Source organism: Lontra canadensis, unplaced genomic scaffold, assembly GCF_010015895.1.
Source record: "Lontra canadensis isolate GAN:19392208 unplaced genomic scaffold, GSC_riverotter_1.0 scaffold27, whole genome shotgun sequence".
NCBI classification, from domain to species: domain Eukaryota; kingdom Metazoa; phylum Chordata; class Mammalia; order Carnivora; family Mustelidae; genus Lontra; species Lontra canadensis.
This window is the reverse complement of record NW_022631021.1, coordinates 17,450,636-17,522,724: the sequence shown is the minus strand read 5'-3', so window position 1 is coordinate 17,522,724 and position 72,089 is coordinate 17,450,636.

The window sequence follows — 72,089 nt, the reverse complement described above, 5'->3', positions numbered from 1 at the left end:
GAAATAAAATTTCAATGTGGAAGATATAGAAAAACTAAGTATTAAGAGCCTATATATTAAGTTTATGAGATAAAATGCAGAATTACTGAGAGAAAAAATGAGTAGTCATATTTTTATTACATATTAAGAAAAAAAAGTGCATTTAGGACTTGACTAGGAAGGTAGAAAATAGGTAAGGAAATATATTTTTAATTGATAAGATAAAAAAATAGTGTGGAAAAAAGCTAATAAATTAGAACACAAAAATTATAAATTCGATATGCCATGAAGACCCCAAGTGACAAAATGATTTCCTTCTTTCCTGTTATGGCAGAAGATATATCAAAGTACTCAGTTTGATGAAATTTTACTCCTTGTTTGTAAAGGTTGGAGAGGTTTTATAGAATTGTGAACTTAGGTAAGATTTTATAAAGACATTCTCTATTACCCTATGTTTCAAAACAAAGCAATGTACTAATTTCAAACTTAAGGAAATACCAAACCATTCTTTCAGGGAAGATTTATTACTGCTTCTCACTTTACCTATCATTGTGCCTTGGGATGCACAGCAGAGAAATCTGCAACCCAGCCCCCCACAGACCATAATTGTTTCATGTACTCCCACATGGGACATTGACAATAAGAAATAATTCTGTTCTAAACAACACCTGCTATCTTCTGACAATAAGCATGCCGAAGTGAGATTTTCCTTCACCAATCTGGCTTTATACATTTCCATTTTTAACTTGATAAAGAGCCCTCTTCACTGATTTTGAACAAAATGTTTTTTTTTATTCAATACCTTGAATCTCTTGATATCGTGCAAATGAATCACAGCAAACAACACGAATGTCTAATTGGTAATGTTGAGAAAATACTTTATGTGATCAAGGTGATTTATGTGAATGAAATAGGAATCTTGCATGCTTTTGTTTTTGTTAAACCTATGCCAGATTAGATATCTGATATATGTCAACTAAAGTGATTAGAAACTCTCAGCAAAGTAAAGCCACAAGGTACATCAAGCCATTATGTTTTTGACAGTGTGTGCCGTGGGACTTCTAAATGTACAACACTCTATAAACTACTTGCCATTTGAAACACTGTATAGCCTCCTTATGTTCTGTATCCAGAGGTAAACACATGATAAAGAAAAGAAACCTGGTCTCCAATCCCAAGCTTCCATTTGTAGCCTGGCAAGGTGTCTTTACTTAGAAGACACAGCTTAACTTCTTCCCAAACTATGGCTCTATCATGGGCTCTGTTGATTTAATATTTTGGGGAAGGAACGCCACATTCCCCATCTGTGTGATAATGTCTCTTTTAGTAATTGGGGTTAATAATTAATGACAGTGCATATACATTGATAAGATAATTCACTCTTGCTATGTGTTGGCAAGTTCAGCTTTTTGGGACAAGCATGCTGCAAAAACGGTATTATGGACAATCACTTTGAGTAATACACATATTCGCAGTAGTCTAACATGAGGAATTAAGACTCTATGTTATATTTATGTTCTTAAACTTGAATTTTGTAAATGATATGAGGTTTATCATTTACAATATCATTAGGAGAAAAAGCAGTAAGTCTACAGTCAGAAGTCTAAAGTCAGCCTCAATTTTACCAGTTAGTTCTATGAATGTCTATGAACTAGTAAGTTCTTTATATACCGTATTGAGGTAACACTATCAACCTTCCCATTTTTTTTTATATTAGATTTTCCAAACTCTAATAAGCTGCTTGAAATTTTAGGTATTATTATTACCATTTCTGCTTTCATTAGTAATACTGGTAGGAATGGTTGACAGTAGAACAATGGTACTAAATATTTTGTCATTAAAACAAACAAAAAAAACCCAGCATGGACAAAATTTGGAGGTTAATTTGGTTTTAATACCACTGCCTTAAGGTTTCTTTAGTTCATAGATAGAGAATGAAAGAGTCTAACCAGCATGAAATGTTTTCTTTTCTTTTTTTTAAAAAGATTTTATTTATTTATTTGGCAGAGAGAGAGAGACAGTGATAAATGGAATACAAGCAGGGGAAGCAGGAGAGGGAGAAGCAGGGAGTCTGATGTGAGGCTCGATCCCAGGACACAGAGATCATGACCTGAACTGAAGGCAGATGTTTAACAACTGAGCAAGCCAGGTGCCCTGAAATAATGTTTTCCAGCCCAAGAGACATAATTACTACTAAAGCCGAGGTCTTTTTATCAGGGTCATTCCACTCCCTTATTTGCTGGGTCTTTTCTCACCTGGGCTGGGGGTGTGCTGGCAGTGGTGTGGAGTAGGTAGGGGAAGTCAAATGACAGAGTAGAGTTAGTGTCCTTGGCAATGCTCTGAGAAGAATGTTCATTGAAGACGTACAAAATGCCAGGTTGCTGGTTCTCTGGAGAGCAAACTCTGAGTTGGAGCTTAACTGAAAAATGTTTATTGAGTTGTCACTAGGACCAGTATTTCTGGAAAGGGAGAGAAAGACAGCAGCAATGGGCAGTGGGAGAAGAGGAACTGGAAATCAGACTTCAGATAGATTCAGAGACCCCTAGAGAAGCTCTGAAGCTATTTGACCTTTCAGAGATATTAGGATTTTCATGGACACAGGCAGACCTCTTTATCCAAGGACTGGCCCATCAGTGTTTGTGGATCATCCTGGGAATGCTTGACTTTACTGAAATCAGCTAGCACTAGCTGAGGTAGTCCCTATAGAGGCCAGGTGCTGTAGGCTGCCTGCCAACAGTCCCCCTAGCAGCTGGGACAAAGAGTCCCTGCTTGAGAAGGAATCTGGGCACATCACAGGGTCCACAAGTCCCCACTAGTGACAGAAAGGTAAAGGAGTTGGGGGAAAAGACAATTAATGATTATTGAATATTTATATTCCCGGCACTGGATTAGACATTCTCTCAATTATCTCTTTTAACTATTATTACTCTATATGTTTAAGTGGTTACATTATTCTACACATGAGAAAACTAAAGTTCAGAGGAGCTGAGTAGTTTGTCCTAAATCACACAGCCAGCAGGTGGCGAAGAAGGGTTGCTTGAGTGCAAGGTTCACATCATTCACGAGTACCCCCAAAAGGAGAGAGTGAAACAAAGAAGTCAGAGTCCAAAATTAAATAGGATAAGCTCACAAACATCCCTTCCCATTTATTACAAAGTAACTAAACACCCTGATATTTTAAATTTGAAGGTCATCATTAAATAGTGAACAAATGTTTAATGGCCATTCAGCTGAACACACATTCCAGAGTAGCTTTAACATGGCTTTTATAGTACAGAGAGTTTCTAAAATTGCTAAAATTGTAATAAAAAAAATGTTACACAGTGTTACAAATCAGGATAAATACCTTGGTTTTTTGGAGTAGTTCAAGCAAAGTTTAATGGAAAAATAACGAGGAAAAAGCTGATTCAAATACTCATAGTCCAAAAGCCAATTAACATTGCTGTCCTGGTTTTTGCTATTTAATACAGCAGAGCAGTTTTGTATTTCTGAGGGAAGTTATGTTTTGTGAAATGAAAAAGATTCTTAACAGTTAAATCAAATAAGTTCCAAATTGCAGGCTTCCAATATATTATGGCTTTCAGAATATGTCTTCAATATCACAAGGAAATGGGAGAGGAAATATTTCCATGTGAAAATTACAGTAAACTTCAGCAACTCAAAATAATTATCTCTCTCAAGAGCTGGTTCAATGCCAGATAATAAATTATTTCAAAACTACTCTTATTTCTTTCCATGTATTTTATTTAAATGAATCATTTGTCATGCTAATAAAGCATTTCCTCTGTGTCTATTCTTTGAAATACCCAAATAAGAATTATTAGCATAAAGCTTCCAAATGATACATTTAGAGGCATATTTTTAAAACAAACAAAAATACGTAAAAATAGAAATATCTCTTCAAGGTGTTAATAAGGTAAAAGAAAATTGTTCTTACCTTCCTAATACTTCTCTTCCTATAGCAGTTCTACAAACTCAAGAATAGGGATGATACCAGTACATTAGCTATCCTCATGTTAATAAAATGCAGCATCTTTCCTATTCTTTGTAGTAGTGACACATTACAAAGTAGTGACTTTGAAGTAGTGACACAACTTGCCATATAAAACACTTGTGTTTCAGGGTAAATCAACTCTGATCAATGGAAATATAACTGAACTTGAAATCCGAAGACATCAGTTTTAGACCTGGCTATGCCGCTTACTAGTTGTATGATGTAACCTGACATGGCATCTGCTTGAGCTTCAGTTTTGTTTTTAAAATGGATGCATAAAATAACGAACCCTCCTGAATATTGGGAAGATAAGTTTAGTTAGTTAATATGTGTGAAATAAATTTATAAACACTAAATCCTAATGCCTATGATAATGTAAATTGTGTTCCAATGGGAAAATACCAATTAATAGGGCCTGTAACAGTATATGAGATGCTCTTGCCAATATGCATATAACCAGAATTTATCTATTTGCCTCTCTGAAGAAAAATGACTTATTTGGCTTTAATTTACATTTCATCAGTTTTGAGTGAGGCCAAGCAACTTTACACAGGTTTAAAATGTCTTCTTGCTATGAACTTCTTGACCTTTGTTGGATTCTTGTCTTTTACACATTGCTTTACAAGAGCTCTTTAAAGATTAAGGACTTCAACATATTTGCCAAAGCAAATATTTTTGGGCAATTTTTTTTTCTCTCTTCACTTTGTGTATATTATTTGTGTCATGTAGATATTTTAAGTTTTATAAAGTCAATTATCTTTTCTTTATGTCATCAAATTTTCATATCACTTAGAAATGGTTTCTCCTGTTCTTACAAAATATATTCTGCTACATTTTCCTCTCACACTTTTGTGGTTTCCTCCTTAAACTTGCATCATTTACCAGCAACTTATGTTGACAGCCAAAATGAAGTGATCTCACTACAGCTTATTTCCCACACTGATTGTTACTAAAATCTATGGAGAAGACAAAAAAGCATAGCACTGGTATATGGACAAATACATAAACCAAAGATAATGAATAGAGAGCACAGAAATAAACCCATGCACATACAGTCAACTGATCTTTGGCAAAAGTGCAAACACCACATAACAGGGGAATGATAGTCTCTTCAGCAAATGGATGAGAAATCTGGATGTCCACATATTAAAAAAATGAAATTAGATCATGTCTTCATATGTAACTCAAATGGATTGAAGATTTAAATGTTAAGACCTGAGACAATAAACTTTTAGAAAAAAACATAAGGGAAAAACTTCATGACATTGATCCTGACAATGATTTCCTGGATATAACACTAAAGGCACAGGCAAACCAGAGCAAAACAGAATAAGTAGCACTACATCAAACCGAAAACCTTCTGCACAGCAAAGGAAATCATCAACAGAATGAGAAGGCAAACTATGGAATGAGAGAAAATAGATGCAAACCGTAAATCTGGGATTAATCTTCAAAGTAGGTAAGGAACTCCTTACAACTCAATAACGAAAAATGTAATAACCTGATTAAAAAATAGGTAAAGGGTTTGAACAGAGATTTCTCCAGAGATTTCTCCGAAGACATACATATGCCTGGTAGGTATATGAAAAACTGCTTGACATTACTAATTATCAGGAAATTAAAATCAAAACCATAATGAGATATCATCTCACAGCTGTCATGGTGACTACTATAAAAAAAAAAACCAAAAAAAACAAAAACAAAAGAATGGAGAAATTGCAACCTTTATGCACTCATGGTGGGAATTATAATGGTGCAACTGCTATAGAAAACATTAGGAAGGTTTCTCAAAGAATTAAAACTAAAACTACCTTATGATCTAGCAATCCCACTTCTGAGTATTTATTTAAAAAAAAAAAAGTTGAAATCAGGATCTCAAAGAGGTAAGAGCACTCCCCTGTTCATTTCAGGCTTATAATAGTCAAGATGTGGAAGCATCTTAAGTTTCCATCCACAGATAAATGGATAAAGAAAATGTGTATACAAAGAATGGAATACTATTTAGCCTTTAAAAAGAATATTATATGTGGCAACATGGATGAACTTTCACATCATTTGAAGTGTAATAAGCTGGTCACAAAAAGACAAATACTACATGATTCCACTTATATGAGGTATCTAAAATCGTCAAATTGATCAAATCAGAGTAGACTAATGTTGCTAAGGAGAAGAGGAACTGGGGAGTCACTAAACAAGAGGCATGAAGTTTCAAGTAAGCAAGATGAATAAGCAAGAAACTAGAAATAGGAAGGAGCTTACTGACCCTAGAGTTGCTGACCTAGAGATGGCAGCAGGCTTAACCAACATATTTAAGCATGATCCATATCATGGTGATGTCTGGAATCCCAACAAACAACAAAATGGGAAACTCATGTGATTCTATCTTAAATATTGGTAACTAGCTGTGGAACTGAAAAAAAATGTAAGAGAGTAGAAAAAGCTGTATTAGAAAAGTAAGAGTAGAGCAAAATAAAATTTTCAAGTTTTTATTTAAAATTCCAGTTAGTCAACATACCATGTTAACTTTAGTGTAATATTAGTTTTAGGTGTAAAATTTAGTGATTTGTCACAAATATAACACCTAGTACTCATCACAAGTGGACTCCTTAATCCCCCTCACCTATTTCACCCATCACCCTGCCCACCTCCCCTCTGATAACCATCAGTTTGTTCTCTATAGTTAAGAGTTCGTTTTACGGTTTGCCTCTCTCCTCCGACTATGTTCATCTGTTTTGCTTCTTAAATTCCACATATAAGTGAAATTGTATGAAACTCTTTTTATTGACAGAAAAGAAAGCCTGCAAACAACACAATGTTCTTCAGTTCTGGAAGTGATAAGCAGACTAAGCTATAATCATACAATGGAATAGTACTCATACATAAAAAGAGTGAATTGTTTGTAAATGCAATGACTCTCTACTTAGAATCCATACTCACAAGACAACATAATATATGACTCTATTTATATGGCATTCTGGAAAAAGTACAATGATGAACAGATTACTGGTTTCTCTGGGTTAGAAGCTGGTCATGTGACTACAAAGGGGAACTCAAGGGCATCTTTGAAGGGGACAAGATTCTTGATTGTGGTGGTGGATTTATCTGGGATTACATGACTGTATTTATTGAGTTCCACCAAAGTGTTTCCTACAAAGTAATGTTTCCTTTATGTAAGTTAGAGGAAAGAAGGTCACAGAAAGACACAAATACACAGGGAGAGTGTGATGTAAGGAGGGAGGAGACAGAGATTGGAGTACTGCACTTACAAACCTAGAATTACCAAAGATTACCAGGAACACCAGAAACTAAGAGAAAGGCATAGGACATATTTTCCCTTAGAGACATCAGAGCAGAGCCCCACCAATACCTTGATTTCGAATTTCTAGTCTCCAGAACTGTGAGAGAATAAATTTCTAATGTTCTGTGCTGCTTAAGTTGTGATACTTTGTTATGCTCTAGGAAAATAATACATGTGCTAAGATAAATACACTCATATATAATATAATTTTAGTACATATACTTGTGTGCTATCTATAAATTATAGTTTTATATACATAAATATAAATACATTTACATATATATAGTAAAATTTTTCTCTTATAATTTGTACATTTATAAATTTATAACCTATATACAAATGTACATGCTATATCTTTGTTATCTTTTGTGACAATATGTTTGCACATTTTACAGACACTGTACTACCTGCTTTCATGTTTACTGGCTTACTTTATTTTGGCCACGCTATCCTATTTGAAGTGTTTCCTTTTTTGTTTTTTTTAAATAAAGAATTTATCAAAGAGAGAGAGTGCACGGACACAAGCAGGGGGAGCAGCAGGCAGAGGGAGTAACAGGCTCCCTGCTGAGCAAGGATCCAGATGCTGGACTAAATCCCAGGATCCTGGGATCATGACCTGAGCTCAGGGCAAACACTTAACTGAATGAGCCACCCAGGTGTTCCACTGAAGGTTTCCTATTGAAATGTTCATATTTTATTCATTGGGGAATATGTTTTATTTTAACTGATGATTATGAAGTCTTTGTCACACATTCACTATGATTTTGTTCTGATGGACTGTGTAGTCTTTTGTCATGTAATACATAAGACTACGTCACACAAGCTCATTTTAACTTTTAGTGGCTGAATCTACTCAAGTATCTTTTAGTCGTGGAGTCAATGTAATTTCTAAGTTCCATTTTAATTAAAACCCATCTGATTCTTTATATTGGATTTATAATCAGTGATCATTTGTAAATTGGCTTTATGATACATGAGCACTCCAATACTTATTTCTAATCAATAATTACTCCCAAATGACTACTGGCCATTTTTTAAATGCTACTCTACTTTCTAAATTTGCATAATTATATTATTATAAATGATGTAGGTCTGGCTGCCCAGCCAGTTAGAAATGCTTATCAGGTGTGAGAAAAAGCAGGCATCCAAGCTCAATATAATAAGCCCAACAAGTGGACTGCAGCCAAGTCAAGTTATAAGACAAAATACTAAGAACTGTAGCTGGCAGTACTTGGAATTAGAAAGGATCTTGGTTAGGGGTGCCTGGGTGGCTTAGTCTGCTAAGTGTTCCACTCTTGATTTCGGCTCAGGTCTTGATCTCAGGGTGGTGAGATCAAGCCCCTTGTAGAAACCCTGCAACAGGCTCTGCACTGGGCATGGAACCTACTTAAGATTCTCTCTCCCCCTATGCCCCCACCTGCCCCCACCAACTCCCTGCCCTGCCAGCTTACAGAGGCATGAGCTCTCTGTCTTTAAACATACACACAGACACACACAGACACACACACAAAGACACAACAAGAATCTTGCTTAGAAAGGCTTGGTAGGACATGGGAAATTTTAAAAAGAAATTCTAACTTAAGTGTAGGGCATTATTACTTCTCAGTCATGTGAGGCTATCCAAACAGAGAAAAGTGGCTCATTTCAATGATTTAAATACTCCCAGGCATATTACCACATTATAAAAATGTGAAAATTGATGTCCTGTTTGGTAACAATTTGCTCTTATCATCCTAAGTGGATATTTTAAATTTTCTGATTTATAAAACAACCTTAAAACTGATTTTTAAACAAACGTTTGCAGGAAAATAAAGCCCAGTCTTGCATTGTTGGAGAAAAGTCCTGAGAGTCATTGAAAAGGTGACCTTACTTAACATATTGTTCCATTTGGCTCAAACAGGCTCTCAGAAAGGTACATTTTTTGTTCAGGATGAAAACAAAATGTCACATCATTTATATGAGTCCTCTTCTTGTTTAAAAAGCATGTTGGGGGACGCCTGGGTGGCTCAGTGGGTTAAACAGCATGTTGACATGTATTCATTCTTTGGGTCAGGTTTAATATTTAGAATTCCAAGAACTAATGATAATCATGTCATATTATATGTAGATAGCATGACAAAATTTATAAAATGCAAAGCTAACAATTAGTTTTTCAACACTAAATCCCATATAAAATATTTTCCGTGCTGAACCCTCAGGGAATGAATTGTTGGATAATAAAATTGTCAGTTCCTTTCTTTCTATCCAGACTTTTTCTCCCTGCTTAATTTGTTATTTCTAATTTGCTCTGAACTGGGAAATTAGGAACTGAAGCTTGATGAAATTTTTGGTAAAATAAGAGTATGTAGGTTCTGAATGCTGATTTTAGGAACTACCCTATGATGGGGATATGAACTATATAGGAAATAAATATCCTAAGAACTATGAAATGCACATGTGTTGAAGACATCTATTGTCTGCTCAGAAGAATTTCAGAGCTATTATCAATTTTCCCATATAGGTTTTCTGCTGTTCCACTCTGCTAGAGGACAGACTCAATTTGCACTTGGAATATGGAAACCAGCATGGAGATTTTAGCTGTACTTCATTTTCTTCCTTGTTCTATACTGTTAGGCTACAATTTAAAAAGGAACTTCTATCCATAATCCTGTTCTAATACTTTCAGTGATTCCACAAAATAAGAATATTTTCATCCTTTTGTAAATAATAAAACTGAGCTTCCATGATATGAAGTAATTTTCCCAGCAGGATACAACTAGGAAGTGGCAACATTAGGATTCTGTCCAAACCAAAGCTCACATTGTCCTCTGCATTCAGCCTCACCCTGCCGAACCAGCTTCTTTCGATTTAGAGGGTATGCTATAGACAATGATCAGTCTCTACTAACAGGACAATATCTCCAGGGAAATCTTTAGAGAGACATTTAGAAAGATGAATCTCTAAATTTTTCCTTTGAGGAGAAAAAAGAAAAAAAAAAAAAAGAATAGAATGTCTCAGATGTTGGCCAAGTGCTGCATTCTGTAGCGCCAGCCCCGACGTGTACACTTCTACTGGGAACAACCCCAGAAACTTGGAATAAGAGATGCAGACAAGTTGGCTGGATAACAAGGATCAAATACTGGAGATGCAAAGTACAAATAAAAAGTGGTGGGACAAAAAGCAGGAATCCCTTTGGTGACTCCAGGTGAAGAAGGTGAAACCAGTAAACAGGTTGGATGAGGGTAGAGCTGGTCAAAAATGAATAGGAGTAGGTTCCATGGCTCTTAATCAGAAAAGTCATGTGCATCTGCTCTTGAAGGAAGATCCTCGAGGAAAAGCTCACATCTCATTGTTTCATTACTTCTACAGCAACCAGAACTGCCTCTTGGGTCTTAATTGCTGTACTGAAGGGCTGCCATGGGATTGCTCTGGACGGCAAGGAAGTAGTCAGAGCCTGCTGGGTATAGAGCATCCGTGCCAGAGGGGAGCAGACAGACAGCATGCTAGATGAGAACAGGGATGTCTGGGCAGGTGTGGGTTGGGGTGAGAGCAGGCTGCTTCTAACTTCTTTTTTATTCTGTCATGTTCAGACATGGCAGGGTGACATTGATACATATCAACTTTTGGTAGCATCAGTTGGATATCGGAAATCTTCCTCATTCCATCATAGCAAGTTTATCAATGAAGACTGATTTCCTTTCACTTGTTTTTGCTTTCCTTTGTTACTTCTTAATAGAAAAACAGCAGTTTGATGACTAGTGACCCTGCAGAGCCTTGCCTGTGCCTGCAGGAGAAAGAACAAGTGGTCAGCTTTTCTCTCATGTCAGTGCTTGTGCCCTGAGATAAAATTTGTATTTCTACTAAGACTGTCAGAGTCATTTTTCTTGTCTCAGCTTAGCCCTTAACCCACAGGCCCCTTTATGACATGTATACGTTGATGGGGTGGTAAGAAACAAATGCTTCTGCAAGGGGAGTGGTTCTAGTACATGACTTTCCCTGGAGTAATCGACTGAAATTTAAAATTATTAAATTTTTGAGAGCTAACACATGATCAAGTAGCATAAGATGTGATTCTATTGCTTCATCTGGTCAGATATGATCTGTCTGGGCAGAGTCTGGCTTTTACCTGAAATGAAATTGCATTTCACTATAAACCAATTCCTCAGATCCCTCTGATGAGGTGAAACAGGTAAGGATAGGTCTCAGGGCAGTACACTTCAGGGTATTAAGACCTTATTCTTGAGAGCACATGTTGATGGCTCATAATGGTCAAAAATAATTTCCTATGTCAAAGTACAACTATTGTAATTTACATCCACATTTTCCTGTCAACTGTGAGTTTGAAAACAAAATTATACCACTTTGCGAGTTTTAAGGCTCTCTACGTTGCATTTTAAAATAACAAGGAAGAAACTGGGTGCTTCTTTATTGTACTGAGTGAGTCACTGGGGTGTGCCCTAAACACCCATCATATTCCCTACAATGAAGTGATGATATAAACCAACATCATTATAATTTTATCTTAATTAGTGTTTTATAGGCTTTAAATTTTTACTTCTTTTTATTATGTTTTTCTTTGAAAATATGATTATTGTTTCTACATAGCATTTGTTCTGTATTTTGAAATGCCAAGAATACCCTGTAAATAATGCAGAATAAGCGTTCTTTGAGCTATGGTGCTATTTTGAAGAATTGGTCTAAATTTACAACGGGGAATGCAGTTTTTCCCTCCCCCAAATCAACCCTATTCTCCAAATGAAAAAGAGAAGCTGGAAAGATATTGTTTCATGATTTTATTTTTAGTACTAAGGAATAGTTGTGAGGGAGTCCTTCAAAAAGAAGGAATTAAGATGTGAGATTCAGGAAGGCTAAGGAACAAGCAAGCAGTGGGTGCTGACGCTTTAGGTCAGATTGGGTCTCTGTTAGGTCTCTAATGCTGTGTAACAAATTGCCACACACTTAGCAGCTTATAATACGAATGTATTATAATCACTGTTTTTATGCATCTGGAGTCTAGTATTTTAGCTGGTCCTCTGCTTAGTGTCTCCTGAGACTAAGTCAGAGTGTCAGATGGCTTCCTCCTCATTTGGAGATTTGACTAGGGAAAGATCCTCTTCCATGCTTTCTCGGGTTTGGGCAGGATTCATTTCCTGTGGTTTTACAACTAAGGTCCTGCTGTCTCACTGGCTGGCTGTCAGGGATTATACTCAACATCCAGAAACTGATCAGGTTCCTGGCACATGAATGCCTCCACAGCATGGTGGTTTGCTCCTTCCAGACAAGCAGGGCAGTGTGTCTCATGCTTTGAACTGCATCTCTCAGGAAGAGGTCACACCCTTTTAAGGGGTCACATGATTAGGTCAAGCTCACTCAAAATAATATCCCTTTTAACGAACTGAAAGTCAACTGATTTAGAACCTTAATTACATCTGCAAAATCTCCTCACCTTTGTCATATAGTATGACCTAGTCATGAGAGTAAAGTCTATCGTATTCATAATCTTGTCCGCACTTGGGGAGCAGGGGTGTTAAAGAGCATTGGCACTAATCTCAGAATTCTTCCTACCCCATAGTTTCTTTAACTCTTTGTTCTGAAAAGAGCAGCCAATGCTGCCAACTGATGTGCTTGAACTAACAAAAAGTTCTCCTAGATGAGAGTAGCTATTTGAAAGCTGAAGTAAATGTGATAAAGGGCAAATAACAGTAGCTCTGAGAAAAATGCTCATCATTCTGTTTCTGGTTATATGGCTACTCTGACTAATCTCCTAATGCCCCCCAAAGTTAAAAAGAAATCTAAAAATAATGGATATAATATTTTTAAATATCTCCAGTGCATCAATAAGCTGGGAACTTAGCAAGAAAGGCTAAAAGGCCTAATACTAAAAATAGACACCCACGATGGGAAGCTGAGCGCTGATCTTGGTGTTTGCATGAAGACAGCATTGACCCCAGGTACTTGAGGGACAGGAAACAATGCCAGAGCCCCCAGAATGGTTGGTCTAATAAGAAACTTCACACAAAGATGGGATTCCTCTGTGGAACAGGGCTATTCCCTCTGAGTTAGAGTAAACTGAAATTAAACCACCAGCTCTGGAAAACTGTAAGAAAAACTGTCTGTTTCAAACTCTGAGTAGAAAGAGTTTGAAGACTTAGAATGTTTATTACATGATTCTCAAGCAGATTTTTAGTCCAAATTCACCGTACCTTGGTGTATTGAATATATTTCAAATTAATAATATATGTATGTATGTATATATATATATATATATGAGTATATTTCAAAATTAAATATTTAAAGTAAACCATGCTGCCTGGTAGGAAAAAAAAATACAGCCTCCTCCACAAAGTAACTTTCCTTCACATAGGCCTCAAAGTGTTTTGCATAATAATGTCAAAAATATTATTTCATCATCACAAATCACATACATACATACATACATACACACATACACACACCACACAATAGGAAACAAGATATCATGAAAGAAAATAGCAAAAAAAAAAAAAATACAAAATGAAATCAGAGGTCTGACCACCACTATAAAAGCAGTAATTGAAACAAAACAGATACAGCTTGGAATGGAAGAATCATAACACTCATTATTTTGGATGATATGATTTTTACATAAAATACTCTAAAGAGTCTATATATAATTTTTAGTGTCTATGGGAAAGTATAGTTTTTTTAATATATTATCATTCTGTATGAATCACCTGAATTTCTCTACCTCAAAAACAGGTAGAAAATGTGCTCATTAATTTATGTCATTTACATTACCATAAAAATATAAAATGGGAACAAATCTAAAAATGTTTTCAAGAACTTCATGGAAAAAAAAAAGCTTTGCTACAAGGCATTCAAAAATGCCTAATAAAAGAGATATAATAAGACCATACATTGAAAAATAAATGGTGAAAAGTCTGTTCTCCATACAGAATCAATACAATTGCAAATAAAATCCTAAAATTCTTAGAATTCTTTTAATACTCTAGCAGTGAACACTGTAGATTATGTGTAAAGAGATATCAACATTTATAAATGGATTAAGGAGTTTCAGAACAGTGCTCTAAATATATAGAAATTTGACTATGAAAGAATTATGCTGTTGATCAGTAATGAAAATATTTTTATTACTTGCCAAAATAAACTGAGCCCCATCTAATTACTCAAAATAAATCTATGATGTATTGAAGCCTAAGTGGGAACAGCAAAACCATAAAACTTTTAAAAGGCATACAGAAGAAGAATCTGAAGATGAGAAAAATGCCTTAAGCAAGACATAAAAATATAAAACTTGAGGGAAATGATTAATAAAATTAAAGTTTTTAAAAATTACTCATTAAGATATCAAAAAGGGAACTAGAAGTCAACTAATATACTGGGGAAAGATGGTTATAGTGCAAATAATTTACAGAGGATTATTACCTAAGATAAACAACTATAAATCAGTAAGAAAAAGATAAGCAATAAAAGTGGGTAAAATATTTGGATGGATGCTTAACAGAGCAAGTGTGGTTAATACAAGATAATTAAACTCATTGATAACAAGGGAGATGCAAATTAAAAAGCACACTTTCGAGATTGCCAAAATTAAAAACCATGAAAATGTCAAGTGTTGGCAAGGATTTGGAAGAAGAACACTTGTACTTTGTTATTTGGAGTGTAAATTGGAATACAATTAGACACTGCCCAATAAAGATTATGCTCATACCATGTTATTTCATATATATATATATATATATATATATGTATATATTTTCAGAGCAGTGCTTTCCAGAATTTTCAAGTATGAAAAATGTAAACAATGAAAATATACATATGGTATATACTAGATTTTAGTCATTAGAACATGTGTAATGAGGCTAAATTAGATTTTTAAAAGTTCATTAGATTGCTTTTTTATAATGTATTTTAAAAGTAAAATAAAAGTATTTTGGAACAAATTTAATATTAAATTTACCTAAAACTTCCAAATAAAACTTCTAAATAATATGTTTTCAAAATATTTATGAGGATGTTGAATTTGTTTCCTTGAATAATGGAATTATTCCATGAATAATTTGTTTCCATGAATCTTTATCTGTCCTATACTTGCACTTTCCATGTTAGTTCTTTTTTTTTTTTGTCATCGAAGCTATGATAATAGTTTATTTTATTTTATTGATTTTTTAAATTAATTATTTTTATTAACATATAATGCATTATTTGCCTCAGGGGTACAGGTCTGTGAATTGTCAGGCTTACACATTTCATAGCAATCACCATATCACATACCCTCCCCAATGTCCATAACCCAACCACCCTCTCCCTCCTTCCCCATCCCCCAGCAACCCTCAGTTTGTTTTGTGAGATTGAATCTCTTATGGTTTGTCTCCCTTCCAACCCCATCTTTCATTTTTTCCTTCCCTATCCCCCAAACCCCCTGCTCTGCCTCTCAAATTCCTCATATCAGAGAGATCATATGATAATTGTCCTTCTCTGATTGACTTATTTTGTTCAACATAATACCCTCTAGTTCCACCCACGTTGCAAATGGCAAGATTTCATTTCTTTTGATGGCTGCATAGTATTTCATTGTGTATATATACCACATCTTCTCTATCCATTCATCTGTTGATGGACATCTAGGTTCTTTCTATAGTTTGGCTATTGTGGACATTGCTGCTATAAACATTTGGGTGCATGTGCCCCTTCGGATCACTACATTTGTATCTTTAGGGGAAATACCCAGTAGTGCGATTGCTGGGTCATAGCGTACCTCTATTTTCAACATTTTGGGAACCTCAATTCTGTTTTACAGAGTGGCTGCACCACCTTGCATTCCCACCAACAGTGTAGGATGGTTCCCCTTTCTCTGCATCCTCGCCAGCATCTGTCATTTCCTGACTTGTTAATTTTAGCCATTCTGACTGGTGTGAGGTGGTATCTCATTGTGGTTTTGATTTGTATTTCCCTGATGCCGAGTGATGTGGAGCACTTTTTCACGTGTCTATTGGCAATCTGGATGTCTTCTTTGCAGAAATGTCTCTTCATGTCTTCTGCCCATTTCTTGATTGGATTATTTGTTCTTTAGGTGTTGAATTTGCTAAGTTCTTTATAGACTTTGGATACAAGCCCTTTATCTGATATGTCATTTGCAAATATCTTCTCCCATTCTGTCAGTTGTCTTTTGGTTTTGTTGACTGATTCCTTTGCTGAGCAAAAGCTTTTGATCTTGATGAAGTCCCAGTAGTTCATTTTTCCCCTTGCATCTCTTGTCTTTGGTGATGTTTCTAAGAAGTTGTTATGGCTGAGGTCGGAGAGGTCACTGTCTGTGTTCTCCTCAATGATTTTGATGGATTTCTGTCTCACATTGAGGTCTTTCATCCATTTTGAGTCTATTTTTGTGTGTGGTGTAAGGAAATGGTCCAGTTTCATTCTTCTGCATGTGGCTGTCCAATTTTCCCAACACCATTTGTTGAAGAGACTGTCTTTTTTTCCACTGGGCATTGTATTCTGCTTTGTCAAAGATTAGTTGACCATAGAGTTGAGGATCTATTTCTGGGCTCTCTATTCTATTCCATTGATCTTTGTGTCGTTTTTGTGCCAATACCTACTGTCTTGATGATGACAGCTTTGTAATAGAGCTTGAAGTCTGGAATTGTGATGCCACCAACTTTGGTTTTCTTTTTCAACATTCTTCTGGATATTTGGGGTCTTTTCTGGGTACATATAAATTTTAGGATTATTTGTTCCATTTCTTTGCAAAAAATTGATGGTATTTTGATAGGGATTGCATTAAATGTGTAGATTGCTCTAGGTAGCATAGACATTTTCACAATATTTGTTCTTCCAATCCATGATGATGGAACATTTTTCCATTTCTTTGTGTCTTCCTCAATGTCTTTCATGAGTACTTTATAGTTTTCTGAATATACATTCTTTGCCTCTTTGGTTAGGTTTATTCCTAGGTATCTTATGGTTTGGGGTGCAATTGTAAATGGAATTGATTCCTTAATATCTCTTTCTTCTGTCTTGCTATTGGTGTATAGAAATGCACTGATTTCTGTGCATTGATTTTATGTCCTGACACTTTACTGAATTCCTGTATGAGTTCTAGCTGTTTTGGAGTGAAGTCTTTTGACTCTTCCACATAAAGTATCATATCATCTGCAAAGAGTGATAGTTTGACTTCTTTACTGATTGAGATACATTTACTTCTTTTTGTTGTCTGACTGCTGAGGCTAGGACTTCTACTACTATGTTGAATAGCAGTGGTGATAGTGGACATTCCTGCCGTGTTCCTGACATTAGGGGGAAAACTAAGAGTTTGATATTTGAAAAGTATCAAACTAAGTTTGAAAACTAAGAGAATGATATTTGCTGTGGCTTTTTCATGGTTGGTTTTGATGGTATTGACATATGTACCCTCTATCCATATACTGTGAAGAGTTTTGCTCAAGAAATGATGTTGTACTTTGTCAAATGCTTTTTCAGCATCATTGAGAGTATCATAGGGTTCTTGTTCTTTCATTAATGTATTATATCACATTGATTGATTTGTGAATGTTGAACCAACCTTAAAGCCCAAGAATAAATCCGACTTGGTTTGGTGAATAATCCTTTTGATGTACCGTTGGTAGTATTTTGGTGAGAATTTTTGCATCCATGTTCATTAAGGATATTGGTCTATAATTCTCCTCTTTGCTGGGTTCTTTGTCTGGTTTTGGGATCAAGGTAATGCTGGCCTCATAAAATGAGTTTGGAAGTTTTCCTTCCATTTCTATTTTTTGGGAAAGTTTCAGGAGTATAGGTATTAATTCTTCTTTAAATGTATGGTAGAATTCCTCTGGGAAACCATCTGGCCTTGGGCTCTTGTTTGTTGGGAGATTTTTCATGACTGCTTCAATCTCCTTACTGGTTATGGGTCTGTTCAGGTTTTCTATTTCTTCCTGGCTCAGGCTTGGTAGTTTATACATCTCTAGAAATGTATCCATTTCTTCCAGATTGTCAAATTTGCTGGCATATAGTTGCTCATAATATGTTTGTATAATTGTTTGTATGTCTTTGGTGTTGGTTGTGATCTCTTTTCTTTCATTCATGATTTTATTTGGGTTCTTTCTCTTTTCTTTTTGATAAGTCTGGCCTAGGGTTTATCAATCTTATTAATTCTTTCAAAGAACTAGTTCTTAGTTTCATTGATTTGTTCTACTTTTTTTTTTTGTTTCTATTTCATTGATTTCTGTTCTGATCTTTATTATTTCTCTTCTCCTGGTGGGTTTAGGCTTTCTTTGCTCTTCTTTCTCCAGCTCCTTTAGGTGTAGGGTTACATTGTGTATTTGAGAACTTTCTTGTTTCTTTTCTTTTTTTTAATGAGCTGTCTTTTTTTTTTAAGATTTTATTTACCTATTTGACAGATAGAGATCACGAATAGGCAAAGAGGCAGGCAGAGAGAGTGTGGGGCGTGGGGAGAAGGCTCCTGGCTGAGCAGAGAGCCTGATGTGGGGCTCAATCTCAGGACCCTGATATCACAACCTGAGCAGAAAGCAGTGGCCTAACCCACTGAGCCATCCAGGTGCCCGAGACCTTTCTTGTTTCTTGATAAAGGCTTGTATTACTATATATTTTTCTCTCAGGACTGCCTTTGCTGTGTCCCATAGATTGTGAACAGTTGTGTTTCCATTATAATTTTTTCTGTTTCCATAAATTTTTTCAATTCTTCTTTAATCTCCTGACTGACCCATTAATTCTCTAGTAGGGTGTTCTTAAGCCTCCATCCATGTATTTGGGTTCTTTACAACTTTCCTCTTGTGATTGAGTTCTAGCTTCAGAGTATTGTGGTCTGAAAATATACAGGGAATGATCCCAATCTTTTGGTACCTTTTGAGACCTGATTTGTGATTGAGGATGTGATCTATTCTGGAGAATGTTCCATGTGCACTAGAGAAGAATGTGTATTCTGTTGCTTTGGGATGGAATGTTCTGAATATATCTGTGATGTCCATCTGGTCCAGTGTGTCTTTTAAGGCCTTTATTTCCTTGTTGATCTTTTGCTTGGATGATCTGTCCATTTCAGTGAGGGGAGTGTTAAAGTCCCCTACTATTATTGTATTATTGTTGATGTGTTTCTTTGATTCCATTATCAATTGGTTTATATCGTTGGCTGCTCCCATATTAGGGGCATAGATATTTAAAATTGTTAGATCTTCTTGTTGGATAAACCCTTTGAGTATGATGTAGTGTCCTTCCTCATCTCTTATTATTGTCTTTGGCTTAAAATCTAATTTGTCAGACAGAAAGATTGCCACCCCAGGTTTCTTTTGATGTCCATTAGCATGGTAGATTGTTGTCCACCCCTTTACTTTAAATCTGGAGGTGTCTTTGGGTCTAAAATGAGTTTCTTGCAGACAGCATATTGATAGGTCTTGTTTTTTGTTTTGTTGTTTTGTTTTGTTTTATCCATTCTGATACCCTGTGTCTTTGATTGGGGAATTGAGCCAATTTACATTCAGAGTAACTATTGAAAGATATGAATTTAGTGCCATTGTATTGCCTCGAAGGTGATGGTGATGGTTACTGTGTATTGTCTCTGTTCCTTTCTGGTATGTTACTTTTAGGCTCTCTCTTTGCTTAGAGGACCACTTTCAACATTTCCTAGAGGGCTGGTGTTTGCAAATTCTTTTAGTTTTTGTTTGTCCTGGAAGCTTTTATCTCTCCTTATGTTTTCAATGACAGCCTACCTGGATAGAGTATTCTTTGCTGCATATTTTTCTCTTTTAGTGCTCTGAATATATCCTGCCAGTTCTTTCTGGCCTGCTAGGTCTCTGTGGATAGGTCTGCTGTCAGTCTAATATTTCTACCATTGTATGTTACAGACTTGTTATCCCAAGTTACTTTCAGGATTTTCTCTTTAGATGCTGGGGTGTGGACCTATTTTTTATTGATTGTGAGTGGAGTTCTCTGTGCCTCCTGGATTTTGATGCCTATTCCCTTTGCCATATTAGGAAAATTCTCTGCTATAATTCACTCCAATATGCTTTCTGCCCCTCTCTCTCTTTCTTCTTTTGGGATCCCAATTATTCTAATATTGTTTCATCTTATGGTATCACTTATTGCTCAAATTCTCCCCTTGTGGTCCAGTAGTTGTTTATCTCTCTTTAGCTCAGCTTCTTAATTCTTCATTGTTCAGTCTTCTATATCACAAATTCTCTCTTCTGCCTCATTTATCCTAGCAATAAGAGCCTCCATTTTTTATTGTACTTCATTAACTTTTTTTTTTAATTTCAACTTGGTTAGATTTTAGTTCTTCTATTTCTCCAGAAGGAGATTCTCTAGTATCTTCCATTTTTTGTTTTTTTTGGGGTTTTTTTTTTTTTTGTCTTTTTTTTTTTAGCCTAGCTGGCATCTTAATAATTGTTATTCTGAACTTTAGTTCTGACATCCTGCTAATGTCCATATTGATTAGGTCCCTAGCTCTTGGTACTGCCTCTTGTTCTTTTTTTGAGGTGAGTTTTTCCACCTTGTCATTTTATTTGGATAAGAGGAGATGAATGAGAGATCAAAATACTAAAATGGTAACAATGATCCCAGAAAAATATTCATTAACCAAATCAGAAGAGAACTGAAACTGTGGGTAGATAAAAATAGAAAAATTTAAAAAAGAAATATGTATATATATATATATATACACACACACACACATATATATATATATATATATATATATATAAACATATATGTGTGTGTGTGTGTGTGTGTGTGTGTGTCTGTGTATGTCTCTGTGTGTGTGTTTATATATATTAGACTGGTGAATAGAACAAAGCCACACACTTGATTCTTGATTTTGGGTGTATTTTGGTCTGTCAGAAGAAACAGCTTCCCAAAATTTTAAAGAAAGAAAAACTTTTATAAATATATATGCATAAATATGTGTAAACATGATGAAGGGATGATATAGGACTGTAAATGTAAAAATTAAAAAAGATTCTAAAAAAGGAATTGAAAAGAAGTTGGTTAGAAAAAGAAAAAAAAAAGAGGAAAGAAAGTATCAGGCTGTAAACTACAATAAAACCATGTGCTAGATTTAGGATATATTTTGATCTGTTAGAAGAAACTGTATTCCAAAATTTTAAGGAAGAAAAAGCTATATGTGTATAAAAAAATAATGTTAAATCCATGAAGGATAGAATATGACTATAACAGTGAAAATTAAAAACAATTTTTTAAAAAGGTATTGATAAGATAAAATAGTTTAAAGGGTTAAAATAAGAGGATAAATAAAAAAATAGAAAAAGAAAAAAAGATTTAAAATTTTAACTTTGGAAGACTGAAGAATCATGGGGAAAGAAACATGAATTCTGTGTATTGCATTCTCCTAGTTCTGGCGTTCCACTGTTCTCATTGATTTGTGAAGTTGGTCTTGGGGGATGTTCTTGCTGATCTTCTGGGGGAGGGGCCTGTTGCAATGATTCTCAAATGTCTCTGCTCAAGGCAGAATTGTACCGCCCTTGCTAGGGACCAGGCTAAGTATTCTGCTCATGTTCGCTCTTGGTAGCTTTTGTTCACTGAACACTTTCTGTAGAGCTTTGGAGGAAGAGAATGAAAATGGCAGCCTCCCAATCTCTAGCCCGGAGGAGCAGAGAGCTCAAGCCCCATTCCTTAGTGGGCCCTCAGAGAAAAGCAGTCAGTTCTTTCTCCCCCTTCCACCCTCCCCCCTCGTTTCCCTGGTCTCCAGTTGTCCTCTGTGCTCACCCAGCCTGTGACTGAATGTTTCTACCTCTGATGCATGGCCCTGTTTGGAATCTCCAGACCCAGCAGATTCTTGCAGCATGCTCCCATGCCAGTACTTCCAGAGGAGGAAGGAGGGTGTCTCCCTGTCTCCCTGGATCTGCCACTAGTGGGATCCCTACCTGTAGAGCAGTGGTCCGACTGTGCCTTGGATCATGGTTTAAGGTAACCCTGAGCTGAGAGCTCACTCCTCAGCTCCTCTCTATAGCCAGTTTCCCCACTCCAATACCTGGGAGCTCTACCACACTCAGACACCCCTTGGTCCTTCTGTGATCCTGTGGGTCCTGAGACCACACCGTCACCAAGAAGGCTTTACCTCTCACTTAGCCTTTGGAGTGATGGCCCTCAGTGGAGCAGACTTCTAAAAGTTTTGATTTTGTGCTCTGCTGCTCTAATGCTTGCTGGGAGCTTGCCTCTCCCTCCCACAGTCTAGTTTCCCATAGGAATTCCCTTGGATTCCCATAGAATTCCCTTGGATTCCCATAGAATTCCCTTGGATTCACTTCTCCATACATCCTACCTTCCAGAAAGTGGTCGCTTTTCTGTTCCTAGAATTGCTGCTCTTCTTCTCTTTGATTTCCTATTAAGTTTGTAAGTGTTCAAAATGGTTTGATAACAAACCAGCTGAACTCCTGGGACCCCATGATATCTAGGTCTCTTACTCCTCCACCCTCCTGCTCCTCTCCCCTCTTTCCCATTTTTTTTTAACATTTATTTATTTATTTGACAGACAGAGATCACAAGTAGGCAGAGAAGCAGGTAGAGAGAGAGGAAGGGAAGCAGGCTTCCTGCTGAACAGAGAACCCGATGCGGTGCTCAATCCTAGGACCCTGGGATCATGACCTGAGCCAAAGGCAGAGGGTTTAACCCACTGAGCCCCCATTTATTTTTATTTGTAGATATCTTTATATAAGAAATTAGAGTGTTTTCTTTCTCTTGAAATGAATTATTTTATCTTTATGGGGTTCTTTTATTCCAAGAAAAGTTTCTCAAGGTGTGGCTGTGTTTATGTATTTTCTTGATAATTTGTTTCCTATTTCCTTTTTATAAATATACTCATTTTTAGATTATAAAATATGTAACAGTTTAAAGAGACAAGTGAAATTTTTCCTTGATACTCAACAAGAAATAACATTATTTACACTTTAATTCTTATCATTTCCTATTTTATATGGTGTCGACATACACATTCATATACTTTTACAAAGACATTTTCAACATCAATAAATATACAATTGCAGCATTATTTTAAATATATGTATATTTCATTGTATTGTATATGGATATAGTTTGCTTCCAAACTTGTATTATTATAAAAATGTTGTAATAAAGGCTCTTATATACATGTTAATTTCTAGAGAATTTACAGGGTTATTTGATAAATAAAATGTTTAACATCTAAGATAAGTGTATAATACAAGAAGATGAATTTGTGGGCTAAATGAGAGACTGGATGGTTAGTAGTTGTCAGTGCGTATTGCAATTGGATCTTTTCAGCCATATTTTTAGTCTGGTATCCTATATCCATACCAGTATTTCATAGTATTTCATAGATTCCCTAATGGGGTCCGATTCCCTAATAGGATCCTTTTTTTTTCCTGGTAACTATAAAACATGATTTTGTAAGTCACAGTCTTATTGTATTTGCCTTTGAGAACTTCAGCAGAGGGTGATAAACACATCATTTATTCTTACCATATGCCTGCAAGAAAAACAGGATGTAGGAATCCAATTCCCTAATTTTCTGTCTTGCTTTGACAACTGACTTGTGCAGATTTGGCTTGAGGCTCATCATTCTTGAGCCCTGCATTTACAAGACTGAAATTATGTTTAAGACATAGAACCAATTTACACGAAGTTTCTAAGAAACCGGACAGTGGCTCCTCCTCTCATTTCCATCTTGTTTGCAATCAGATGTTTGCTACAAAAGAAGTCTGGGAAAGCTTGTAGGAAGACGGAGCTCTGGGACACCTGGATGTCTCAGTCATTTAATCATATACTTTTGGCTCAGGTCAAGATCCCAGATTCCTGGGATCAAGTGCCTTGTGGAGCTCCCTACTCAGTGGGGAGTTTGCTTCTCCCTCCCCCATAGCTTGTGCTGTCTCCCATTCTCTCTCTCTCTCTCTCTCAAATAAATAAAATCTTTTAAAGAATAAAAAAAAAAAAAGGAAGACTGAATTCTGTCATTCTGCTCTCTGGACCTACTACTCACTCAGTGCCATGACTAGAGCCCTCACACACTTGCCTCAGAGGACCAGGCCTTCTTCAGCCACTCTGAGACTGCATGGAGGTGAATGAACCCATGATAATGTCCTCAGTGAAAATTCCTAGGGGCTGTAACTTATTTCCAAGAAAAAGTAGGTTTGATCATTTTCTGAAAAAAGTGTTACTTTGACAACTCAGAGAACAGACTAAGAAGTAGAGGCTTTTCATCACCCAAGCAGGAGGAAAGGTCTTTTTTTTTTAAAGATTTTATTTATTTATTTGAGAGAGAGTGAGAGAGAGAGAGCATAAGCAGGATGAGGGGCAGAGAGAGAAGCAGACTCTCTGCTATCAGAGAGCCTGATGCAGTACCTTATCCCAGGACCCGAGGATCATGACCTGAGCTGAAGGCAGATGTCTGACTGATTGAGTCACCCAGGTGCCCAGGAGAAACTTTTCTTTGGTTCATAGTGGCTCCAAAGGAGATAGATTCAGTCTGCATAAATCATAGCATATAGAAACCATCTCCTCCACCTCAGGTTTCTTGACGACATGTATATCCAACTGCTTCTGACATAAAATTTTGGCTGAGTTGTATTTGATCATTGTTTTGCCTCTATTAGAAGGACATCAGTTCTGTGGATTCCTTGAAGTATTATTTTTTTAAAAGACTTATTTATTTATTTATTTGACAGAGAGTGAGCATGAACAGGGGGAGCAGCAGGCAGAAGGAGAAGCAAGCTCCCCACTGAGCAAGGATTTCCCCCCCCCCCCCCCAGCATAACTTGACTTTAGGATCATGACCTGAGCCAAAGGCAGATGCTTAACTGACAGAGACACCCAGATACCCCTCCTTGAAGTATGATTAGAAACCACAAAGCTCTGGTAAATTTGTAGGCTTTTCCTTCAGTTCCATTTGTCTGATGATTAACATAATCATAACTTGTAGTACACTGTGCTGGACACTGAAAGTTTTATGTCATTATTTACGTTCCATACCCCTCTTTTTTTTTTTTTTAAATACGAGAACTCTGATTGTATGTGTCCAGGCTTAAAAAAATGATATTTCTAAATAATCCTTGAAGTTAATGGCGGATATGTTACACAATTCTAGACTGTAATGTGTAAGTGGCCATCTATTGAGAATTTCTGGGAAGTTTTGCTTTCTTGGGATAGGTATCACCCCTTTATCACTGCCTTCTTCTTCCTGAAGATGATGTGGTATTTTGGAATCATAAACATGAATACTACATGCTAAGAGTAGGAGTAGGAACCTGGGTCTCTGATAGCACTTTGGCACCAGCCCTGATTTGTATACCATTCAGATTTCTTGTTGCTTAGAAAACACACACATGTACACACACACACACACACACACACACACACACAGAGTCAACCCTTGGAGTTGTTTTTCTGCTCTATGAAGTCAAATGAAATTCTTTTCCTAGACAGTTAGTCAATGCAAGTGAAATGTATGATTCCCCAGACTCTGCACACTCAGGCAATGCAAAGTAAAATTTAATTTTTCTTAATCAATGAAATTGAGGTGGTAACTCTCTTTTCAAAATAAGCACGTGAATTCCAAAGTACAAGAGAAGTTAATTTTTCATATTCTCTATTCCAATCTTCTGTAGTAGGATAGATAACATTTAGCTGACTATGAACACTTTAAAATTTCAAATATATAATTTGTACAACATTTTAAAATTGAAGTTGCATTTAATACTACACTAAGAAGCATTAAATCATGGGTCAATCAAGACTTGAAGTTCTGTGTGATTCTCTTAGAATATTTGATTAAAAATAGATGCAGGTATAATCAATAATGCATATGCATTCAATCAGGAATCTTGATTTTTTTTGTTCAGTTATTTAATTGAAATCCCAGAAATTAACACACTTCTAAAATTCTGTTACACTAAGGAGCTGGTTATTCCTCCACAGAGACTTATTTTTAATGTCCCTGTCAATGTTCTTTTAAGAAGAAATGGGGAAAAGTTGATGCTTATGAGCTCTCTCTCTCTGTGTGATAACAATGGAATAATAGTAAAACTGGAAATTCTATTAGTTATGCTATTAGTCATGCTATTCAGGTGGCTAAAAAAATGTAAATAAAATGTTTTCCTATTTAAAAAGAGAAAATCCTCAGGCTACAGAAAACTCAAGCATGTATAATGTTGGTAGAAATAGCTAATACTTTTTGGACCACCAAATACTTGATATTTACACATAATATTTATGTGCAAGTTGATGGCTGGAGGATACCAATTCTTTCTCATGTTAGGAGTGCAGTCTATTTGGAGGAACTATTTGTTTCACATTCTGTCCATGGAATTGCAAAGCCATCACAACCCTTGCTTGTTAGTCTGTGGCTTGTGTACATATTAAAATGGGATCACTTGGAGTTCTCCACTTGTTTTTAATTTTTCTTTAAAAATTTTTTATTGTGTTATTTTAGTCACCATACAGTACATCATTAGTTTTTGATGTAGTGTTCCATGATTTAATGTTTGCTTATAACACCCAGTGCTCCATGCAATCCATAACCTCCTTAATACCCATCACCAGGCTCACCCATCTCCTCATGCCCCTCTTTTGTTAAGGTCTCCATTTGTTTTGGAGTGGGAGATGGACCATAAAGAGACTATTCACTTGTTTTTTCTAACTAAAGCTCAAGAGAACCAGCTTCATTTTCTTTCTGACATGAGGTTGTGATTGTAGTGATGATTGGAGTAAAATTCTAAGCCCCCAGGGATAGCCATCTTGAGAAAAATTACCACACAGCACAGCAAAGAAGGAATAAAATCCCTTCCTTTTTCATCATTTCATTATGCTAGTCAATATTTCCCTATTTCATTAAATTAATTTGTTTTTCTGTCCTCATAATCAAAAATTGTCCCAACAGTGGAATAGTGTGGTTCATAATTCACTTAACAAGACATTTATTTAATACTTGTTACAGTGATAAAAGATGAAATTTGGTGCTAGAATTTCTGATTTATCCAAGGAGAGAAACACATTAAAGTAACACTAGTGCAAAACATGGTATCTTAAATGCTGTGAGATGCCAGAAGAAGGGGCAATTTTCAGCAAAATCAGAGACTTAAGAGAAACTATGATATTGGTGCTCAATTCTAAAGAAGTTAGAAGATGGGAAGACTCTTGTCTGGTTGAGCTGGTAGAGTGTGCAACTCTTGGGGTCATGAGTTCAAGCTCCACATTAGGTGTAGAGATTACTTCTAAAAAAGTTGTAAGGTGGGTAAAATAAGGTAGAAGAACATAATGAGTAAGTGAATGCAGATATATGGGCATGATGGTGTGAAAATACATTGTATATTTGGGAGAACAGTGAATAACATGACAAAGCTAGAGCAGGAAGTGTTAGAGTAGTAACTGAAGATGAGGCTTTAAATACAAACAGGGATTGATTTCTGGGATGAAGTGCTCTATTTTATGGAAATGTAACCATTGAAGAGTTTAGGTTTAACAATGAGAATACTATTCTGCATTTGCAGGAAATTCTGGGAATATGACAATTAGGAGAAAAGGAAAAAAGAAGGTTGGTTAATGGATTATAAAACAGAAAAGCTAGAGATACCTGTTAGAAACATATTATAATAGTTTAATAGTACCTTTAAATATCTTTAATAGTGCCTATTAAAGATAAAGGGAGTCCATAACAGATGGTGGTCATAAAAAATGGGGAAGTTAGTCATTCAGAATATTCTAAGTGTGAAACTGACACTGGAATATTCACTTAATATCAGAGTTAGAAAGAGAGGAACTAAGAATTATTTTTACCTTCTAGCTTGGCCAAAAGCTAGAAAAACATTGTTATGGTTTGATGAATTCTTATGGAATACAGAAAAAAGAGAACTAGATGGGAAAGGATCTTCAACATACTGAATTGCTGTGTTAACGGAACCTCCATGAGAAGAGGCCCAAAGGCAGTTGGAAATGTGTGACTGGAGCAAAATTAGAGACTGGAGCAAGATTAGAGCCAGAGAAATAGGTGGGGGATTCCTTAGGCTATAGGTTGTTATGGAATGGTTGTCCAGAGATAATGTATAAGATGAGAAGACTGCAGACCTTAAAGAATATGAAATTTTATGGGGCTAGAAAAAAATCAGTGAACACAATTTAAAAAGAATGGGTGGCTTTTCAGGAAGGGTGATGACTTGAATTCACATTCTGGACTATTGGGTGGGTGGCTCTGCTCCGTTCCAGGATTGCAAGAGGAACAATAGAATGCTGCTGGGCCCCCTGCCGTCTTCCAGCCTCCTCCCCCACCCTTCCTTAACCCTTGATTCTCCCGCCAAAAGGATGTATGCCCAGGTCATGTCTCCATAGGTAACCCGATACCTATGCAGGGAACAGAAGTATCAGGACCCCCCACCCCATACCCTCCAATCACCAAATACCCTACCATATATGGATGCGAGCCCATGCCTTTCCTTGGCCTGATAAAAGACCCCCGCTGACTCCCTCCCACTGCGACTTCCCGACTCCTCTTTCAGGGAGCCAAGGAACCTTGCTGGAGGGTGCCTACCTCCTCCCAGCGTGACTTTCCTGGCTCCCCTTCTCCTGAGCCCCAGAACTTCGCTGGAGAGTGCCTTTAATAAATCTTGCCTTGTGCTCACTTCGCCTGGTGTTGTGTTTATCTCGCCTATAAAACCATACACTGACCACTTTTCTTTGCCAGCTCTTAGCTGGCCATCTCAACAAATAAAAGAGCCCTGTTAAATGAATCTGGCGGAAATCAATTTGCTACCAGGACTTGAGCTTCTCAGAAGTGAAAGAAAGGCTTTCAATATTTGTGGAGAGAGCAGAGCCTGGAGAGAAGACCATGAAATTACAACACCTCTCTGACATCAGTTGGGACAGGAGGAAAATGCAACTTCTCACCTCTCCTGTCAGATCCTAAACAAGGCTGCACAACCCCCTCTCAGTGTCACTGGTTCAGGAAAGGGTCTCTTCTAGTGGGCTATACAACATTTCAAGTGCTGGGAAAAAGATATACCTCCTCAAGAATATTTGAAGAAGGGGCACCTGGGTGGTTCAGCTCAGTGGTTAATCATATGCCTTTGGCTGAGGTCCTGGGATTGAGCCTCACATCAGGCTCCCTGCTCAATGGGAAGACTGCTTCTCCCTCTCCCACTCCCCCCTGCTTGTATTCTCTCTCTTGCTGTCTCTCTCTCTCTCCCTCTCTGTCAAATAAATAAATAAAATCTAAATATATATATATATATATATATATATATACACACATATATATGTATGTATATATATGTGTGTATATATATATGTGTGTATATATTTGGAGATATTCAAAAGAAAATTTTAGACATTCAATAGGACAAAACATTCAACCGAAATATGTAGGGTATATCGCACCTCCTTTAAAAAAATTTTTTATTCATTTATTTGTCAGACAGAGAGAGAGAGAACACAAGCAGGGTAATCAGCGGGCAGAGGGAGAAGGAGGCTTCCTGCTGAGCAAGGAGCCAGATGCAGGACTCCATCCTTTACCCTGGAATCATGACCTGAGCAGAAGGAAGATGTTTAACAGACTGAGTCACTAAGGCATCCCAGTATATCACTCTTTTAAGAAACCGAAAAAAGGATTTGAATAACTATATTTCACATACATGCACACATACAAAGTACTTGTTCCCCCCAAAGAATATACATTTGTTTATCATTGATAAAAAAGTTTTTATATACTTGCGCATGATTTTTAAAGCCTTAGTTATATCTAAAATCATACCTTTTGTCAGTCCTATTTTCTAACCAAATCCAATAAACTGGAAATTAGCAAACAAAATATTCAAAAATATAGAACAGCTTGGAAACATCCCATCTAAGTTGAATTTTATGAAATTCAATTTTAATCCATGTGAGTCAACATAACAAATTCTTCCATCAAAAAGACAATGAATGGGCACCTGGGTGGCTCAATGGGGTAAGCCTTTGTCTTCAGCTCAGGTCATGATCTCAGGGTCCTGGAATTGAGCCCCACATTGGGAATCTCTGCTCAGTGGGGAGCCTTCTTCCCTCTCTCTCTCTGCCTGCCTCTCTGCCTGCTTGTGATCTCTCTCTCTCTGTCAAATAAATACATAAAATCTTTTTTTTTTAAAAAAAAAGGACAATGAAAACAGAAATTGTAAATCATGTAGGAATTATAAAAATGGAAGCATTTCACATGAAAACTAATACTCCAATGAGAATAAAATGTTATATTTTATGAAAAGAAGAAAATAAGTTAATTAAGTGTGCATTTAAGAGACCAGGAAAAAAAAAAAACGAAAAAAAAAAAGTCACAGGGCTTTTTGCCTAATGTCTTATTAAATAGTTGTATTAAAATCATTGACCTCTTAGTCTCCCAGGAAGATATTAACATTTAGAGAGTAAACTAATAGGTTATAAAACCCACAAAAAGATAGTAGTATGGGAAACTAGCAGTAAGTAAGAATTTTCAAAACTGTCCTTGGAGAAAGAAAGTAGGTAGAAGAATAGTGTCTGAGGGGGAAGACCAGAGGGGTCCTCAGTCTGAAATGTGAGCAGAGGGGTCTACCTAGCCTGGTGAACCAAGCAGAGACCCCAGAATCTGAGACTACTGGCACTATGGAGACGGGATGAGAAATAAGGCTGAAGGGTTATTTAAAGATGACACATACTGATTGGCTTATAGTAAGGCACTTTCCCCTTTTTAATTGTTGGGAATTTCCAAATCAAAGGAAATCAAGTCAAGGAGAAACAGGGAAGCTAAGCATGCCAGTAAGACTTTTAATCTCATTTTAAAACATAAAGAACTGAAGATCAACATATAAGTTAGTGAAAGTCTACAATATTAATCAGAAAGGTCTACTCGATATTCCGAAAAAAAATAATGCAAATAAACCTGATAGCACAATAGACAGGTAACTCACAGAATATTTTTCTATTGTATCAGAATTATTACATCATATAGGGAAGTGCCCAGCCACACAAGTAATCAGAGAAATTAAAATTATAACAATGAGATGCCATTTTTTATCCATCATATTAGAAAATGTTTTAAAAGATTCTTAAGTCCTTGGTACACCTGGGTGGCTCAGTAAGTTAAGCATCTGCCTTTGGCTCAGGTCGTGATCCTGAGACTCTGGGGTTCTGTGATAGGCCCCGTGTTAGCTCCCTGATGAGTGGGGAGTCTGCTTCTCCCTCCACCCCTCCCCCTGTTCAGGCACTTTCACTCACTCTCTCTCAGATAAATAAATAAAATCTTAAAAAAAAATTTCATAGGTCCTGAAGGAGGTGTGAGGAATGGGAGGAACTCACATATAACTGGTAGAGGAGAGAATTGTTACATCTCTTTGCTAAACTACCTGACAAGATCTAGTACAATTTCGATATTACAAATACTTATCCCAACAATCCCACTTTGGGAATGAATTATCCACACGAATATACATATATCTATACATACATATGTATATATGTATGAATATTTTTGCAGCATTGTTTGTTGGGGGCAGGAGGGATTATCAACATACTCATCAAAATCCGTATGTATTGATCAGAGGGAAGCTTGAGACAAGTCATGTTAGGATCCCGATATTAGAAGGCAAAAGAGGAGCATGTGTCCATCTCTATGCTTTTTTTCTTTTTCCCCCCCTTTTTAAAGGTTTTATTTGTTTATTTGAGAGAGAGAGAGAGTGTGCATGCATGAGCAGGGGAAGGGGCAGAGGGAGAGGAAAAAACAGGCTCCCCACTGAGAGGGGAGCCTGACATTGGGCTGGATCCCCGGATCATGGGATCTTGACCTGAGCTGAAGGCAGTGGCTTAACCAACTGAGCCACCCAGGTGCACCTGCTTTTTTTCTCTTTATCTTTGCATGGAGAATGATGTCAAAGCCTGCATAACACATGACTAATAGTGAGTATTTTAAGAAATGATAGGATTTATTTAAAGGAAGGAGAGAGAGTCTTTTGGAATTCTGTGGTTACACCTCTCAGTTGCCTATTGGTTGCTGTAAGAATATTTGCTTTAGTAATTTGAATACAAAATACAATATAATATTAAAAAAAAAGAAAAGGAAAAGGAAAGGAATGAACAGAGACCAAGGAATAGAAAAAAAAAATGCTAGTGCTATCAAGCAATCAGTGGGCAAGAGCAGAGAATGGAAGCACAAATCAGATTTCAGGGTATTTGGAAGTCAGTGGAAGAGTGGGCATTGGAAATGATCTAAGAATGGATGTGTAAGAGAGAGAAAGGCATGCAGAACAGGAGGCAAGACGATGGACGTCAGAATTGACCAGATTTTGTTGCAGTTTGGGATCATACTGCTCACTTACTGGCATTTTACTTATTCCCGAGCCTCATTTTTTTATGTTTTATTGAATTTTTACTTCTCAAATATTGAAAATTGTACAAAGTATTTGTGTTTACAGGTTGAACATAACCATATAAACATCACCCAGTACCCTTAAACTTACTCAGCATTATATGTCAATTATATCTCAATAACAAATACTGTGCATCACTCAGACCAAGAAATGGGTCATCACCTACAGTTCCAAATCCTCCTGGAGGTGGTCTCTTCCTGGTCACTGCCTTCCTCCTGTCTTTCACCAGGAAATCTTAGGTTTTCCTTGGTTTGAAGTTTATATAAACTCAATCATACGGTATGTATTATTTTGTTTCTAAGGTTTTTCTTGTTTAACATCCTGTTTATAAGATTCATAAGTGTTTTTTGTATACAGCAGCAATGGGTTTATTCTAAGTGTTGGCGATACTCTACTGGATAATTATACCACAGTTTACTCATCCATTTCACTTTGATGGACATTTAAGTATTCACAGTTTGGAGCTATTATGAGTATTGCTGATAGGAACATTATTTACATACTTTTCGTATGGATGGTTATGAATTCTATTTGATATATACCCAAGTAGAATTACTGTGTTAGAGACAAGGCCTATATTCACTGTTATGTGATACTGTCAGTTTTTCCAAATGGTTATACTAATTTACACCCTGCAGTAAATAAGAGTTTCAAGTTGCCCCACATCCTTAGCAACACTTGCCATTTATCAGTGCTTTTATTAGCCTTCCTTTTGGGTGTGTAGTGTTAACTTATTATGGATTATGATTTGCATTTCCCTAATTAATTATTTTAAACCCCTTTTGATATTATTATTAGATATTTGAATGTCTTTTTTTGAAGTACCTCTTTGAGCCAGGCTATTGTCCATTTTTTCCATTGTTTTATATTCCCTTTTCATATTAATTTTGAATTCTCAATAAGAGTCCTTTGTCAAATATATACATTGCAAATATCTTTTCCCACTCTGTTGATTGTCTTTTTACTCTCTTACTAATCTCTTTCCATGAGTTGAAGATCTTAATTTTATTTTAATCAATAAATCTGTGAGCATAAAAATTCACGAGCACATTAGAGGAGTGACATCAACAAGATGGGGGAGTAGGAGTTTTCTACCATCTTCCTTGCAAAGAACATGGATTTTGACAATCAACCACAAAGGATAGTACATTTGTAGAAGTATGGGAGTCCAGGAGAGAAGTTTAAGCACATTGTTGGAACAACAACAAAAAATCTGACATTTGATGCATTGACAAAGTTAAGAGGAACAGTTCTGTTTCACCCACGTCCACCCTTCCCCCAAAGCAGCACAATTCAGTACCAAGAGAAACCATCTTGGCCCACAATTTCTCCCACTGGGGAAAATGAGAACATGTGATTTGCCACTCGGCTTCTCCAGCTGTGTGGAACATTGCCAAAGAGGCCTACATCTTTCTTGCACCATTGAGAATATGGAGATGTGCTACATGACTGGGATGTAGGAGAGGTGAGAGGAAGTGGTTGGGAAAATGGCAGTAGAATTCCTGGGGGACATCAGAAGGAAGAAGGTCCTACTGTTGTGGGATCATTGACTGTGACAGTCAAGAAAGAATTCTTGAGACATTTTACAGTGCTACAGTGCAACTTGGTAAATTTATTTAAGTAGCATGGGGACAGGACCCATGGGGAGAAAGAACTACATTTTTGCTGTATGAAGCTAGTGGTTATATGCTTAGTGCAAAAGGAGGATAGGATGTGCAGGTAGTCTTAGATCATAAATATTTTCTTTGAATTTTTACTCATAAAACTACTTTTATAAGGTTTCTCTGGTGCTTATCATTCAGCTCAATATTAACTATCTCTGAGATGCACAGGCAGTCATGAGACACTTTAAGAATGTAGCAATCAGCACATATTCAATCCTTATCAAAACTATGCAGGCTATAGGTCAGCCTTCTGGGCTAAAACTGAACATTTTTCTGCTTCTATTCCTCATGCTGTCTAGACTCCATGAGTAAACCTGCCCATAAGCTGCTGGGGATGTCTTACCTATGAATCCCCCCAACTGACTCTTAGGTATCCTCAACATTCTGTGTACCTCACACACACACAAACACACACTTTCACCATATGACTGGCTCTCTGTGCATACTTCTGAGGGTGGTGACTGTGAAGCTACTAAGAGCACACAGAAAGCTACCCTGACTCTGGGATTTGGAGAAAGCACATAATTTGAGCATTTAGCAAACAGGAGACTGATATTGTCTAGCCAGTCTTTGCAGGATTGAAGGAAAGTACAGCAGCTTAAGAATTCCTTCACAAGAGAGAACAAATGTGGAGTAGGAGTATCCAGAGAAAAGACCTGAGAAAGCCTTAGAATTGTTAGCAGGGCTGACAGATGGCATTTCTTTCCTAAAACCAGCCAGTAAAGACTAGAGAAGGTGACTGGTTCTTCATATGAGAAAACAGCAATACAAGACCTCAAGGAACATGAAAAATCAAGGAACCGTGACACCACCAATGGAACACGATTGTTTTCTAGTAATTGACTCCAAAGAAATGGAGACCTGCAATTGGCCTAAAAAGCACTTCAAAATAGTTGTTTTTAAGTTAACTCAGTGAACCACAAGAAGGCATAGAAAGACAATTAAATGAAATTAAAAAAATAACTAGGCATGAACAAAATGAGAAGTTTACCAGAGGGGTAGAAATTATAATAAAAGAAATAACAGAAATTCTGGAGCTGAGGAATAATGTAAATGAAATAAAAAAATAAGTATTTTAAACAGTAGATTTGAAAAAGAAGAAGAAGAAAGAATCTGTGAACCTGAAGATAGTTCATTTGAAATTATCCCATAAGAGGAAAACAGAGCAAAAAATGAAAATGTGAAGAAAGATTATGTGAACTGTGGGATATTATTTAGAGGAACAGTTTGTGCAGTAATGGAGTTCCAGAAGAAGAGAGGAAGAAAGGGTCAGAAAGAGTCCTTTGACTCTGCTCTTAACACACATATAGAATCCAGTAATCTCTCCCCATTTCCACCACTATTTTTCCATTTTTTCTAGATTTGAAGACTGTAAAATCTTCCTAAATAAACTTTTTTTTTCCTACTCATGCATCCCCCAATATTTATAGCTTATTTTCTGCATTGTAGCCACAGTAACACTTTTACAATGTAAATCAGATCAATTCAGTTCCCCAGTTCAAAACTTTCCAACAGTTTCCCATACTTATAATAAAATAAAAACTCATTGTTGAGGAAGAGTTGTTGGGGAAGAGGGAAACTGAAAATATAGCCCTTGATTTGTAACAATCAACCAATTCTCTTCTATGCAATAAACAAGAAACAAACAAACAAAAAAACATAATCTAGCTCCTCTCTACCTTACCCTTCTCCTATTGCTTACTCAGCTTTAAGTATATTGACTTCTTTGTCTTCTGGTAACACACCATGGGACATCTATCATCTACACACTTTTCATCTATATCTTCATGTGGTGTGTTCCTTCTATTCTCTGGTCAAATGACTCTTCCTTAGGCAAGTCTTTCCATATCAGAGTATTTGAAGTAGGACCCCTTCCTCCATTTCTTTTCTACTTCTTTTATTTTGTTTTGTTCATTTGAACTATTATCTTAAGCTTTATTACCATTTTTTAAAATTTTACTTTCTTATTGTCTATATATGCCTGAGCGTCATGGGGGTTTTATCAAAGCAGAAACATTTTCTACCTTCTTCTTAACTATATATTGAAGTGCCCAGAATGGTGCCTACTCCAATGTAAGTGCCCAATATACATTGGTTCAATAAATGAATGGGTAAGAATGAATATTGCTAATTTTATTTTATGTTCTCTCCTTTGATATGTTAGGGAAGAGGCTTTTATCTGTAAAGCAATAGAGTATTATATAGTGATTGAAATTTTATGCTCTGGAGCCCAACTGCCCAAACTAAAATCCAATCTCCTGCAAATGTGATGTTGTGTAATCTTAGATAATTACTTACTTTTGCCTTAGTTTTCTTCCATTGTAAAAAAAAAAAAAAAAGGCTTAATAGTGATACTGATATACAGAGTTGTGAGAATTAAATGGGGGAATAATCCATAGCACATAGACACTTAAAGAAGTGTCTGGTACTTAGTAAGCATTAGATAGATATTAGTTACCATTTCCTCTTCATTTATATTATTCTAATTCTCCTATCTCATACCGGTGGTTATAGACATGCAATATTAAATCCCTAGTTGAAAGAGAGAAGACAAAGTTTTTTGTTTTGTTTTGTTTTGTTTTCCTCTCTTGCTCTCTTTCTTTCTTTTTCCTAGACTTTCTCTCTGTCTGGGCTACTGGGCATTTATAATTGTTTAAGTTATAGTAACTCCTACTCTTCTTATCAAGAGTTTCAGCAGATCCTTATGTTCAACACTCTCCCTTTTACTTACTTGATTATGATATAGGTACTTTAGAAGAATCTGGTTCCTCTTTGCTAAACCCAGTTCTTCAGCTCGTCTTATTGTTTGGCCTTCATGAAAGCAGTTTAATTTGTTAAGCAGTTGACAGGGTCAATACTCATTCCTTTATCACATCTAACAGATTCAGATAATTGAATTCATTAAATCAGGTTTTATCCTTAGAGGCAACATTAATCCAATCCCCATACTAGAAACATTGTGATAGCAAAAAGTTGCAAGTTAGGTTAATAATTAATAAGGTTTCTAGAAACATGATACTTTTTTTAGCATGTCAGTCTATTCAAATTTAAAAATTACTAGTTATCATATAAGGATAATGTGAATAATTCATTAAGTGCAGTGAAGAACACAAAGATAAAAAAGGCATACAGAATCTTTCCTCAAAAACCATAACCCCTAGAAGGAAAAATATATAACCACATTTAAAGTGTAGGAGAAATAGGTACCTAAAGGGAAGTTTCTACAAAGTACTATGTGAGATTCACTGAAGCAACAAATATTTCTGAAGAGTTGCACTGTGGAAAGAAGTGTTGAAGTGTGGTGTGGGTGAGGCAGAAATCATAAGGAAATAAGGACCTATGATAAGTATATTTTAATGTAAATAATAAACATAATAAGGGAAACTAATTTTGAACATGATAACATGAACTGGGAAGAAGAAGAGCATTCTAGTACAGAAGAGCATCATAAGTAAAGCTATCAAAGCTAAAAACTGGAACATATATATATATATATATACATATATATATATATATTTGGAACAGCAAGAAGTAATTTGGATTTTAGCCTTTAGGTAGAAGTATCCCTAAATAATTTGGAGAAGTATGTTGGTATATAGTATATCATAATAGGAGCAAGTTTGACTTCATAGTCAAAGGAGAAATACTGCAGTTGAAGAAAATTTGTCTATAGTGGTATGTAAGTTGCCTTGTGTGGGGGAAAGACTGATGGCAGGGTGGCCAAATAGCAGAGTGTCCTAATCTGAGAGACAAAAGAGTCTGGACTACAGTTTTAGGAGCAACAAAGATGAAAGATAGAGAAAATAGAGTTAATATCAATGAGTCTTAGAAACTGATATCACATAGAGGATGAACCAAAGGGGAGGGTTCAAAGGTACCTGAGAGTTCAAGACTTGGAAAAAGGGTGTTAGCAAGAATACTCAAGGAGAGGCCACTTGGAGATGAGGGTGATGTGTTGTTTTTTTGGCATGCTGGGTTTTTGGGGGCATCAGACATCCATCTAGAGATAGTGGGTAAGTTTTCAAGTGCTGGAACATAAAGCAAATAAATTAAATTAAATTAAATTAAATTAAAATAAATTAAAATTTGGGGTGCCTGGGTGGCTCAGTAGGTTAAGCCTCTGCCTTCCGCTCAGGTCATGATCTCAGGGTCCTGGGATCGAGCCCCGCATCAGGCTCTCTGCTTGGCAGTGAGCCTGTTTCCCCCTCTCTCTGCCTGCCTCTCTGCCTACTGTGATTTCTCTCTATCAAATAAATAAATAAAATATTTAAAAATAAGTAAATTAATTAATTAATTAAAATTGAAGGTACGAGTCTTAAGTCTTCTATAGACAGTGAGAGCCTTCTGTAGGCAGTGAATCTTTAAGGATGAAAGTAATTTCCAAGGAAGAATTGTGACCAAAGGAGCCTACAGGCAACCTATGAAAAGCAAAAGCTAAAGTAGGTCAAGTAAAGCAGAAGAAGACAAGTACAGGGTCACTATTGCCAGGGAGGATTTCAGTACTAAGTAGCTGATCAACAATGTAAAGTTCTCAAAGAGTTGTTGAGGAAGAGGGAAACTAAGATTATAGCCATTAATTTGTACATATTGATCACCTGATTTTCTTCTATGGGAATAGCAAGAAGCCTGGACCACTGGGAAGTACGTAGAGCCAGAATAAGCAATTCAAAAACGATTTCTTGGCAGTCCGATCTATTGAGTTTTCCCTCCAATCTGATGACGTGATGGGAGAATTCTGATAGCAGGCAGAAGTGACACAGTGATGCCAGATGAATATGAGAGGGCTCAAACAGAGCCAAAGGAGCAACCGGAAAGCAGAGATCAGTTTTAAAGGGAATTGGTCCTCATGAGCTTGTACGAGGAGAGAGTCCTGAAGGACATATTTCTGATCAGGGTGGAGGTGTATAATTCTGTTGTGGATAAGAAATACCACCGATTTTACCACGTTTTTGGTTTGTCATCTCAGCATCAGCCTAAGATTCCTCCACGGCTAAATACATAGCCAGGGAATTAGGAGAAGTGGCAAATTGATCCAACAGAAGGCTATTTGAATGAAAGTTTTAAATAGTTTTGGAAAACATCAAAACTGTGTCAACTGTAGGAGTTTAGGTATAATCAAGTGTGCTTGTAGGACTACTGGGCTGACAGAAAATTCTGTGTGAGATGGCGGAGCCTTCTAGAAGAGAATACATCCCAAGTGGAGAAGCTATTATCATGAATAGACACTATAAAATGTTAGTGGTTAAGGGAAGTCGTGATTCAGGGCATTAAATTATAAGCCACATCACTAAAACCACTTAAAATGTTTAAGCTCAATAAGTACTTTAAGAGAGTGTTTCCAAAGTGAAGGAAGGCCTTTCCTTTCACCTGCTAGATATATAATGTGGGCAGTGTGGTCACTCTGATACTTCATACTTGGTCCTGTGGAGGTGTTACTGGGCAGTAGCATGGACCGTGGTTCCTCATGGAGCAGTAGCAGTAACCACAGATCCTCTATAGATAGCAGCAGGGGCTTAGTGGAAGTGAGCTTATTTGCAAATGCATATGAAATAACTATTAAAAACTGCCTTTCTTCTCCCCCAAAATCTAATGCATGTATGTACACATGCACACACACACATACACACACACACACATACTCACATGTGTTTATGTGAATGTCCCACAAATAGGTCCTGCTTTATGTAGTACAATGGTACATCAATAAAATTTCAGTTATTTTTATTAATGTAGTCCTGGTTTGCCACAGGCTAGTAAAGCCCAAAGAAATTTGGGTTTTATGTATAATTAAATGAATGTTCCCAGATTTCCTAGCAATTAATGCTACAGGGTAGAACTAGGTTATTCATGATGGTAGCTGCTTTTTCAAATCAATGGGCTGTAGCTCCAGCTGTTGTAAGGATTCATTGGAAGCCCTTGTGTCAAACAACATTAATTGGGTATTCCTAAAAATGAATTTAATAGTCAAATATGTTTGAGAAATTCTGGATTAAAAAAGGAAACCATGGGGTGCCTGGATGTCTCAGTGGGTTAGGGCCTCTGCCTTCGGCTCAGGTCGTGATCCCAGAGTCCTGGGATCGAGCCCCGCATTGGGCTCTCTGCTCATTGGGAAGCCTGCTTCTCCCTCTCTCTCTCTCTGCCTGCCTCTCTGCCTACTTGTGATCTTTGGCTGCCAAATGGATGGATAAAGTCTTAAAAAAAAAAAAAAAAGGAAACCATACCTATTTATCAAAGGTATTGTTAGAGGCTTTCAGGTGCTAATTGTTGATTGATTCTAGAAGATACGTTATGGAAAGTTACAAAATTTTAGCAGTGAATCCTTTTTTCACAGAGTTTTCCTTGGAACTAGTTTTCCAATAATAGATTGAGAAATGCTCTCCAACTTAGATGTGAATTACCTTGTAGAGGAGACTATCTGCTGCTAATTCCATCCCCCTCAAAAAAATCTTTCATCATAGTATGAGAAATAAAAAATGGCAGGAAGATGGAAATTTCACAAAGTAAGATGCCTAAATGTTGTAATCTAACTGAAAAGGAACATTAAAATTTAAGAGTTCTCAGGGATAAAGAAATTTGCCATAAATGAGTGCCATGCACACAGTACGTATGCAAAAGATTTGTTGACTAAATATATGAAATTTTTATGGTAACATTTAAATGGCAGTAATAGAGATTTTACTGGCTATAATGTGTCGATATTCCTTTGATTATGTAACCTTAGGGAAGGAGAATTAAATACATGACTCACAGATTATAAAGCCAAGAATGATGAAAAGCTGCATAGATCTTGAATTAAAATGATTTTGATTTGAGCATAGTATAGCAACAATATGCTATAAAAGATAGAAAGCAGTACACATTTTGAACCAGTAAGTCTATGTTCAGGAATTTATCCTAGAAGGTGAAAGAAATAAAGAACTATTTGAAAAGTCATTTACAAAAGAAATTTAAAATAATAAAATTAGAAACAATTTAAGCCTAAACTGACATTACTTTAGATTCCAACTCTGTCAATTTCTACCTGTGTGATCTTGGAAGAGTTGTATAACTTTTCAGAGCCTCTATTTTGTAATCCATAAAATGGATATAATAATAATACTGATCTCATAAGGCTTTTGTGAGGATTAGAGGTAATACATATAAAGCAGCTCAGAGTTTCACACAAAATAATTAGTAAAAGTTAAATGAATAAGGGAATGGATTTATCAAATATGACACGAAATAATAGAATATTTTCTAGTCACTATGAAGGCTACATAGGAACATGTAAAAATTTGGGGTTTAATGCTAAGTGAAACTTATAAACTCTGTATAAGTCCAGGATAAATCATATGTAAAACTGGTTTATGCAATTACATGTACTTATCATTATTCTTTTATACATAATTTTCAGGCATACCTTGGAGATATTGTAGACCACCACACCAGATAAAGTGAATATCACAAGAAAGTGGGTCAAAATTTTTTTTTGGTTTCTCAGTGTATACAAAATTTCTGTTTATAATTTATTGCAGTCTTAAGTGTGCTGTAGCATGATGTCTAAAAATCAACATGCATACATTAGTTAAGAAAGACTTTATTGCAAAAAATGCTAATCATCATCTGAGTTTTCAGTGAGAGACAATCTTTGCTGGTAGAGGGTCTTGCCTCAAGATTTATGGCTGCTGACTGATCAGGGTGGTAGCTGCTGAAGGTGGGGGGCTATGGCAGTTTCTTAAAATAGATGAAGTTTGCTACATCAGTTGACTTTTTCTTTCATGAACTGTTTCTTTATAGCATGTGATATTATTCTTAATGTTTTATTTATTATAGAACTTCTTCCAAAATTTGAGTCAGTCTTCTAAAACTCTGCTACAGTTTTATCAACTCAGTTTATGTAACATTCTAAATCCTTTGTTGTCATTTCAACAGTCTTCACAGCATCTTCACCAGAAGTAGAGTCCATCTCAAGAAATCACTTTTTTTGCTCATCCATAAGAAGCGACTCCTCTTTTGTTCAAGTTGTATCATGAAATTATAACAATTCAATCACATCTTCAGGCTCCACTTCTAATCCTAGTTCTCTTTCTATTTCCAACCCATCTGCAATTATTCTTCACTGAATTCTAGTACTCCTCACAGTTCTCTATGAAGATTGGAATCAACTTCCAAACTCTGTTAATGTTAATTTTTTATCTCCTTTCATGAATCATAAATGTTCTTGTTGTCCTCTAGAATGGTGAATCTTTTCCAGAATGTTTTCAGTTTGCTTTCCCAGATCCATCAGAGGAATTATTGTCTGTGGCAGCTATAGCCTTATGAAATGTACTTCTTACCTAATAGGACTTGAAGGTTGAAATTACGTCTTGATCCATCAGCAGCAGAATGGATGTTGTATTAGCAGGCGTGAAAAAAACATTCATCTTAATGTCCACCTCCATCAGAGATCTTGGGCGACCAGGAGAATTGTCACTGAGCAGTAACATTTTGAAAGAAACCTTTTTCCTGAGCAGTAGGTTTCAACAGTGGTTTTTAAATATGCAGTAAACCATATTATAAACAAATATGCTGTCATCCAGGCTTTGTTTTTCCATTTATAAAGCATAGGAAGAGTAGATTTAGCATAATTCCTAAGGGCCCTGTTTTCAGAATAGTAAATGAGCTTTGTCTTCAGCTTAAAGTTAACACCTGCATCAATCCCTAACAAGAGAGTTTGTCCTTGAAGCTTTGAAGTCAGGCATTTGTTGACTTCTCCTCTCTAGCTATGAAAGCCCAAAATGGCATCTTCTTCCAGTGTAAGTCTGTTTGAGCTACACTGAAAATTTGTTAACTGTTGTTTGGTGTAGCTACCTTCATTAATTGTCTTGGCTAGATCTTCTGGATAACTTGCTACAACTTCTCCATCAGCACCTGCTGGTTCATTTTGCACTTCAGTGTTATAGAGATAGCTTCTTTCCTTAAACGTCAGGAACCAACCTCTGATAGCTTCAGACATTTCTTCTATAATTTCTCATCTCTCTCAGCTTTCATCGAATTGAAGAGACTTAGAGTCTTGCTCTAAATTAGGTTTTTAATTAAGGGAATGTTTTGACTAGTTTGATCTTCTACATAGATGATGAACATGTTCTCCATATCAGCAATAAGGCTTTCTTTTTATTATTTTAAAGATTTTATTGATTTATTTGCCAGAGAGAGTACACATGAGAAAGAGAGAGAGTACCAGCAGAGGAACGACAGGCAGAGGGAGAAGCAGGCTCCCTGCTAACCAAGGAACCCAGTGCTGGACTCGATCCCAGGAGTCTAGTATCATGACCTAAGCTGAAGGCAGACACTTAAATGACTGAGTCCCCCCAGATGTCCTTGTTTTGATTTCTTATCATTTATGTGTTCACTGGAGTAGCACTTTTACTTATTTATTTATTTTTAAAGTGATCTCTATACCCAGTGTGAGGCTTGAACCCACAATCCTGAGATCAAGAGTCACATGCTCTACTGACTGAGATAGCCAGGCACCCCTAGAGTAGCAATTTTACTTTCCTTTAAGAACTTTTCCTTTGTACTCACAACTTGGCCAACTGGTACAAGAAGACTGACTCTTGGCCTATCTCAGTTTTCAATATGCTTTCCTCACAAAGTTTAGTCATTTCTAGAATTTGATTTAAAGTAAGACATGAAACTCTTCCTTTTACTCAAGCACTTAGAAGTCACTGTTGGATTATTAATTAGCCTAATTTCAATATTGTTGTGCCTCAGGGAATAAGGACGTCTGAGGAGAGGAAGAGAGAGGGGGAATGGCTTGGCCAGTGGACTGTCAGAAAATTTACAGCATTTATGGATTAAGTTTACTGACTTACATATGGGTATAGTTTGTGACACCCCAAACAAATTATAATAGTAACATCAAAGATTACTGACCACAGATCACCATAACAAACACAATAATGATGAGAAGTTTAAGATAGTGTGAAAATTACCAATATTTGACATAGACATGAAGTGCGCAAATGCTATTGGAAACATGGCATCCATACTTTCTCAATGCAAGGTTGCTGCCCCCTTTCAACTTGTAAAAACCATTAAGTATTGTGAAGTGCAAGTTAGTGAAGCACAACAATACAAAGTATGTCTGTATGGTCTTCAGTGTTCTAATTGAACTTACACACATTTTCTTTTAAAAGCTATGGAGGGCTATGGTCTTATGTGAGGGTTACTTGTGCCAGTCATGAAAATGATCAGTAATTAGTGTGCCAGTAAGAGAGTAAGCAACAATTATCAAGTAGTATGTTACTGGCTGTCCTTCTTACAAAAGCCTGAAAATATTTCTGAAATTGTTTGCGTACTCTTCCTTTTATCTGGGGTCATGATATGTTCCATGCCATATAAAACACATCTGAATTGGCTTTCACTTTTTATATGTAGAAGACTCATTCCCATATCTGGCTAGCCCACTGTTTCTTAAAATTTGATATATAGAAAAACAATCCCCCAAAATGCTAGGAGAACACAGAGACCTAGTCAAAGAATATAGTGCAGTGTTATAACATGAGCAAAAACATCTGAAATCTCTGAGAAGGCTAACTTAAAATTTCCTGCTCTGTTTTGTCTAGTCTTGTGATTCTCAAAAATATTTTTCTTTTTTTTCCCCAAAAAAACCCTATTAATATTTAATGGGATGATGATTCTTCATATTTTACATGCAAAACATGTTGGTTTAGACTAGCCTTTTCAAATGTTCACCCAAAAGTTACCCAGTAACTTGAGCAAAAAAGTGACATAGCTGCTGATTTTTTTTTTCCAGTGATTAGAATACCACAGAAAGGAAAGTTACCCAACTTGGTTGGAGACAGTATCTTTAGAGACCAGAGGGACTCCTCCACACCATGTTAGTGTTCAGAGCTTTCTGCTTCCCCATAGTGTGCCCCACCTTTATTTACTACAGCTGCCCCACCACGGGTTGCCTTTGAAATGAAGCCAACCCTGAGTCCCCCAACATTGCCATATTTTCCTACTCCTTCAAAAGATGCAATCTTCTCTCCTTCACTCTGGGTCATGTTTTTCTAATCTGAGACCCTCCCCCTAAGTTAGGATTGAATGGACCCATTGTAGATAACTCTTAGGGGGGAGGGAGGAAAAGAGAGAGAGAGGAAGAAAGAATTTTTTAAAAAGAGTTTTCTGTTTCTGATAGTTTTCCTTCCTAGGGTTCCCCACTCTGATATTGGTTATTCACATTCTCCTTGGATTGAGAGATAGCTCAATTACTTTGCAATAAATGACTTGAGGCAAATTTGAAGTATGTTTTCATTACCTGCAACTACAGTATCCTTAATTAAGATAGAGCTGTAATGGATAAACATGTCAGTTCCTTTCCTTATTAGTAAAGGTCCCTGAATGGCACAGTGCCTCATCTCAGAAGACTAACTATAGTAGTTGGTGCTCCAGGGATGGTGACAGACTGACAGGAAGACCTGTTCAGGCCTTTCCAATTTCACTGTGTAGTCCCCTGCCTTTCCATCTCCACATAAACTGGACTTGCATTATACAGAATCAGAAAAAATCTAGTCCACTAGCTGCCAAGGTGGGGATGATGAATGCTTCCAAATAAGCTCTCCCACTCAGATTACATGTGTGAGCTGACGTGGCTTCTATGATGTTTTCCGTTTCTTCCCATCCTCCTCTGCATAGTCTGGAGAGGCCCTGAGAGTGTGACCTCATTCTGAAAGGCTCACAGAGTCTCCTTTGCAGTTCTTGTGCTGGCTGTATTTGCAATCTTTAAAGGCTTATGTTAATTGTGGAGGCAATAGTTAGGAGATGCCACAGGGACCGCTGGAGACTCAGGGTCCTGGGGACCAAAGGAAAACCCAGACTTGAACAGGCGCTGTAGAATGATCTGAGTGCATAAATAAACTATTTATACTTTGGGACCTCCAATTATTTTTGTACTAGGTGTTTAATAAGGATGGGGGTCATTAGCCTGGCACCTCTTGGGTCCAAAGTCCTAGGTATGCAGGACCCATCACAGTCTTTACTTCTTTTCTGCACCTGCAAATTTAAGACCCCAATCACATACATATATAGTGCCTCTTGAAGTCTCTGTATTATGCTATGCATGGATATTTACCTTCCTGCGTATAAACTTATTCTCCCAGAATCAAATTATAGGGTATGGGGAAGAAAATGTATGTATCAATGTGAGTTTCTACTTAGACATAATTGATGTGTGAAAAAAAGGCTGAAGAAAAATGATTAAATTTCCTTACTACCTACAGCCCATTGATAAGTCCTTGAAACAGGCGGAGTGATGTTCCTCTAGGGACTCCACTGCCTTGATGTTAAGACTTTGCTAAGGGCAAAAGCAATCCTAGACTGACCAAACCTGTAAGTCTACTTTAATGTATTAAAATTCCTTTGGAAACTTCCTTTATCTCTAAATCCCCCAAGATACATGTTGGCAATCATCCCCCAAGCATATGGCCCACTGATATACATCTGAAGGGTCTCATGACTAAGGTTTTATTAGACAGTAATAAATGACCTTTTCCCAACAATAGCTAGCCAGTTCAAGGTCCTGGAAACATTGTTTCCAAAACTCCTTAGTGACTTACACCATCTACCTAACCCCCTTCCAAGTTGAAAGTATATAATGGCTCACTCCACATGACCCCAGTGCAGCACTTTTTTTTTTTTAAGATTTTATTTATTTATTTGACATAGAGAGAGATCACAAGTAGGCAGAGAGGCCAGCAGAGGAAGGGGGGGGAAGCAGGCTCCCCACTGAGCAGAGAGCCCAATGTGGGGCTCGATCCCAGGACTCTGAGACCATGACCTGAGCTGAAGGCAGCGGCACCCAGGTGCCCCCGCCAGTGCAGCACTTTCTGTCCACAGGTCCTGTCCCAGTTCTTTAAAAAAATCACCTTTTTGCACCAAAGACATCTCGAGAATTCTTTCTTGGCCTTTGGCTTCAAACCCTAACATCGTTTCTCCTACATCAATAATCAGGCCAGGGCTTTACCTGGTCACTGGTCATAATATTATTAAAAAAATATAATACATGTATAACTTATGAAAATTTAAATACCCTCCTATGCTGGAAATCATTGCACTGCTCTTTCTTTCTTTCTTTTCTCACTACACACACACACACACACACAGTTTCTTCTGTCTGAACCAGTATGGAAAGCAAATGCCAAAGGCTATTTGGTAGAGAAAAAGGGAGAATTGATTACATAGGGGTGGCTATGCCACCTCTATTCCTCCCCTCAGATATGGATTTGAGAAGCATTTTGAGAACCCTTAATTTTATCTTTGTTTCTATATGCTGATAAATACAGTGTTAGGTACTTAACTGACGTTAATCATGGCCTCTGCTTTAGATTTCTTGTTGGCTCTTCTAAAAACCAAGCATTAAGTCAAGTCATAAATATGTGAATGAAAAACTGAACCCATAAGTATTAAGTACAAAATTTTATTTCTGTTGACAGGCAAACAAGGATGGGTAATGGAGGAGAGTCAAAGTAATTTTATATATTTACACAAATGGTATCTTTTCTTTCAGAATCATCAAACCTCTGCCATTTTCTCTCCCTTTGCCATGGAATTGTTTTGCATTTTCTACAGAGAAAACATAATTCAGTATGCATTGCAAAGGGAAAGGATTTGCACTATTTAGCTTGATAGCCAGTTGCATGTAAACAGGTCAAAAAGCTTGAGCAACCAAACACCCAAACACACCAAAGTGCTGGAAAGAATGCATACTACAGAGGAAGTTTCAGAAAGGGAGTGTGGCCTGGTGACTTAATTCAGAACTGCCTTTTCCCCAGCAGTTCACATCTGAAACAAGTGTAAAGCAGAACTGGGCATATCAGAGAGAAAGCGTAGTAATAAAGTATAAGAAAAGGAACAGTCTTTGCATTCTAGGGCCCTTGAAGGCCCTCATAACTGAATTTTCTTTCCCAAAGTATCAAAAATCTGGAGAAGAAAAACCCAACTTTCAATGAGTTCTGAAATAGCAACTTTTTTCTCCAGCAGAACACTGAATATTGAAGAGAAAAGCACCAGAACACAGAATATTGAAGAGAAAAGCACCAGCTTTAACTGACTGGTGAATTTGCAGCATATATGATAGGATGCTTTATTGTTTTTTAAGATATTTTTGAATAGAGGGCTACTTATCGCTTGCTTCCAGCAAGTCCATTGCATAAAGTGGAGAAAGGTGATTTAATAATTCTAGATTCAATTATTTTTCCCTTTGAATTTGCTTTGACCCATTTTGGAATTCTTTGGATATTTTCATCAAACTCCTAGCTATTTTATGTTGCAATAAAAAGAACCTCTAAGCATTTAATCCCACTGGATAGAAAAAAAAAATAATGAACAAAGAAGGAAAGACAGTGATGCTTTCAACAGGGAAACAGTGAAGGAGGAATAAGCAGGTAGGAAATTGCTTCAGAGGATGATAACTTTATGTAACACTCAGGCATTGCTGGTGGAGTTTGAGAAAAGTGTTGAAGAATGCAACATGGGGAAATACTCAAGGCTGGTTACCCGACCTTGGCAGTAGGGAGTTATAGAACCTTGACACTGGAAGCCCTGCTAAAGATAGTTAGGTCATGGGGCACCTGGGTGTCTCAGTGGGTTAAAGCCTCTGCCTTCGGCTCAGGTAGTGATCTCAGTGTCCTGGGATCGAGCCCAGCATCGGGCTCTCCGCTCAGCGGGGAGCCTGCTTCCTCCTCTCTCTCTTCCTGCCTCTCTGCCTACCTGTGATCTCCGTCGGTCAAATAAATAAATAAAATCTTTAAAAAAAAAAAAAGATAGTTAAGTCAGAGGCTGCAATCTGGCTGTCTGCAGATGAGCTGAATTTGATCTTCAGAGGACTTTGAAGCTTTTCTGAATGTGAATGCCTCTCGACAGAATGAGTCTGCTCCGGTCCTCCCAGCCACCCCTGCTCTAACTACAGTGACACAGCCAGCTGGCTGCTTCCCTCCCTTTTGTAACCTGTCCCCCAAAGATATTTGAGTTTGCAATTCCTGATCTAAGCCAACTCTTCTATTTTTCAATTGTAGTAACTGAGACCTAGAGAGAACAAGTGTCTTTCAAGATTATCCAAATGGAGTGAAATGAGAGGTAGAATGCCAGTGAACTAACTCACTGCTCAGTTGGAGAATTTATTATGTGCAGGTCCACAATATTTTTTCAGCAACTCTGAAAACTGAGTTTTTCATAATTCATTTAAATGCAAGACCTCTTGTGAACGGATGCAGCCTATTAGTGAAGTTTTATGAATCATTGAAAAAAGATGTGTACTTTAATACTGTATTTGATTATAGGTATGTTTATAATATGTAACATAAATTGTATTTTTAATCTTTCCAAAACTTAAAAAAATGTGAAATTTTGAATTAGATCTAGAACCGAAGTTTTAAGAAAAGGACTTAGCACAACACACACACATAGATTGAGAGAAAGTCCTCAATAAAATATGTTTGTATATACATTATATACACACATACATGCGTACATATACATATATGCATTTATGTATATGTACGTATTTGCATATATATACATATACATGCATGTGTGTGTGTGTGTGTGTGTGTGTGTGTGTGTATTTAACTCCCAGAGCATTAGTGATTAGTGGAAATTAGTTTCGTCTTAGTTTTGGCAATTTGACCCCTACAAATTCCATCTTGACAGTGGAGATCCATCACTCTTCTTGGGTAAATTCCTTTTAAGATGGTCCTAGGGGGCGCCTGGGTGGCTCAGTGAGTTAAAGCCTCTGTCTTTGGCTTAGATCATGATCCCAGTGTCCTGGGATCAAGCCCCGCATAGGGTTCTCTGCTCAGCAGGGAGCCTGCTTCCCGCCCGCACCCCCCCTGCCCCCGCCTGTCTCTCTGCCTACTTGTGATCTCTGTCTGTCAAATAAATAAAATCTTTAAAAAAAAAAAAAGATGGCTGGCTCAGAGTAGCTCATATTTGGTCCATTGGAATCCCATCAGTGTTCTTTATCTGGACAAACACTGGAAGTACACCCTGGTCCTAATATAATCACCTCATCTAGCCACCAGTAGAGATCTCTAGCTCTCATTGTTTTTCCCAGGCATATGCTTGATATTTGTACACTGTGCTCCCAAATCCATATGTCAAATCCTCTAAATTCTCTTGAATCTCTTCCCTCTCCCATTGTACTTGAATTTAGGAAGAAGTTGTCCTGCCCTTTCCCCACAGGAAAGGATACAAAATGCCCAAGATACTGATGAACTCTCTCTAAAATATTCCTCTACTTTCCCACAACTCCAGGCTTTTACACCCTCAAGACAGATAAGGTGCCAAGGGTTGAAAAGAATGATTTTAATAAAATTCTCAGAATATCTTGCATAGGTGGTCAGCATTTTGTTTTGCATATGGAACTGTTGGCACCTATTGTAACGAAACTCAACCATATATGAGACAGAAGAGTTTCTTTTGGGCATCCAGTTACATGGAATTGTTTCTCTCTCCCACTCTCTGCTTATGCACACACATGCACACAGACACAATATTATTTAGAAAAAATCTTGGTCCTTCATTTACTTCAAGTTAAAAGCAATATCTTTATTTTACTGATGAAAAACATTCACTGTACCTGCAATGAGGGTAAGTAGGAACTAAAGGGTTTGGTATTTAGAGAATATTAGTTTATTTTAGGTCGATATATTTTTTTATCCTGCTGGACAATCACTTGTTGTCCCCAAAAGTAGTCGTGTCTGCCTGTGAAAGGGGTTTAGGGGATATGAAAACTAAGAAGACACAGTCCCCATTCTCACTTAGGTCATACTGTTGTTATACAAATGCTTGTAATTGTATTAACAAGTGATCCATTCTATAATAGCAACCTGAATAAAGCAATAGGGAAGTATAAAGAAAGGAAAAAAGGGGGACCTAGAAGAGCAAAAGAAATTAGGAGAGAACCTACCATAGAAGTGCTGTTTGAGTGTGGATATTCCAGACAGGGAACTTTGGGCCTGAGGTACTGAGACAAGAGAATGTGGTCTATGCAAAGGACATTGGTGCAGGGCTACACATTTGCTGAATGCTGCTCTGAGCAATCCCCAAACTCCCACATGTGTTACCTTCCTTTATCCTCATTGTACAGGTCAGAATATTGAGAGTCAAAGAGATTAGCTCAATTATTTTTTTAACTTGAAGCATAAATTCAGCACCGACTACCTATCATACCTTTTGCTCAACTCCAGACTTGAGTGAAGGATGCACTTATAGTTAACTTTTTTTTTTCACTTGTAGTTAACTTCTTTACCTAAGAAATTACAGAAGTCCCTGATTTGAAGTAAAGGAGTTTAGTTGTGTAAAATACAATTCTGAATTTCAATTTTTCCTCATTGCCATTACATTAGTTCTCAGAAAAAGGAAAAACTGGAAAAGTCACTGAGTACAATATGACATTAGATGGTATATACAAGAGTAGTTATTAGCTACCAAGATCCCCCGTAGACATGAGGTAGAAAGTCATACAAAAAGTAGAAGCCAGAAACCATAAAAAAAAAAAAAAAGAAAGAAACCATAACAAAGTATTTAGGTGTCACGTAATTATTACACTTCCATTTCTTCTGTGAAATATATTCGAAGGAAGAAGAAAGTACAAACAAAACTCAAATTCTGGAGGAGATGTGGCCATAAGGAGGGCTTTCATATTTCTAGTAACACCTTGAAGGACTGAACCAGAGACGCAGCTGGTGGAGGGAGGACTCTTAAGGCAGCTTGAAAGAGCAGATACGATGCACCACGGATAAATGACCTCTGAGGCTGGGGATAAGAGAGCCTGAGAGGAGACCGTTATAGCACGGTGACGCAGAGAATGGATCCTAGAAGAATCTATCCCTCTCTTTCCTTAGGCACATGGAAGCAGTCCTTTAATTTGTGCAGCTCCTGAAATTGCGGAAAAAAAACAAAACAGAACAGCAACAACAACGACACTATCAGGGTAACAAAAAAGGGTATGATTGGCTTCATCATTAATGGGCCTGAGTGAAGGTTTAGTTCCAGGGATTGGCAGCTTTTCATACATGGCTGAGATCTTCAGAGTCTTCTGATAGATGCACTGAAAACAGGAAAGGAAGCAGAGTTGATAATTCAGTCAGTGTGTGTGTGTGTGTGTGTGTGTGTGTGTGTGTGTGTTACCTACTCTGCGCCAGGCCATCATGGAGCATTCATTGCCATCCTGATCCCAGTCAGGTGTAGATTTCAACTTCAGACAAGAGATATTTGGATGAGGTGAGAGAGATTGTGGCAGTGAACATCAAGTTATTAATCTTCTTTTATAGCGATTAATTATGCATGGCATATGCATTTCCCAGAAGCCAGAAGTGCTATGTCATTTGCTAGAAAATATTTTTAAATTAAAAACTCAATATAGCTGTAACCCATATTATGAAAACTGTAGTATTAGAATTGGTTATTGAGGTTTTTATGAAGGGACAATGGGTAGTTTTCTTTAACTAAGCAAATGAGATAATTTTCCTTTCTAATGAATTCCTCAAGAAGTAGAACTTTTAAGGCATTCATAAAAGTCTTTAAAGACATACTTTATAAATTAAAAAGAAAAGAAAAAAACAATGCCATTAAGATGCTGATTATTTTATCAGCAATGCTATAAATTTTGCCCCCCTGAGGAGGATTAAAATATTCATTCCAGATTGCTCTCTTAGGAAATCATAACATATGCTCCCCATGGAGATGGGGAAAGATGGAAAATCCCATGAAAATCCCCAGTATTACAAAAATACATACACACATTTTTTTCCCCTAGCGACATGTTGTGTTTAAAAGTTTGTAACATTTTGAGTGGAGTAGCAGATGTATTTTTTCTTTTCTTCCTTGTTTTGTTGTTGTTGTTGTTGTTGTTGTTGCTAGATAACAATGAGTCTTAAAGGAAAGAAAATTAAAGTATGATCTATCATTCACAGAGACAACACTGACATTTTAAAACATATTTTCTTTAAAAAGGAAGTTAATGCAGGCTCTTGAAAATATTTTGAAGAGAAGTAATAAGAGCACCACTTTTTCCCAGTTCTGGCTGTCAGGACATGCAGGAAGTGAGGGAGACTCATTTCCCTTTATGTATTTTTGTCCTCTCTAGGGTTGTAGCAGTCATTTCCCATCAGAAGGACCAGTGACATTTTATATCTAATAATTATAAAACGTAAGGCTGGCTAGAATTAATGTTATTCCACTGGGAGAAACTAGTGTCAAATTATTGATATAAGTAACAGTTAAATCTCCCAGAGCTGCTAGTTAGAAGGATGTGATTGGAAAGAACTCTAACCCAGGCATTTAATACTCATGCAGAATTTCCTTCTACTCCATTCCTACCAGAGAGTGGTGCAGAACTGATTGATTCAAAAGAGTAGTGGACACTTTTTTTTTGGTGGGGGTGGCAGGTGGGGGAGGGGGTGCTGATGAGTGCCAGAAAATTCTTCCTTATTTTGAACTGAAATGTTCCCTCTAACATGTTGCCTTTGTTTCTGTTTCTGGAAGAAAGTAGAACAAGCCACTCTTTCTGAGAATACTTGAAAAGAGCTATCAAGTAACCCACAAATCTTTCTTTCCTTAGGCTAACCTTTCTCAAGACTGTTTCATCTTTCCTTATAACATGTGGATCTCAGATCCTCCTCACCGTCCTAGGTTTCATCTTCTATTTCATTTAGTTCTATTCTTTAATTTATCAGTGTGTTGTCTAAATCATTTAGTTTCCCTTAAAGTTCAGAATACTGCTAGCTTTGGCATAGGATCCTTCTGTAGGTACATGGGTGTATACACGTGTATGCATATTTTTCTAGTGACTTTAAATAGATGTATATGACTAAATAGATACATAGGTACATAAATAGATATAAACACATATTCCATTAGTATGAAATATATTTTCAGAAAAGGATTTGAATCCCCAAACGGATCAAGGTTTGCCTGTAACATTAATACACTGTAACACACACACTGAGGAGTAATTTAAAATGCATTTTAGAATAGCATTTTAAAAGTAAAAATGCTTATTCTTAATGGTTGTGCCTAACTTTGAAAATGTTACTATACAGGGGCATCTGGATTGTTCAGTCGTTAAGCATCTGCCTTCGCCTCAGGTGATGAACACAGGACCCTGGGATCGAGCCCCACATAGGACTCCCTGCTTGGCGGGGAGCCTGCTTTGCCCTCTGTCTCTGCCTGCTGCTCCGCTTGCTTGTGCTCTCTTTGTGTGCATCAAATAAATAAATAAAACCTTAAAAAAAAAAGGAAATTTTATTATACAAAATAAGTGCTTTTTAGGACTCCATTCCCATACCGATCATGAACAAGGAGACTACCTGCATTTGAAATCTTAGCTTTTCTAAGAAATCATTTCAATGTTCTTTATTAAACCCAATAAAAGAATTGCAAGTATACATGGTCATCTTCCATCACCTGTCTCATGCTGTGTTTCATGGCAGCCATACACCCAGTGGTTGGCATTAGTTGATATAAGACCGTACATCTTAACTGAAGAGTCTAATGCCAACATTTGTAATGCCCTCCTTGTTATCCTAAAATGAGAATCACCTACTCACTTATTTAGAAAATACATAATATATAATACTTTATCACACAAAGGATAAACTAATATAATATTAATACTATAAGGGTTTCAGTATGTAAATGCTCAGTCATAACTACACTAGAAACATACTCAAACTAAATTCTTAAATTTCACTGTAATGAATGAGTTCAAATTTAAGAGAAATCAAAATCAGAAGAAGTACAGGAGTAATGGGAACTAGTTGTTCATCGGAATTTAAAGCAAAAATATTGTTTTAGGATTAGTGATAATGGACTAGTCTCAATTTCAATGGCATTTGATTTTCTACATGAATGTCTACTAGGATATCACTATGTCTTGTAGAACACAAAGAAAGTCATCTTTATGAGGGACTATCTCCTGCAGGATTTCTAGCATCTTTTACCTCCTCCTACCCTCACCCACTAAATATTTTTAATTATCTAATTATTAGAACATTTTATTATTTATTTATTTATAATATTTTTCACTGTTTTATATTCTGCTTTATTTAATATATTATAGATATTTTTCTATGAATATTGTATATCTATATAAACCTTTCTCATTTGATAAATGTTTCCTTTGTTTCTACTTTTTTTTTTTAATAAACATATAATATATTTTTATCCCCAGGGGTACAGGTCTGTGAATCGCCAGGTTTACACACTTCACAGCACTCACGATAGCACATACCCTCCCCAATGTCCGTAACCCCACCCCTCCTCCCAACCCCCCTCCCCCCATCAATCCTCAGTTTGTTTTGTGAGATTAAGAGTCACTTATGGTTTGTCTCCCTCCCAATCCCATCTTGTTTCATTTACTCTTCTCCTACCCCCTTAACCCCCCATGTTGCATCTCCTCTCCCTCATATCAGGGAGATATATGATAGTTGTCTTTCTCCGATTGACTTATTTCGCTAAGCATGATACCCTCTAGTTCCATCCACATCATCGCAAATGGCAAGATTTCATTTCTTTTGATAGCTGCATAGTATTCCATTGTGTATATATACCACATCTTCTCTATCCATTCATCTGTTGATGGACATATTTCCATAGTTTGGCTATTGTAGACATTGCTGCTATAAACATTCGGGTGCATGTGCCCCTTCGGATCACTACGTTTTTATCTTTAGGGTAAATACCCAGTAGTGAAATTGCTGGGTAATAGGGTAGTTCTATTTTCAACATTTTGAGGAACTTCCACGCTGTTTTCCAGAGTGGTTGCACCAGCTTGCATTCCCACCAACAATGTAGGAGGGTTCCTCTTTCTCCGCATCCTCGCCAGCATCTGTCATTTCCTGACTTGTTAATTTTAGCCATTCTGACTGGTGTGAGGTGATATCTCATTGTGGTTTTGATTTGTATTTCCCTGATGCCGAGTGATATGGAGCACTTTTTCATGTGTCTGTTGGCCATCTGGATGTCTTCTTTGCAGAAATGTCTGTTCATGTCTTCTGCCCATTTCTTGATTGGATTATTTGTTCTTTGGGTGTTGAGTTTGCTAAGTTCTTTCTAGATTTTGGACACTAGCCCTTTATCTGATATGTCGGTTGCAAATATCTTCTCCCATTCTGTCAGTTATCTTTTGGTTTTGTTAACTGTTTCCTTTGCTGTGCAAAAGCTTTTGATCTTGATAAAATCCCAATAGTTCATTTTTGCCCTTGCTTCCCTTGCCTTTGGCGATGTTCCTAGGAAGATGTTGCTGCAGCTGAGGTCGAAGAGGTTGCTGCCTGTGTTTCTCCTCAAGGATTTTGATGGATTCCTTTCTCATATTGAGGTCCTTCATCCATTTTGAGTCTATTTTTGTGTGTGGTGTAAGGAAATGATCCAATTTCATTTTTCTGCATGTGGCTGTCCAATTTTCCCAACACCATTTATTGAAGAGGCTGTCTTTTTTCCATTGGACATTCTTTCCTGCTTTGTCGAAGATTAGTTGACCATAGAGTTGAGGGTCTATTTCTGGGCTCTTTATTCTGTTCCATTGATCTATGTGTCTGTTTTTGTGCCAGTACCATGCTGTCTTGATGATGACAGCTTTGTAATAGAGCTTGAAGTCCGGAATTGTGATGCCACCAACTTTGGCTTTCTTTTTCAATATTCCTTTGGCTACTCGAGGTCTTTTCTGGTTCCATATAAGTTTTAGGATTATTTGTTCCATTTCTTTGAAAAAAATGGATGGTACTTTGATAGGAATTGCATTAAATGTGTAGATTGCTTTAGGTAGCATAGACATTTTCACAATATTTATTCTTCCAATCCAGGAGCATGGAACATTTTTCCATTTCTTTGTGTCTTCCTCAATTTCTTTCATGAGTACTTTATAGTTTTCTGTGTATAGATTCTTAGTTTCTTTGGTTAGGTTTATTCCTAGGTATCTTATAGTTTTGGGTGCAATTGTAAATGGGATGGACTCCTTATTTTCTCTTTCTTCTGTCTTGTTGTTGGTGTAGAGAAATGCAACTGATTTCTGTGCATTGATTTTATATCCTGACACTTTACTGAATTCCTGTACAAGTTCTAGCAGTTTTGGAGTGGAGTCTTTTGGGTTTTCCACATAGAGTATCATATCATCTGCGAAGAGCGATAGTTTGACTTCTTCTTTGCCAATTTGGATGCCTTTAATTTCCTTTTGTATGATTGCTGAGGCTAGGACTTCTAGTACTATGTTGAATAGCAGTGGTGATAATGGACATCCCTGCCATGTTCCTGACCTTAGCGGAAAAGCTTTCAGTTTTTCTCCATTGAGAATGATATTTGCGGTGGGTTTTTCATAGATGGCTTTGATAATATTGAGGTATGTGCCCTCTATCCCTACACTTTGAAGAGTTTTGATCAGGAAGGGATGCTGTACTTTGTCAAATGCTTTTTTCAGCATCTATGGAGAGTATCATATGGTTCCTGTTCTTTCTTTTATTAATGTGTTGTATCACATTGATTTGTGGATGTTGAACCAACCTTGCAGCCCTGGAATAAATCCCATTTGGTCGTGGTGAATAATCCTTTTAATGTACTGTTGGATCATATTGGCTAGTATTTTGGTGAGAATTTTTGCATCTGTGTTCATCAAGGATATTGGTCTGTAGTTCTCTTTTTTTGATTGGATCCTTGTCTGGTTTTGGGATCAAGGTGATGCTGGCCTCATAAAATGAGTTTGGAAGTTTTCCTTCCATTTCTATTTTTTGGAACAGTTTCAGGAGAATTGGAATTAGTTCTTCTTTAAATGTTTGGTAGAATTCCCCCGGGAAGCCATCTGGCCCTGGGCTTTTGTTTGTTTGGAGATTTTTGATGACTGTTTCAATCTCCTTACTGGTTATGAGTCTGTTCAGGCTTTCTATTTCTTCCTGGTTCAGTTGTGGTAGTTTATATGTCTCTAGGAATGCATCCATTTCTTCCAGATTGTCAAATTTGTTGGCGTAGAGCTGCTCATAGTATGTTCTTATAATTGTCTGTATTTCTTTGGTGTTAGTTGTGATCTCTCCTCTTTCATTCATGATTTTATTTATTTGGGTCCTTTCTCTTTTCTTTTTGATAAGTCTGGCCAGGGGTTTATCAATCTTATTAATGCTTTCAAAGAAGCAGCTCCTAGTTTCGTTGATTTGTTCTATTGTTTTTTTGGTTTCTATTTCATTGATTTCTGCTCTGATCTTTATGATTTCTCCTCTCCTGCTGGGTTTAGGGTTTCTTTCTTGTTCTTTCTCCAGCTCCTTTAGGTGTAGGGTTAGGTTGTGTACCTGAGACCTTTCTTGTTTCTTGAGAAAGGCTTGTACCGCTCTATATTTTCCTCTCAAGACTGCCTTTGTTGTGTCCCACAGATTTTGAACTGTTGTGTTTTCATTATCATTTGTTTCCATGAATTTTTTTCAATTCTTCTTTAATTTCGTGGTTGACCCATTCATTGTTTAGAAGGATGTTGTTTAGTCTCCATGTATTTGGGTTCTTTCCCAATTTCCTCTTGTGATTGAGTTCTAGCTTCAGAGCATTGTGGTCTGAAAATATGCAGGGAATGACCCCAATCTTTTGATACCGGTTGAGACCTGATTTAGGACCCAGGATGTGATCTATTCTAGAGAATGTTCCATGTGTACTAGAGAAGAATGTATATTCTGTTGCTTTGGTATGAAATGTTCTGAATATATCTGTGATGTCCATCTGGTCCAGTGTGTCATTTAAGGCCTTTATTTCCTTGTTGATCTTTTGCTTGGATGATCTGTCCATTTCAGTGAGGGGAGTGTTAAAGTCCCCTACTATTATTGTATTATTGTGGATGTGTTTCTTTGATTTTGTTATTAATTGGTTTATATAGTTGGCTGCTCCCACGTTAGGGGCATAGATATTTAAAATTGTTAGATCTTCTTGTTGGACAGATCCTTTGAGTATAATATAGTGTCCTTCCTCATCTCTTATTATAGTCTTTGGCTTAAAATCTAATTGATCTGAATAAGGATTGCCACTCCTGCTTTCTTCTGATGTCCATTACCATGGTAAATTCTTTTCCACCCCCTCACTTTAAATCTGGAGGTGTCTTTTGGTTTAAAATGAGTTTCTTGTAGGCAAGATATAGATGGGTTTTGTTTTTTTATCCATTGTGATACCCTGTGTCTTTTGATTGGGGCATTTAGCCCATTAACATTCAGGGTAACTATTGAGAGATATGAATTTAGTGCCATTGTATTGCCTGTAAGGTGACTGTTATTGTATATTGTCTCTGTTCCTTTCTGATCTACTACTTTTAAGCTCTCTCTTTGCTTAGAGGACCCCTTTCAATATTTCCTGTAGAGCTGGTTTGGTGTTTGCTAATTCTTTCAGTTTTTGTTTGTCCTGGAAGCTTTTAATCTCTCCTTCTATTTTCAATGATAGCCTAGCTGGATATAGTATTCTTGGCTGCATGTTTTTTTCGTTTAGTGCTCTGAATATATCATGCCAGCTCTTTCTGGCCTGTCAGGTCTCTGTGGATAAGTCTGCTGCCAATCTTATATTTTTACCAGAGTATGTTACAGACTTCTTTTCCCAGGCTGCTTTTAGGATTTTCTCTTTGTCACTAAGACTTGTAAATTTTCCTATTAGGTGACGGGGTGTGGACCTATTCTTATTGACTTTGAGGGGGGTTCTCTGCATCTCCTGGATTTTCATGCTTGTTCCCTTTGCCATATTGGGGAAATTATCTCCAATAATTCTCTCCAATATACCTTCTGCTCCCCTCTCTCTTTCTTCTTCTTCTGGAATCCCAATTATTCTAATGTTGTTTCGTCTTATGGTGTCACTTATCTCTCGAATTCTGCCCTCATGGTCCAGTAGCTGTTTGTCCCTCTTTTGCTCAGCTTCTTTATTCTCTGTCATTTGGTCTTCTATATTGATAATTCTTTCCTCAGCCTTATTTATCCTAGCTGTGAGAGCCTCCATTTTTGATTGCACCTCATTAATAGCTTTTTTTTATTTCAACTTGGTTAGATTTTAGTTCTTTTATTTCTCCAGAAAGGGCTTTTATATCTCCCGACAAGGTTTCTCTAATATCTTCCATGCCTTTTTTGAGCCCAGCTAGAACCTTGAGAATCATCATTCTGAACTCTAGATCTGACATATTACCAATGTCTGTATTGATTAGGTCCCTAGCCTTTGGTACTGCCTCTTGTTATTTTTTTTTAATTTTTCCCCCTTGTCATTTTGTCCAGATAAGAGTATGTGAAGGAGCAAGTAAAATACTAAAAGGGTGGCAACAACCCCAGGAAAATATTCTTTAACCAAATCAGAAGAGATCCCAAATCGTGAGGGGGGAGAAAGGGGATAAAAAGAGGTTCAGGAAAAAAAAAAAAAAAGAAAGAAACAATTAAAAAAAAGAAAACAAATAAAGAAAAAAATATAAAAAAGAAAAAGATATATATATATATATATATATATATATATGCATATATATATATATATGATAAACTAGTTAAAAACGTTAAAAAAGTCTAAAAGTTAAAAATAATTTGGCAGAAGAAGAGAAAAAAATTGAAAAAGAAAAAAAAATTAAATTAACTGCAAGGATAAAGAATCATGGGGAGAAAGCCATGAGCTCCGTGCTTTGCTTTCTCCTCCTCTGGAATTCCGCTGCTCTCCTTGGTATTGAAACTGCACTCCTTGGTAGGTGAACTTCATCCGGGCTGGATTTCTTGTTGATCTTCTGGGGGAGAGGCCTGTTGTAGTGATTCTCAAGTGTCTTTGCCCCAGGAGGAATTGCACCGCCCTTACCAGGGGCCGGGCTGAGTAATCCACTCGGGTTTGCTTCGGGAGCTTTTGTTCCCTGAGCGCACTCCGTAGAGTTCTGGAGGACGGGAGTGAAGATGGCGGCCTCCCAGTCTCTGGCCCGGAGGAGCCGAGAGCCCGGGGCCCCACTCCTCAGTGCGCCCTCAGAGAACAGCGCTCAATTACTCCTGTCACCCTGGCCTCCGGCCGCGCTCTGAGCTGACCGAGCCTGCGACGGGTTCAAGGTAACCCTGAGCTTAGAGCTCACTCCTCAGCTCTGTCTCTGTAGCCGGCTTCCCCGTTCTAATACCTGCAAGCTCTGTGACACTCAGACACACCCAATCCTTCTGTGACCCTGTGGGACCTGAGGCCACACTGGCCCCGCGTGGGCTTCTCCCCGGTTAAGCCTCTGGAGCGATGTCCCTCAGCGGAACAGACTTTTAAAAGTCCTGATTTTGTGCTCTGTTGCTCCACCATTTGCTGGGAGCCGGCCCCTCCCTCCGTGGTCTATCTTCACTTCTCCGCCAGTCCTACCTTTCAGAAAGTGGTTGATTTTCTGTTTCTAGAATTGCTGTTCTTCTTCTCTTAGATCTCCTGTTGGATTTGTAGGTGTTTGCAATCTTTAGATAAGCTATTTAGCTGATCTCCCGCTACCTGAAGTAGTCTCAACCTGCTACTTCTCCGCCATCTTGACTCCTCCCTCCTATTTATTATTTTAAGTTTTTATGTAAATTCCAGTTAGTAACATGAGTGTAACATCAGTTTGAGGTATAGAATTTTGGGATTGGTCACTTACATATAACACCCAGTGAGCATCACAAGTGCCCTCCTTAATGCCCATTATTCATTCAACCCATCCACCCTCCTGTAACCCTCAGTTTGTTTTTATTAGAATATTTTTTAAAGCCACTTCAGATTATAAAATGCCTCCTCAGAGTTGTTCTCTTTTTTGCGAAAATTGACTGATCTAGTTAGTCAAGGCTAACCTTTTCCCCTTGTGGAAGAATATTGAGTCAAGTATCCTAAACTAGATCCATTGGCATATGGAATTCCTCTGGCTGCATGGGTCTCAGATAATCCATTAAAGTGATTCTATCACATTACTTCTGCTTTCCATTTGAGAGAAAGAGCTTACCTGGAGATGGGAGTAAAGCAAAAGGCCTGTTGAGTTAGTTCTTATGATGAGATAATTCTCTTAAAACCATAATTCCCCTGCTAATAAGACAATATTAGTACTTCATATTCTACTTCTCCAACACACAAAATACCTTCTAACAGAAATAGAAATTAGACATGCCTGATTTTTGGCAAAAAACTGAATAAGCAAAAAGACAAGTATATGAGTAGAAGCAGGAAATTTAGGTCCTAGATTTGATTCTTTCACCAGTTCATGGTAGCATCTTGGTCAACTTATCCAATGTTGTCATTATTAAGTCTCCCTAAGTGTACACTGGAATGGTTGGATGACATATTCTTATATTAATGTCATAGGTCTCCTGGGAGGGCTAATGTTTCTGAGAGGTGTCATGTTGGTAATGTATTGAGACCAACCTATAATACAATAATTAAAAGTGAAGTGGGAATAAAGAATTCCCAGTTTGAAAGAACTGTAAAGGTGTTTGTCATCATAATTCTTTTTTTTTTAAGATTTTATTCATTTATTTGACAGGGAAAGAGAGAGAGAGTGCACACACAAGCAGGAGGAACAGCAGGCAGAAGGAGAAGAAGCATCAGGCTCCCTGCTGAGCAGGGAGCTGGACATTGTGGAATCCCAGGGTCCTGGGATCATGACCTGAGCCAAAGGCAGCTGCTTAACTGACTGAGTCACCCAGGTGCCCCATCATTATAATTCTTTTTAAATTCCAACTTTTATGGATATACATATTTAACCATTTAGTGATTCAAGTCTAAATTTTTATTATGTGATTTTGTTTACAGGAATTAGAATGCATCCTTTAAGCATCCACACAGAGCTTTCCTAACAGAATGATATTAGTACTCAGAATATCTGACCACAGGGGCTACCTGGGTGGCTCAGTTGGTTAAGCACCTGACTCTTGATCTCAGCTAAGTTCTTGGTTTCAGGGTCATGAGTTCAAGCCCAGTGCTGGGTTCCACTCTGGGTATGGAGAAAATAAAAGAAAAAGAAATCCAACTACAGGAGATCACAGAACATTTAAAAACACAAGATGAGGGTTAAAAATACAAGATTAGGGTGCTGCAGTTGGTTGAGCATCCAACTCTTGTTTTTGGCTCAGGCCCTGATCTCAGCATCATGAGATCAAGCCCCAAGTTGGGCTCTGTACTCAGTGCAGTCTGCTTGGATTTCTCTCTCCCACTGCCCCACCCCCACTAACACTCCTCTCTCTCTCTCTCTCTCTCTCTCTCTCTTTAAAATAAATAAGCAAATCTTTAAACACACACAGACACACAGACACACACACACACACACACACACGATGAGTTCATTTGGTAAGAAAACTAATGTCCAATAAATAAGTTTAATTAAAATGCAACATCATTAAATATAATTAAAATGTAACACCACTAAATTTAAATATTTAAATATAACACCACTAAATAACATCATTGATATTAAAAAACACAACTTAATGGTAAAATCGATAGACTAAGATAGCATCATGGTTGGTTAAATACATGACTTAGTATCTCACAAGCTACAGAAAAAAAAAACCTGCTAAATTAGAAATAGATAATCATTCCAAAATGCCTCTATAACTCATATTGCCCAAATCATCCATGACTCTAACATTGTTATTCTAGGATCATGAATTAATAGGTAGTGTCAAAACCTGTGTAATTGAAATTGGGTGGGAATGCCAAATTAGTAGAGCAATTTGGATAGCAAATATATTTGTATCATCAGTCAATGCTGTTGGTTGTGGAAAGAAAAAGGTTGACACTGTATTCAAGATAATTGCTTCAATTGTTAATATCAACCTAATTAGAAATAAACAAGATCCAAGTAAGGCAATCAAGAGATACAGAATGACTGGGGTTGCTGAAGTGAAGAAGAATGGTAAAGAACCATGAGAACAAATCAATGCATAGTCTATCTAAAACTCCGATTAGCTAAAATATGCAAATGACAGGGAACCCACAGCAAGCAATGAATTATAGAAACAATTCGGATAGCTGGATCAAGAAAATATGAATGATCCCTGCTGAGTGTGTACTCACTTACATTAGGAAGCAGCAGCTTGCTAAGAGAATGAGCATGGAATTTATAGTCACTGGTTATGAACATTGACATTTCCACCTATTATCTGTATAACCTTGGAAGAATGATCACACCTCCTGAGGGCATGACTTCCTTAATTTTATATTGGACATAGTGATGCCAGCTGGGCATAGGGTGGCTCAAATGAGATCACATATGCCAAAGTTTAAAATCTGTAAGATGACACTCAAATGCTGGTTTATTACTTTTTCTTTGCAAGTGTTTCACATGATTTTTTCAGACATTACCTTTGCCCTAACCAGGGGAAGTGTTAGTTAAGGGTTTAGTCCGGTAACCAATCCTGCAGGATTATAATCCCTACTCAGTTTTTAAGCCACTATGCAATATACGCACCAACTATTCTGCCTTCCTTAGATGCAGGGATGGGGTGTGGAGGAATCTCTGAAAATTATAAATCATTCTTTTATAATTTGATCACTACCAGACTTCTACTTTGATATAATAAAAAAATGAAGTAGCTATTTCTCCCACAATGTGGAGACATAATCTCTAGGTCAGTTCATTCAATGCATGTAATTATTATACCTTGTACACAGAAACTAATATAGCAGGGGAGGGATTCATAGTTTTTGGAGTGTTTTTTATTTATGCCTCACCACTAATTCTTATGGTTTGAGATTAATGCATTTAGATCCCAAGAGTAAATAAGAGATGGGGGGCTTAAAGAGCATTTTTTTATGTGTTTTTTTTTTTCCAAACATGAATTGTTAAATGGCCAGATAAATCCTGAAGTGTTCTACCATCAGCTTATTTAGTATTTCTCCTTTTTCTTTATAAAGAATTATGTTTTACTTATTATTAGGCTAAATTGCAAAACCATTCTATAGAAATATTTTTTGGTACTCCAGTGTATAGAATTTTTTTCATTAAGTGACTCCTGTTACTACTCTAAGAATTATAATAGCAGTTCACTCTTGCAAATTACTATTGCAAATTATTTCATATAATGTATTTCTATATTGAATTCCACTAAAGGTAATTTAGCTGACTAAATTGCTAGAATTAAATAATGAAGACCTACCAATAAAATGATCCAAGAGAAAATTGTTAGGGGAATAGATAGCATAGAAAATTTATATTCATTTATGTTAATCAATCACAGGATTTTTTTTTGGCATTTATTGTTTAGAGACAATAGAAAATTTCATTTAAAAACCGAACGGTACTTTTACCATCTGACTGGAAAATATTCTCAAAAATAAAGTTTCTCTTCACTTTTCCTAATTCTTACCTTTTCTTGCAATCAACAAATATTTATAAGTACTTGTGGTGTGGCAATAAATTGGACATTTTAGGGGGCACATTTTTGTTTTCTGGTTACTAATACTACAGCTGAAGAAGCATAATATAGATGGATGAAGATATCTACAAAAATTAAGTGTATTCATAATAACAGAATACCTTTGCACAGTGCTTGGTAATTCTCAAAACACTTTTGTGAATATAATTATTTTATTTGACCATTGTAAGCAGTAATTATCAATGGATAAATGTTTAATAACAATAAAGAAATGCCATGATTCAAAAGAGAATTTCTTGGGTGCCTGGGTGGCTCAGTCAGTTAACCGTCTGCCTTCATCTCAGGTCATGATCCCAGGGTCCTGGAATTAAGTCCAGCATGGGGCTCCTGCTCAGTGGGGAGTCTGCTTCTCCCTCTGCCTCTCCCCCTGCCTCATGCTCACTCTCTCTCTTTCTCTTTCTCTCAAAAACAAATAAAATCTTAATTTTAAAAAAAGGGGAATTTCTTGGAGTGCCTGGGTGGCTCAGTGGGTTAAGCTTCCGCCTTCAGCTCAGGTCATGATCTCAGGGTCCTGGGATCAAGCCCTGCATTGGGCTCTCTGCTCAGCGGGAAGCCTGCTTCTCCCTCCCTCTCTGCCTGTCTACTTGTGATCTCTCTCTGTGTGTCAAATAAAATAAATAAAATCTTTAAAAAAAAAAAAAGGAATTTCTTGACAAGTGAGCGATATTGGCAAATGCATCACTGAGCTGAAAGAAGAGATAAAAATGATGGTACCTATCACAAAAATGGAAAAATAAATTCGGTCAACTAATTTGCAGGAAGACGAATTCATGTTTAGACCCAGTTGAGGTCCAGTTGACAATGGTGGCCTTAGAACATACATTAGAAAACATCCAGCAAGTAATACACATTCATAAGCTAGAAAAATGTACAAAGAATATAAATAGGCAACTCTCAAAGAAGAAACTGACATGTGTTCCCTCCCCAAGGAAGAAAATAAAATGTGTAGGAGACTGATGCAAATATAGATATAAGTCAGAAAACAAGCTAAAGTTAGACATGCAGATTTTTTTGAAGTCATCCCCATAGTAAGGGCATTTGTATAAATTACTACAAATAGGTCTGTAATGGTGACAATTGAAGTAATAAGTTACAGGAACATTGCAACAGTAGCTACTCTACTGACAGAATATAAAGGCCATTATAAACAGTCAAATAATAATCTAGCTGTGGAAATTTTGCCAGTAAATCAGGACATTAAATAACTGGGTGAAAGCTGGAAGAATAGAGTCAGTTACAAGAGGATGAAAGTAGAAATGTGATAATTTATTAAAAATAATTGCAGCTAAAGAGAAATCCAGAAAATTAAAGGATAATGCCATTCTGAAAAAAAAAAAAATTTAAAGCAAAACCATGAGCATTTTGGATGAGAGTTATCCTATTGAGACTTATGTTCTGGAGAGACCTAAAGGTAAATATTGCCCAAAAGAAGCAGAAAATTAAAAGTTTGGAGGACAGTCCATGGACAAAGACCATTAAAGCAGCATCCCTTTTGTCTGTGGCCAGAGATGACTGCTGTGAATAAGTAATTCTCCTCAGCCCCACTTTAGCAGGAAGATGTATGGGCAGTTAGAAAAATATCTATAAGCAAATCTTGTTGACTGATATTTGAATTCCATATCTGTTGTGAAATCAGTCCTTACTCCAAATCTTAAAATTACCTTTTATTTTAAAAAGTAGTTAGAGCTATGAAATTGCATGGATTCTCCAAGGAAAGGAGGGGAGATGAAGAAAAGTCAAAGTTTAACTTTGTAGAGAAATGGGGAAAAGAAATGGCCATAAAAGAACCAAATGAAATGAAATCACTTAGCAGGAAAAGAAGAATAGGGTAGCAAACAACAACAAAAACAAAAACAAGAAAACCCAAGAGGTGCAAAAGGCATTTGCAAGGAGCAAACACATGAACAGTACAGAGTGGGTAGACAGAAAGAGAAATGTGTGACCAAGCACACCAGTAGATTGCCTCAAATAGATACAGTTGATTGAGCTGGGTCAGTAGTTGTTACTTTTCCCACATTAATATGTTTCCATTTCTGAAAGTGTTCAAATATGTGAAATCTTTTAAATGTTTAGGCTACTGTTAGGATTTCTTAGTTTTCTGAATTTGCTTTGTCTCACAAAATTGCATGAAACAAGTTTCTAACAATTTAAAATAGCAATAAGAATACAGAATACAATGCTATTCCATGGCTAGAGCATTGTTTTTTCATAAGCAAATTGATGAAGCTCATTCCCAGAACTCTATGTGCTTTTATTTGGATTTGCTTTATATTATTTTACCCCTAATAATGATTGTTCAAAACAAGTTCACTGGCATAATAGTTTGATCTGATTATCGGTCTGAAAGCTGAATTCAGAGCAGGGAAGGGGAGTCTACTGTTAAAAGCTCTAATTACTTCAAACCACTACACATTGACAAAAGTGCATCTATTATTGCATTTAGAATTCATGCAGTGCTCAAATCTTTACAAAAATATTTTATTCAGTGAAACATTAATGTTGTTGAAATTCTAGTACTTCCTAAAACATTGTTATATTTGTTCCCAAACATTTGAAAATGTGCTAATTGAATGCAGTTGTATCAAATGTATATAAAACCTACATATAAACTTTATATGATAGACTTGCATAATTTTTCTACTAAGAAATCTACACATAATTTCTGATTGTAGTAGTGTGTTTATCTGTCTGTTTCCAAACCTACTTTAAAAATGGAAAACAGAGCTTGCATTTCAGTTGTAGTAGTAGCCACAATCTTAGTTATATCTTTATTATAATTTCTAATCATGATTTTAAAGGGAAACATGATATATGTAAAGTTTTAGTGTTGTTAGTAGACGTCATTTGGTATTTGGAGAAAACATACAGATTACTCTCAACAAGCTCTGTTTCTAGGTAGGGAATAGATCACTATAGCAAAATCAGAAGTTCTTCAACCTCCATTCTCCTAGTCTTTTTAAGATTTGTCATATGTAAACTTAATGTAATGAGCAGAACGTGCACTTTAAACAAATGAGTAACTTTTTTTTTCAGTGTTCCAAAATTCATTGTTTATGCACCATACCCAGTGCTCCATGCGATACATGCCCTCCATAATACCCACCACCTGGCTCCCCCCACCCCCACCTACCCCTCCAAACCCTCAGTGTGTTTCTCAGAGTCCACAGTCTCTCATGGTTTGCTATTAAAAACATCCACAAAATTTGTTAGAAAGTAGTGGTTAGTTTGTGGAGAAAAAACATATTTTTAAAACTTTTTAAAAAATTTAAACTCAATTAGCCAACATGTAGTACATCATTAGTTTTATATGGAGTGTCAGTAATTCATCAGTTGCATACAACAACCCTCATCACATTATGTGCCCTCTCTAATACTCATCACCCATTTACCCCATACCCCTACCCATACCCTCTTCAGCAGCCTCAGTTTGTTTCCTAGAGTTAAGTGTCTCATGGTTTTTCTGCTTCCCTGATGATTTCCCAGTAATTCCCCCTCTTCTTCCCTTATGATCCTCTGTGCTCTTTCTTACATTCCACAAATGAGTGAAACCATATGATAATTGTCTTTCTCAGATTGACTTATTTTGCTTAGCATAAACTTCTATAGTTCTATCCATGTCATTGCAAATGGTAAGTATTTATCCTTTCTGATGGCTGCATAATATTCTATTATATGTCTATACCTCATCTTCTTTATCCATCCATCAATGGATAACTGGGCTCTTTCCATAGTTTGGCTATTGTCGACATTGCTGCTATAAACATTGGGGTGTAGGTGCCCCTTTAGATCATTACATTTGCATCTTCGGGGTAAATACCTAGTAGTATCGCTGGTTCATAAGGTAACTCTATTTTTAATTTCTTGAGGAACCTCCATACTGTTTTCCAGAGTAGCTGCGCCAGCTTGCATTCCCACTAGAAGTGGGAGGGCAAGAGGGTTCCCCTTTCTCCGCATCCTCGCCAACATTTTGTTGTTCCCTAACTTATATTGTTTGTGAAAGCTGAATATTTTCAGAAGATGAATGGAGTAGTCAAAATCTGCAGCTCCCTATCATCTCAGTATTATTGAATTAAAAAGTGACAGGACTACAGATCTCTAATATCCTTTGAAAATCTAATCATTTGGTATAATTCCCTTCAGGGAACACATATATATATATATATATATATATATATATATATATTTTTTTTTTTTTAATTTTGGAATTCCTTTTTCCATTTCTTTTGGTTTAATTCTTTCAAACTGAAAAAGTCTGTGTACATAACTGTTTTGTTGATAATTAAGTGAATTGCAATTCATAAAGCCCTCTGGAATATGCCTAGCAAATGCAAACACTGCATTGGTGTTTACTGTTGGTAAACACTTACTGAAGGGAAGGGACTTTATTTTACATATCCCTTGTTCCGAATCTAGAAGTCTTTCACACTGAAGTGCTTGAATTGAACTCAAAGAAGCTCATACCTTTCTTATATTGCTTCATTCATGAACTATAATGCAGTGTAAAAACTCAAAATGGCAATCTTTTAACTAGGAGAATGAATGAGAACTCTTTCACTTAACTGAATTGTCCAGGAAATTATGCAAGTCACTTAATGGGCCCAAGACTCATTTGACTTGAGTGTAAAATGGGTTGATGGGATTAGATAATCTGTAATATCTCTCTGAACTCTAAATATGCTTTGTGATGTCAATTGCATTTTTAGAGAGATATTTTAGTGAGGGCTGGTGACCTACTAGAAATTTCTCATATTAAGGGACCTCAGACTACAAAGACCTATACTGTGTCTTCATGCCAATTCTTTTTTTTTTTTAATATTTATATTTTGGAAGATTTTATTTATTTTCAAAAGAGAAAAAGCACAAGCAGGGGGAAGGGCCAAGGGGGAGGAAGAGAGAGAATCCCAAACAGACTCCTGGCTAAGTGAGGAGCCAGATGTGGGTCTTGATATCACAACACTGAGACCATTTCCTGAGCTGAAACTAAGAGTTGGATATTTAACTGACTCAGCCACCCAGGGGCACCTCCCCTCATTTTTTTTTTTTTTATGAGCTTATTATTTCTTTTAGAGTATTAGTTCACCTTTAGGCCTTGACTAAAAATGACCTCATCCTTTGATGTCAATAGAGTCCAGGCAACTGCCACAAAGTGTGACTAAGTTTGGGTGGCAAGAGCTAACACTTACCTCTGTGTTTCTAGGTCTCTATGGCCTTTTGACTCATCTGCAGTGACTAAAATTCCTGTGAGCATTAATAGCCTTTAGGAAGACATTGGTGTCTTATCCAAGGTGATCATAAGGATGACAACAAGCTGAGAGGTTCCCAGAAGTACAGTCACTCCCTAAATTCTTGGCACACTTGTCATGTCAGTTAAAGAAGATTCTATTTTTCATTATGATCCGTCTATTTTGTTTGTCTGAGACCTTCACTGAGGTAGTTGAAAAACGCAACTGGGAATTATGCGGAGATAAAAAGGAAAATCAAGGTGTTAGATTCCTTTAAACAAATTTTTAACAATCAATTTAAAAAACTCAAGACAAAGAAAAAAACCTATGTATAAATTAAACCCTGCATATCTACATTATATACATGAATGCTTTTCTAAACCAAATCTGTATCTAGCAATAAATAGGGCAGAGAAAGACAGCTTGTTATCTAAGAGCAGGGGTCAGCAAATGATAGACTGTGGGTCAAATACAGCCTGTCACATGTTTTGGTAAATGAAGTTTCATGGAAACACAACCATGTATTGTCTATGACTCTTTTTTCCCCTAACAGCAGCCTTGGGTGGTTGCCATAGAGACTGTATGGCCCATAAAACCTAAAATATTTACTCTATGGCCCTTTGTAGGAGTTTGTTAATCCTTGGGTCAGAACCTTGCTGTTGTCTTATGATATGAGTCTGGGCTCGGTGTTATATCTGGAGATAGATACCAATTCCCAGGGAAACCCTATCTCTTTCAAGACTGTTAAAATTATCGATAAAGGTTAAGCATCTGCCTTCAGCTCAGGTCATGATCCCAGGGTGCTGGGACTGAGTCCCACATCGGGCTCCTTGCTTAACAGAAAGCCTGCTTCTCCCTCTGCCTGCTCTGCCTGCCTGCAGCTCTCCATGCTTCTGCTCTCTCTCTGGCAAAGAAATAATAAAATCTTTTAAAAAATTATCTTTAACTAAAATTATCTTTAACCAATTATTTAGTGAAGAAAACACTAACTTTTTTATTTTTAATTCCAATTTGTAAATAAAATGTCACCAAATCATTTTCATAACAAAGAGTATATTAGTTAAGATATAAATGGTTTTAAAAAAAGATATGAGCTTAGTCAAAATCCCACCCTGAAATGCAGGTATCACGGTCTATTAAAGTATTGATTGCTATCATTTCTTTTCACTGCATGATCTGTCCCTCCACTAGTCTACCTGGGCATTCTAATCACATGCATTCTCTTTATTCTCTGATCTTCCAAGCTCACTTG